Consider the following 69,628-nt stretch of genomic DNA (forward strand, 5'->3'; position numbering starts at 1 on the left):
GCCAGGGTGGCCATCTGGTGTTCCCAGCCCAACATCCATGCGCTCCTCTCGTGACCTCACCCACCTTGGGAGCAAGGTCTGGGTCACGGGGTGAAGGCGCACCTGAAGCCAGCATTGCTCTGCACGTGTCACTTACCTGAGTGACAAATTCCCTTCCCCGGGTCTCCCAGCACCTCTATTGAAAGGATCCATGGACGCGACTGTCTTTTCTTCCTCCCAGCCACCTCTGGCTCTCCTGCAGCCTGACCCCATGTCAGGTGGCCAGTGAATGATTTCTGTAGAATATGCAGAGCAATGTGTTGGTGCAGAGAGAATTCAGGAAGGACTCAGAGACGGGAGAGAACAGCTGTCCTCCAGAGTCCTCGTGCCCGAGGGGTGGGTTCAGTCAGGGGCACTTACTGAGCCCTCTGCATGCCAGGAGCTCAAGCTGGTGCTGCGGCCACGGCACTCCAAGAGAATGAGGCCATGGTGGCCCTGAAGCCTGCGTCCCAGGGAAGGGCGTGGGGGAGGGGAGAGCAACAGCAGGCGAGCGAATGCAGTGACCTGAGCGCCTGCAGAGAATCATGATGAGCTGGTGCCCTTCACCTGTGACCAAGTGGAGAAGGCCGTCCCCTCTGCCTGCCACCAAGTGCGCGGAAGGGCCCTGGACAGAGATCAGAATGGCACCAGGGACTTAAGAACCAGGCAGAGAGGAAGCGCAGCCCCGCCAGGCTGACTGCCTACTGGAACGACATTCCAGGTAGGATCCACACTCAGATCCCGCGGCGCAGCATCCATACCGTCCAGGATACAACCCAAACCACTTGCTCTCTGAGGACCCGAGAAAATCTCAGCATCTGTAAAGGAAAAGGGGAAAGGGAAATCAAGAGACAAGAGAGAACAACTCCAAGGCGACACGATGGTCGGAACTGACACTAAAGCAGCTCTTCTAACTGCGCTCTGAGAAGTGAGGGCAAACCCTTCCACAGCGAAGGGGGAGGCAGGTCATCTCAACAGAGAGACAAACAAACCACCAAGCTGAAATCGGGGAAAAAACACAAATGATAACCAAATGACAAAATTTAATAACAGGCTCAATGCACTGATGGACTCAGTACAGAATGGAGTTGACAGAGGAGTCAGGAATTAAACACAGGTCAATAGAAGTCGTCCAGTATTAACAACAGAAAGGAAATAGATTAATAGGTTGAAAAAATAAATTCACAGGTCCTCAGGAACTTATACGAAACCAAGAGGTCTAACATTCACCAGAGTCTTAGAAGGAGGGAAGAAAGTATAATGCAGGGGAAAAAAACATTTTTTTTTTCTTCTTTGTGGTACTGAGACTTGAACCCAGAGGTGCTTCCCCCCTGAGTTACATCCCCAGCCCTTTCCTTTTCTTCTGAGGCAGGGTCCCACTGAATCGCCCAGGCTGGCCTCGAGCTTGGTCTTCTGTCAGCCCCCCAAGTCTCAGAACACCATGCCCCGCTCAAAAAAAAAAAAAAAAAAAATAATGACTAAAAACATCCCAAATTTGGTAAAAGCCATCAAGTTAAAGACTTTAAAAGGTCTGAACACAAAACAAGATAAAGCTGGGCACTAAAATCAAACTCCTGAAACTAAAAACCAAGTGAAGACATTGGAAGTAGCCAGAGAAAACCAATGCCTAAGACATGCGGAGCAACAGCTTGAACAACCGCAGATTTCTTATGGGAGACCATGGAGCTGGATGGCATTTAAAGTGGCCAAAGAAAAAATATATAAGCCTGTCACCCCAGAATTCTCTATCCCATAAAAATGTCCTTCAGGGATGGAGGTGACCCAAAGACATTCTCAGATGAAGAAAGACTAAGGAACTCATCGCCGGCAAACTTACCCTAAAAGAAATACTAAGGGAAGTTCTTTAAGCAGAAGGAAATTGCACCAAAAGGAAGCAATATAAATGGTAAACATCTGGACAAATAAGATAGATTATTTTTCTCTTACACTCTTTAAAATATGTACAGTGGTCAAGAGTAAGAGTCATAGCTTTGCCTGATGAGGTTTGGGTTTCATGTACCTAATTTGACAATAGCTACACTGAACGACAAGGGTACAGAGACCAGCACAGTGATGGGGTCTCTCGAGTCCATCTGAGTGGCAAATGGCAATTCTGAATAAACGAAGGTTAACTGTGCGCATCGCCCCTCCCACAGCAGACTCTGAACACATGCTACAGACATAGTTTCGAACTCAGTAGGTGGATTAAAATGAGATAATTAAAATATTCAAAAAATCTACAAGAATTCAGGAAGGAGGAAACAGGAATGAAATACAGAGCAAACACACAGAGATAAACAAAGGTACATGTAAATCCAAAAATATCAGTGATTATATTAAATGTAAATGACCTAAAGACAGCAATTAAAGGCAGGAAATTTCAGAAATTATCAGACACACACACACAACCATCATAAATATAGTGATAGAGGTAAGTTAAAAGTAAAAGAATAAAAAACATATACCAGGCAAACACCAAGTGCAGACACCAATTATAAGGAACTGTAATTTGTATGTATTGTTAGTGGGAATAGAAATGGTCAGTCACTTTGGAAAAGAGTTTGACATTATCTGCTAAAAACATGTACTGCGTGACCTGTAATCCACCCTTACCATATTCCAACAGAAACGCATACACAGATGCATCTAAAGACATATTCTAGGGCTGGGGATGTAGCTCAGTTGGTAGAGTGCTTGCCTCGCAAGCACAAGGCCCTGGGTTCAATCCCCAGCACCGCAAAAAAATAAATAATAATAATAATAAAGACATATTCTAAAATGTTCATAGCAGTGTTATTAATAACCCAAAATCAAAAGAACCCAAGGTCCATAAACAATAGAATAAAGTGTAGTCTGTTCATAGAATGAAATAGTATACAGCACTGAATTAACCACGGTGACAAGCAATGGCATGGATGGGTCCCACACGTAATGTTAAGTGGAAGCAGTCAATCACAAACAAATCCTTTCAAAAACAGGCAAAACCGATCTGTGAGGTTAGAGGTCAGGAGAGCAGTTATTTTGGGAAGCAGAAGGGAGAACTGATGGAGCCGGCACCTGGGCGGCGGTCGGGCTCAGCCTGGGTCCCCAGTAAACGGTCTTCGTTGGGGCAGGAGGGCCTCGGTCTCCCCCCTGGGCTCAGGATGGGGCGGGGAGTGGCTGTCGCCCGCACCCGGGGCTGCTGGCGGCGCGAGTGGAAGGACCTGCTCGGCGGGAGCGGTTTTGCTCTCTCCGGGCGGCCACGTCCGTCCGATGGGTGTGTCGGCAGGAGGTGATATTTGAAGGCTGCGGCTGGAGCAGCGCCGCGCAGCAGGGGCGCCAGCAGCGCGGACAGCATGGCCGCGAGGGACCCGCCGCCCGCCACCAGCTACGCGCCGCCCGAGGTGCCCGCGGGGGCCGCGCTGTTCCTCACCATCCCCTTCGCCTTCTTCCTGCCCGAGCTGGTGAGTGCGCCCCGGCCACCCGCGGGACGCGAGGAGGCCGCCGCCGCCCTGGGGACCGGGGCCGCCCGGGGACGCGCCGCGGTCGCCCGCAGCGCGGTGCCCCTCTGCGCTTCGGCGGTCTGGACGGGTGTCCTCCCGCCACCGGGAACCCGCACCGCAGGGACAGGCCGGGCCCCGGCCTAGGCGGGATCCCCAGGTCCCTGTGCGGTCGACTTCCAGGTGCGGCTGCTTTTCTCCAACCCCGGAGCCTTCCTGAAGCCGGTCTGCGCTGAGAGCTTCAGCTGACTTTGAACCCGATTTACGGCTCTCCGCAGGGGGTAGCTTAGTCCAAACCCCATAAAACCTTCCCCCAGATGCCCAGGCACACTCGGGATCGGACGGTGACAGCCCTGGCCCCTCTGGCAGCCGCACTGGTACCCAGATCTGCAGTGCTCAGGTCTGCAGCTTGGACAGAGCCTCATGCCCCGAGGTGGTCGCTGTCCCCACTAATCACTGAGGTGTGTGAGCTCCAGCTGGTGAACAGTCCAGGGTCAAGGGCCGTGTCCTTTTAACCATCTGCTGAACCCTCTGATTTGTGGGTGACATTAACATAGAGAAAAGATAGAAAGTGGATCCACCGACAGACACTGGACTTGGCCAGCCTTCTGCCCTCTGCAACTACCGGGAAGGTTGGGCGGACTGAGGGCACTTTAGGCAAACTGGTTAAAGGGCAGCCATCCAGTCCCGGAGGAAGGGAAGCCAGGCTGGGCAGGTCCAGCACAGTGGTGACTCCGCTGAAACCCCACCCAAGAAGCAGGTTTCTGCCAAGCCCGCCACCCCCGGGGCATGAGCTGGGAGTTCGGTGGCCAGGACCTGGGTGTGTCCCTCACCTTGGGACACGGGCTGCCAGGATTGGGGTGGCTTTACCACTTTTTATTGAGCGCCTGCCCTTTGGCAATCTATCACTGAGGCCACTGGCGGCAGGGCCGCTGCCTCCCCGCAGAGACTGGGGGCCTCTCCTCTCTGCAGCCAGACTGGGTCCACCCTCACCAGGTCAGGTGGGTCCAGGGCTGTCCCTGGGAATTGGACCTCAGAGGAGAGGCTGGATTTTCAGACTGGGAGGCGGCAGAGGGCTGGTCTAGAGACCAGGAGAGACCAAGGCGGCTGGAGGGATGGGGCTTCTGGAGTCAGGGAAGCACCCGGGGGCCAGCTGGTGCCCCCCACCGGCTCCTGAGGCACATGCCGTGGTGGGCTCTGGGCTCACGGCGCTCCATTTGCTTTTATTTAGAAATAGCTTTTGATGTGTTGTAAAGCTGCCATGGGCGCGCAGAGCCGCTGGCGCCGTTCACGGGGCTCCCTCGTCGAGCCGCCCCAGGAACGGCCCTCAGAATCAGAACGCGGGCCCCATCCTTTGGTGAGGGTGGCCATGCGTCCCGCACCTGCCTGGGCTCCTGTTGTACGTCGATGGCCTTGCTCTGCTCTTGCCTGCTCCGTCCACCAGGTTGTGGGCAGCCTCTGGTCCTTGGTGGTCCTTGAGGATGACCGGCTAGGATGGCCCAGACTGCAAGGGCTGGCCAGTCGCCACCGCTGTCCCCTGCAGCCTGCTCCTCCTGATCTTTGTCTAAGCGGCGTCGTTTTCAAGTCTTTGACATTAAAACTCACATTTTAAAAACTTCTTATACTGCAATATAAACTCCTAGGAAGTTGGCAAGATGGCGCGGGGAGGTCTCCTGTACCCTTCCCGCAGTCCCCCTGCGGTGACGTCTTTCCTCATTAGAATACCCTGTCAAAACCAGGAAGCTGGCGCTGCTAGGGCGGACCTACCTCTGTGTTATTTTCTCACATGCATAGATTCACATAATCCAGACGACAGTCAAGCCAAGGACAGCCCCTCCAGCCCGCCCTGCCTCCCCGTGCCCTGGATGAACCCTTGGAAACTACCACTCTATCAGTATTATTTTGTTATTTTTAAAAAGTTGTAGAAATAAATGGGACCTCACAGGGCGGGACCTTTAAGGCTGGCTTCTTCACTCTGCAGTCCCTGATGTCCACCCAGGCCTAGTGTGTCCCCTTCTGCTCTCCTTCCTATCCCGTGTTGGGGACTTGCCAAGTCTGTTTAAGCAGCCACCTACTGAGAAACAGCAAAGCTCTTGAAAACGCTCATGCCCAGGCTTCTGCATGGATATAATTTCCGTCTGTCTGGGGGGATGCGCAGATGTGCCTGCTGTGCGGAGTGGTAAGTGCCTGACAGGTCTTTAGTCCTGTTGGTGTGGTACTCGGGGTGCTTTACCACTGAACTTCAGTCCCATCTTTTAAATTTTTTTTTTTTTTTTTTCAATTTTGAGATAGGATCTTGTTAAGTTGTTAAGGCTGACCTCAAACTTGTGATCCTCCTGCTTCAGCCTCCTAAGCCTCTGGGATTACAGCATGCACTACTGTGACCAGCTCTGCTGGGCTTTTATTAAGAAACTGACAACTATTTTCCAGGGTGGCTGTGTTTTACATTCCCACCAGCCAGGCATAAGAATATTTCCCATTAACATTGGGTTTTATCCAATGCTATTGAATTTGGATTTCTTATTTGAAATTATTAATTTGAAAACATAATCTCTGAGGTCAAGGAAGCTTTGGCTGGATGAACTTTAAGATGAGAGTGGACATCCATGTTTCCCTCGCTCCCCCGGGGAGGGTGGGGGCCCTGGGGCTGCTGGCATGTGCTGACCATGCTGCGTGACACCCAGCTGGCCTTGCTCCTCAGAGCCAGCTGTCTGCAGTGGCCGGGCCACCAGGCAGTGACTTGCGTGCTATGAACTGACTCCCGAGCTCTTCAAAGGCTGAGAGCACCCACAGGTGGCCGTCACTCACCAGCGATGCTTTATGAGTAAGAGTCCAATGAAATCTTACCACTTTTAACCCCGACACTAGTCGACGTAATGAGATTTGTGGCTAATTAAAAAGAATCAGCTAAGAAGGTGTCCAGAGACTCGGCTAGTTCAGAGGAGAGACGCTCGAACACTGTTTGATGTTGGATCTTCCCCTTCCAGCTTCGCCACTCACCCACACGTCAGTCAGAGAAGTTCTTCCCAGGCTCCTCCAGCTTGGGAAGTTCATCCTTATGTCTTACCCAAATCCCTCAAATTCCCAGCATGGAAAGTTCATGCTTTTCTTACCTACATCCCCAGTTTCTCCTTGATTCCAACCTCCTGCTATCTCTACTCTGTACGTAAGAGCTGTTTGACAATTACTGAAGCCTGGCTCCGGGCCCTCCTGGGTGCACCCCTCAGGCCAGCTCTGCAAGGACTGAGGGAGACGAGGGCCCACCTCAGGCAGGTCCCGTCCCCTGCCTTAGAAGTTGGATTTTCTGAAAGGAGGGTCCTGTCCCGCGGCCCTTGGCACCGTCAGGCCTCCGAGTCCTCGGAGTGCTGAGGTCGGCCCCTGACCCTTGGCCTTTGCTGCCTCTGCTCCCCTGCGGTCCCCACCCCACCACTCGCCTCTTCCCGGACTGTCCCGCTCCGCAAGATGCGGGAGCCAGTGACCTGTGCCAGGGTACCCGAGTCCCGTCAGAACAGTGCCCAAGGATGCCCCTGGAAGCAGGTGACCAACAGGGCGGAGGGAAGGGACAGATGGAGCCCAGACAAGCATGGGGCTGGGACGGAGCAGGGCCCCTGGAGGAGGTGGGGTGGGGCGTGTAAGCCCCCCAGAGCTCCCTGGGCCACCCTGGCTCCCTGCACCAGGCCCAGCCTCTACTCTGAGAGAGCCCAGTGCACTCGGGGTCAGTGAAATGGGGTCTCAGGCCGGGCTCTGCTTCTCCACGCTGCGGGACGCCCGGCAGGTCTCAACGCTCCGGAGCCTCAGTTTCAACAATGGCAGGAGTGACATTAAAGAGAAACAGTGATCTCCTAAGACAGCGGGCGGTTTGCAGGAAGTGTCAGCACCCCCAGCGAGCGCCCCAGAAATGGAGGTCCCTGCCACCAAACTGGTGGTCTATTTGTGGTCACTATGACCTCGTAGGAAAAGTGGGTGTCCTGTGAGCAAACAGCACGTGTAAGTCAGCAAGCGTCCACTGAGATGCAGCTGCCACTCAGGTGCCAGCCCCGCCCCAAGGGGGACCCAAGGGCAAGAAGCCAGGAGCAGGGCAAGGGGGGCGTGGGCTCCATCTTTAAGGACTGGAGCAGCTGAGGGGCTGAGAGCCCCCGAGACAGGGCAGGGCTGGAGGAGGGGTGCAGCCATGCAGCCCAGAGGCTCCGGGGCCAGGGTGCTGGTCAGGACACCCCTGAAAAGGGAGGGCTTGACGTTCTCCACAGGGCTGGGCGCTCGCTTGTCCAGACTGGGACCAGAGTGAAGGAGGACGCCTGGGGCACGGGGAGGAGGCGGCACCTGCTCTCTCCAGCCCTGGGCTCCTGAGCAGCAGGACGTGGCCCTGCCTGGTGGAGTTTAGTGCCCGCGGGGAGAGCTGGTGGGGAGCCAAGCAGACCCAAGGCTGGCGCTGTGATGGGGGCAGCCGGGACCGAAACCCAGAAAGGCGCCTCACGCAGACGGGATTCAACGCAGGGAGTGGCTGAGAGCCCCCAAAGGCTCAACCACCACGAGGGGGCCACTGTCCACCCCGGAATCAGGGGGACAAAAGGGACACAGTGGCTGGTGCTTAAGCCACTGAAGGAAACCGAGGAGGGGCATCCTGAGGCAGTGGGCGCCCAGGGAAGGCATGCAGGGCCTCCCAGGTGGGGCTGCTTCTGCTGCTGCCAGGGACAGTGACATAGCTGGAAAAGGCGGGGGAGGCGCCCCGCAGCCAGGCTCCCTCCCATCTCGTCGCCAGGACCTGGCAAGGCCCCAGCTGCAGGGAGCTGCCCACAGAGGAGGGGGCAGCGGGGCCATGCGTCCCGCACCCACCTCCATCCCCTCCTGCCCAGCTCTGAACTTCCAGGACTGTGCCTCCCTGACTGTCACCAAACCCAAGCAAGTGACCCCAAACCAGCAGCCTCTTGGCCCAGCGAGACTGCAGGAAGGTCCGCCCAGCAGGACCATGGCTCGTAAATAGCATGCTTGCAGGAAATAACGGGGTGACCTCGTAGAGGGGCTGCATTCTGACCTGCTGGGCCCCAGGGGCTCCCGGATGAGGAGTCTCAACCATAAGCAGTGCTCACCGGGCATGTGCTGCTTCCTTCCGACAATCCCGGGGGCTTTTCCCCTGGAGAATTTCCCCCAGGGAGGGGCAGACCTGGGAGCCAGGAGAGACCAAGGGTCTGGGCTCTAGTGCCTCTGACCCACCTCGGGCCTCGCCTTGGCTGGTTCTCTGAGCCTTGCTTTTCGGCCTCCTCCTCATTCACCCTCTTCATCTGGGTGCTCTCTGCCCGTGGTGCTGCAGCTTCGAGGGGTGCACCTATTTGCGCGTGGCCCTCCCACAGTACATTTTTGTGGCAAGGTGGTATCCCAGGATGATGAGGGGCCCGGGGGTGGGTAGGAAAATCCTCCGCGGGGAACCCCACGTGCTCGCCGAGGGAAGGTGCCTCTCCTGGGAGGTGTGGAGCAGGAAGTGGGTGGGGATGTCCCCACTGGCCACGCTCCCAGCTGAAGCGTCAGACCATGGCTGGGCCACAGTGGTGTCAGAGGTATCATGGTGCCACCTACACGGGAGTTGACTTGGGAAGGCGAAGCTGTGCCCAGCTGGCGAGGGGTCCGCACCTGCCCTCCACCTCCTTTCTCGAGCTGTTCATGGAGTTGGTCCTGCCCTCTGCCGGGCTCTCGGCTGGATGCTGGGGTCCTGAGGACCTCAGGGCGCAGGAACTCAGGACCCTGCCTCTGGGAACCCAGGGTCCAGGCAGGAGGCAGCAAAAGGCCACGAAAGTGGAGGGAGACCCTAAGGACCGTCACGAGGGGTCTGCTGGGCTGCTGATCAGAGTGGCTTCTGGACAAGGTGACACTGGTCTGTCCTCCAGGCTGGTGGTAGGTGGGTGGAGCTTGGGCTGGGGAAGCCAAGCAGGTCATTAGCTGGGACTTGGGGAGCTGGTCCCTAAGGAAGAGCAGAACATGGTCAGGGTCACAATGTCTGTGAGCTCCTGGGGGACGAAGGAAGGAGTCCAGGGCTCATCTGGGACTTCGGGGGACATGTGAAGGGACGTGCAGTTGATCGATGTGAAGGAGGCCTGGGGAGGTGGGCAGGCCCGTCCATGAGGCCCCGGGATGGTCCATCAGCCCTGCCTCTTTGTCTCCCGCTACTTTCTAACTTTTCTAAAGTCTACAAGTGAGGAAAACAGTTTTTAAAAAATTCCCCAAAATGCTTTCTTTTTTTCAAGAGTCAGTAATGAAAAGCCCTTCAGACTTTGGTTAGCGAAGAATGTTTTTATTATTCCGTTTTATGTTACACCATAAATCTGGGCTGTTTGGTTAATGAAACTCGGGGTCAGCGGTGTCTGAATGGAGGGTGCGGCCTGGGCAGGAAGCCGTCTGGAGGAGGGCGGAAGCCCGGCTGGCTCAGGGAAGGCCCCGGAGCCCCTGGCACGGCACTCTGCCAGCGGCCGGGAGCACTCGAGGCGCTCATGTGACCTGTCCTCAGAAGAGCAATTGCCGACAGAGATCTGGCCAGCGGCGCTATTGTTCCTGGAGTGGCCGGGATAAGACATGGCCCCCACGGGAGCAGCCTGAGCTGGCCACTTCCTGCTAACCTTAAAGCAAAGACACTTCTTCCCCATGAGTCAGGACAGAGTGACTCAGTGTTTGAAAGTGTCCTAGCTCAAATTATGGAGCGTGGAACTTCCATGAAAGGCTGGCTGTTCTGGGGTCCTCTTGGGGTCCTGGCCTGGGGCCTCTGGGGCTGTCCAATGACAGCGTCCTCCCCTGTGCAGAGGAGGGACGGGACCCGCATCACGGCACTGGGTCTCTGTGTGCCCACAGGGGACTGCAGGGTGGGGCCTGCCCAGGAGCACTGGCGCCCTTGGGTGGGGCTGCAGTGCCTGGCCAGGCGCCTGGCCTCTAGCTTGCCCCTGGGAGCAGGAGCACTGAGTTCCAGTCCCCAGTGGGGGCTTCCGCTACGGCAGCCACGGTGGTGGCCTGCGCTGGGCAGGCCCTTGCCCATGGGGTCATCACCCTGAAGGAGAGGAGCTGTCCAGGCCAGGCAGGGCAGGGTAAGGGGCATGGAAGGCCTGGCTAGGACAGGCGAGCTGGAACCAGGGCCCCACACGCCAACTGTGATCCACGGAGAGAAATCCACTTTCACGGCAACCTGGGAAGGTGTGCGCGTGCGCGTGAAGACAGGAAGCGGCACTTCCCTTCCCATGCTCAACACTCCTGCGATTTCCGTTCTCGTCTGTTTCATTTCTGTTTTTTCTTTAATATTTTTTTTCAGCTGTAGATGGACACAACACCCTTATTTTATTTATTTTTATGCGGTGCTGAGGCTCGAACCCAGTGCCTCACATGTGCTAGGCCAGCGCTCCGCCACTGAGCCACAACCCCAGCCCCTATTTCATTTCTTGGAGACGCCCCACTAAATAGATAGTGACCCCCAGATGAGACTTGCTCACTGTTTGGCAGCCCCAGTGTGGGGGCCACAGGCAGAGGTTGGGAGCCGGGAGCTGCCCCCAGCTCCTACTGGGCAGGCCACTGGACCAGGGCGGGGAGGTGGGCTGTGGCCCAAGGCTGGCCTGGGAGTCTGGGCCACCAGTGAAGTGACCTCAGATGGGCCCAGGCCTCGCATCCCAGGGGTCTTCGGCAGTGCTTTGACTGGGCCAGGTCTGGCGTTAACAGAAGGGGAACAGACTAACTGGGGTCCGGGAGGCTGGAGCTCCCTGGGCGATCCTTCGTCAGCCGGGGAAACCCAGTCTTCCCCTCTCTCCTCCCCATTCCACGGCCCCAGGCTTCACCCCCACACAGCAGTGGCCAGAGCAAGAAAGGGGACACGCACCCTGTGTCCCCTCAGGCACCAGGTAACCTTACCTGGGAGTCCCTGTGCGGGCTTCCCTTTGCATCTTGCTGGCAGGTCTAAGTCACATAAGGTCCCAGTCGGAGGCTGTGCTAAGCCTTGTTGGAAAGTCCCCTCCAGGTCCCCTCCCTGCCCACGTTTGCCACCAGTAAGCCCAGCTGGGGAGCTTAGTAGTGGCTCGCTGCAGCCTCACCTGTCATAGGGGAAAGCTGGCCACCAACTCAGCCTGCACTGGACCCCACGCCGAGAAGGCTTGATCTCTGGACGGTCACCTGGACGTGGACAATACAGGGATCCTCGTCACTCCTGCCGCCTGCATTTTCAAATCCACACACTTGCTGAATGTATGTGTAACCCCCACAGTAAGACTGGGCCTTTCACAGCCACTCATGGATGGCACAGAGCCGTGGGGACCCTGGGTTGCCCGGCAGGCACTCTGAGCAGGCCGCTGGCCCCTGGCCGGGACCTGGCTGGGCTGTGCAGTCTTGCCTCGTCCTCGTGCTCGGATCACCGAGCCCAGTCCTGTCCTCCTTCCTCGGGGTGCTCTGTTGTTCCCACCTTTGTGCCTGTGAGGGTTTTTGCTGTTGAAGACGCACGCAGCGTAGTGCCAAAGCACCGTCGCGTGTCCCTAAGAGCAAGAAGGCCGAGATGTCAGAAAGACGGACTGGGTCCAGGCGGGAGACAAGTGCCCTTGGCCACGTGCTCGGTGCTAGCGACCAGCAGCGTGTGTTAGGGAAGGTGACTTTAACCAGAAGCACAAGAGCGTAGATGATCAGGTGGCAAGACAGTTGTGACCAGAGGCCCCCAGGAGCCTGCCCGTGCCTCCCAGCTGAGTCTCTGCACACCCAGCGACCACGGGGACTTCAAAGAGCAGAACTACCACCAAGAAGCACCAACTGTATGTTAAACTGTCCAGTAAAACGGGAAGGTGTAAAGAGCAGACGACACACGTGCTCCATGACTTACAGCTTTGTTAAAAATGTGTTCGCCTAAGGACGCGCCTGGGAGGAACATGGCCGTGCAAACCCTCTTCACTGCTCACCTTACTTTTACAGCCGACCTCGGGTCTAGTTAAAGGATGATTCCTGCCCTGTGGTTTCAGCGGGAGCCACTGAAGTGCCTGGAGTCGGGCGCGTTGACAGCGCGAAGCCCCCACCCCCGGGAACCCCCTCCGCCGGCAACGCGGTCGTGCGTCTGTGTAAGGAGCTGCCATACTCTAGATGCTGCCTGGGAACAGGCGATGCTGGCTGAAGCAGCACCGTTCACACCAGCCAAGAGTGCACAGAGGAGCGGAGGAGCGCAGGCGCTTCATGTGCCTCTGGGCTCACCACAGGCCTCGCCCTGACTAGCCCACTGTGCCTCCAAACAATCGATTCAATAGCATACTGGAGCTAGGTGTGGCGTGGTGGTGCTCGCCTGTAATCCCAGTGACAGGAGGCTGAGACAGGAGGATGGCAACTTAGCGAGGCCCTAAGCAACTCAGCAAGACCCCGTCTCAGAAGAAAAAACAAAAAGGGCTGGGGATGTGGCTCAGTGGTTAAACACCCCTGGGTTCAATCCCTGGTACAGGAAGGAAGGAAGAAAAGAAGGAGGGAAGGAAGGAAGGAAGGGAAGGAGGGAGGGAGGGAGGGAGGGAACATAGAACTTACACCTAACTGCCTCTCATCCCAACTCGGCCACCCAACACACTGCAGTGTCAGTTTTCTTCCCTGTGATCTGGGACTGAGTGGGAGCTCGGACCACTGCCCAGCATCAAGAGAGAATATCATACCACATAGCACTCACTCAGGAAAAGATCAAAATGCAAACTTGGAAGTGCAAATTCTACAGAATGCACCCTTATAGAGACGAGAATCCATAAGTTGCACCATTGTGAGTTGGGCAACATCTGTGATACATACACACATCCACACACACAAAGGAATATTATTCAGCCTTAAAAAAGAAGGAAATTCTGACCCATGCTCCAACATGGATGAATCTTGACGCCATCATGCTAGGTGAAATCAGGTAGTCACAGGATAGATCCTGCATGATTCCATTTCTATGAGGTGCCTGGAGTAGCCAAAGTCACAGAGGCAGAGAGTAGAGTGAGTGTCCTGGGAGCCTGCAGAGGGGGAGGGAGTGAGTCCCTGGGGGAGGGGGCAGGAGTCCTATTCAGGGGAACAGAGCTTCTATTTTGCAAGATGGAAGAGCTCAGGCCTGGACCGTGGGCTGGATGCTTCTAACTGCACGTGGACAGAATGGTTAAAGTGGGGCATTTCATTATGCGTCTTTTATCATGATTTTTCAAAGGAGGGCAAGTATACAATAGCTGCGGACCCTGGGCCCAGCCGGCATCACGAATGCCTGGCCACGAGGGGCAGTGGTTCTCTGTCTTGACACACCACGAGGCCACAGGGAACCTTCAGGAAGGTTTGCAAAGCCGAGTGACTCCGCTCACAGGTACTGCTGACTTCACGGGCCTCACCTGTCTTGATTTGGCCTTTTCCTCCCAAAGCGGAGTTCCCGAGGCTGTGTGGGTCAGCCTGCGGTCAGCCGCATGCCAGCGAGGGGAGGAGAGGGTGATCTGCGTGAAGATCAGGACGAGCAGCAAGAAGGGACGTAGGCGTGGAGTGGACGAGACTGCCTCGCTGACACCTCCTCCCACTGTGCAGAAAAACCTGCTGGGGTCCCCACCTGTTCTCCAGCCTCCCTGCCCCACCCGGAGGCCGCGCCTCCAGCCATAGCTGGGAGTCCCTGCCGTGCAGATCTGAGCCTGTGTGTCCTACATCCACCTCGCCCTCCCATGGGGACCACACTCTGCTAGTGTCGGTCTCAGACCCTCTCAGTGTGTTACTCCACCGCAACCGCCTGGCCATCGCAGGGACCCCACACCGACCCACGGCCGGGCGGCTACTCGGCCAGGCAGGCAGATCCCTCCGCCCTCACGGTGCTTCTGAGCTTGTCTCTTCCCACTCAGAATCCTTTGGTGTGCTTCCATCATCCAGCCCAGTTTCCTCCTTCTGGGGCTCTTTCCAGAAATGTTCTGTGCGTCCGCCAACCAAAGCGCGGAGACAAATGCGCACCTGCACCTTGCACACGTGACTCCCAGTGCACCGTGCTGGGCTCTGCCCCCGGAGGGCAGCCGGGTGTCCGCCGTGTAGACACGACTGAGCTAACCGCCAACCGTGGGGTCTCCTTGCTTCCCTGCAGCCTCCAAGGCGGCGAGAAACCACAGCGTGCTTCTGCGGGTTGGTTCACATGCGTCCCTGGCAGGACAGATTCCATCCAGTGACTAGTCTCCCATCCTCCCTCCCAGAAGTGAACTTCCCACCCCTTAGGACCACCAGCCTTGGACATTCCCTTCTCTGGATCTTTCTCTTGGGACCTCCCTCCTGTCCTCTGTGCCATTTCAAATGATTCCCGCTGCCACAGCCAACAGTCCTTACCTGACACTCACCATGTGCTAGAGAGAGACTGGTCACATCCTCCCAAGGGCCAGATGAGAGAGGGGCCCTCTGATCCCTTCTGCCTTCTGATGGACACAGAGGCACAGATCTGCCAAGTAACCTGTCCTGCAGGCACAGCTAGGATTCAAAGAAAGAAGGAAGGATGTGTGTGGAAGCAGGTCAGAGTGGGTGGAGGTGGACGCAGAGGGAAGGACTTGGGGCCTTCGGACTGGCTGCACCTTCTGGGGAGCACACGGAGACGTGGCCTCCTTACCAGTTCCATCAGTCTCCAGGGCAGAACCCAGACCCTGGGCTTTCTTGAAGTCCCCAGAGAATTCCAGGAAGCAGCAGTGCTGCCCTGAAGGTAGTGCTCAGGTGTCCTCGGGACTCTGTTGTGCTGGGGAGGGAACCCAGGGTCTCACCCATGCTGGGCAAGTGCTCCACGCTGAGCCCCACCCCTAGAAAGGCCTTACCTCTGTGCCACGCTTTCATCTGATTTCTTTAGGAAGCAGCTTTCAAAACAATAAGTGTCCTCCAAAAGTGACCAAAGAAAGTGCGTTAAGTATTATGTGAAAGCTGCAGATTTCAGCTTAGGCAATACACTCCAATCCGCTGTAGCTCAATTTGAAGCTCAAATTGTCCCCTCCTTGGCCAGCAGGAGCCGGCTGCGTACTTCTGATCTGCCCCCAGGAGCCTGTGGGGTTTTACTGTGTGATACATGGCCAGACTCAGCCCACCCAAGTCCTGCAACCAGCCACCTCTCCCCAGGCTGGGTGTCGTTACCCCAAATCTTATATTCTTTAGCCAGATTTCTAAACACAAGGGAAACGTTCTCCCTGAGTAAGGGATCAAATTTTTGAGTGCACTCCCTCCACCTCGAAGGTCCTCTCAGACCCCAGCTTAGCCTTCAGCAAGTGAACACACAAGTGATCTTTATAAGAAAAACACCCAGTCACTGTTGAACTTGAAACACACCTGAAACAAATGTCTAACTGTAATGAAAGTTCTCCACTTCGAGGGCCAGCCCCAACCATCCAAAAATACCTCCTGCTCTAGGGAAATACAAAATGAGGATTGAAATGGGAGGGCCCTTGAGGACACCGGGAAGATTTGGAAAGTTAAATGTGAGTTTTTTTTTTTTTTTTTTTAATATAAACAAATATTCAAAGTTCTCAACCTATAAAGAATCCAACCTACAGAACTTGAAGCAGAAATGAGCTAACAAACCCCACTGGGTTTAATTCACCTGGAGTCGGTCCCTGGCCCTGGTCCACGCCACAGTTTAGAAGGTAGAGGGGTGTGGAAATAAAAAGTAAAGAACATTCCCTTGCATTCCACTGATTATGCAACAGTAAAGCCATTTCGAAAGAGTCCCACACAAGTTGAGTGGATTCCCAAATGCTTGGAGGGCTTTGGCTTATATAAGAGTAAAAGGTGGGAACTGGGTTCCCCAAAACAGCTGGGACCCAGAGCAGGAAGGCAGGGCCCAGGGTGGGCTCTCTGGTGCTGCAGGCATGAGATTCCACCCAGGACCTCGATTCTCGATCAATCTGGGGCACATCCTGGGAATGTCTACCTGGCCCTGTCCTCGGGGTGTGGAGTCTGCATTGGAGACAGGCCCACAAGCATCCTTCCCATTTCCAGGTTCTACACACACCCCGTCATCCCCCACAGACCGGTGAGATTAAACTCAGGCAGAACCTGGCCAGGGTAGCCTCTGATGGCAGGAGAGGGACAGGGACAGAGGGACTGAGACGTCCTGGCTGTCCCAAGCCTGCACAGGTGAGTTGGTGGGCGGCAGCAGCAGGGGTCCGGTGGCAGTTCTGTGGTCTCCCTGAGGGAAGTAGAGCTGACAAGGGCCTGAGTGGCACAGGCGGTGAATGCCTTTGATAAATGTGAGGTGCCTGCGGAGGGAGGTGGTCTTGTTGTCACCCAGACTCATTCAAGGGATGCACCTCAGCAGCCCCCACTCCACGACTCTTCTCCAGACCCCACACTGGGCACCAAGTGGGCAGCCCTGAATGGCACTGATGTTCTCTGCTGGGCTCATGTGAGCTTACAGTTCTACAAATCCTGGTGTGGCCACTGGTTTTACAAGTCCTGAGTGGCATTCCCACTGATCACCCTCAGGGTTTGGGCGTTGGCCATAGGAGGAGCCAGCGTTCTTGCCTAACACTTGGCAGATGTCTTCAAGCTGAGCCTAGCACCTCCCTGCAGAACCAGCATCAGCAGCTCCTCTCACAGGGACCAACATTCAAGAGCCCAGTTCAGGGGAGCTGAAGAGCAGAGCTCCCACCCCTCAACACCCTCGGCCCCACCCAGCCACACAGTCCCAGGCCCAGCCTCCAGCTTCCAAAATCTATTTGGAGATTGATTGTTAAGGCCTGGGAGAATTTACCCACAGAACTGGCATTTTAAGAGGTGGCCAGGAATCTGGAGCTGTTCCCAGCCCTATTAGATCTCTTTGTGCTCTCCTTGCCTAGGGCTCTCTGCCTGCGGTCAGCTTCTTATTCTATTCAGACTTCTTACCTCCTCTTCCAGTTCTCTCCTTAAGAGCCTGTGAAGTCTCTGTAATTGCAAAAGTGCCTTTCCTCCTCAGACAACAGCATGGGACGGATAGGGTGACATATCTGAATCTCTACATTGGTTAGTTGTAAGCTAAGAACTGCTAGTTCAGAAAGCCAGGAATTTGTTTTGAAAAGCAGAGCCCAAAAGTTGTGTGTCTTTCAGGTGAGCTAGACAAAATAAGTGGAATTGTTTGGTCCAGAATTTCTCTAATAGTATCCTTCAGAACTGAGTTAACACCACAGACATGAACTCTCAATCAGAATTCACTCAACCTAGGGAGAGACAAGTGAAGAGGGATGAAAAGTAATGGAAGCCACAAACTGCAGAATCAAGCTACCAAAGTCAAGGTAATGGAATGTTTGTATATTGAATATAAAATGAATATCAAGCAGGAGTAGTAAAACAATAGCCACATCTCAACACACTGTATCACTGTTGCATGAACTGTACACCATCAGACAGAGAGAAGACCCTAAAAGTGGCCAGATACCAAGGACAGATACCTATAAACAGCAACAGTCTACCTGACAGCTGACCTGTTGACCACAATAATGGAAGCCAGAAAACAATAGAATAATATGGAAAAATGTAGAGCATGGTGGGAATAAGAGAGGAAATCATTTTTAGGGGGAAATTAAGGCTATTTTCCAACTAATCAAACTGATGACTAACAATTTACCTCCACTAAAGAGACCGCTAAAGGGTACTTCAGGCAGAAAGAAAGTGATCCTAGAAGAAAAGTTTGAGCTGCAAGAATATCTTCATGACCCAAAGTAGGGAGGAATTTCTTAAACTTGATGCAGAGTATGATCTGTAAAGGAAAAGACTGACATATTCAATTGCATTGAAATTAAGGACTTAGTTCATCAAAAGTCATCAGAAAATATATGAGATACATGCTAGCAAACTATATCTGAAACATGTATAATAATAAACAATACATACACTACTGGAAAGAGTTCCTGTGAGTAAAAAAAAAATTATGACCAATAGAAACAATTAAAAATTTTCAGAGGAAATGTAAATGTCCACCAAATACATAAAAATACACTCTATCTCATTGGTAATCATTAACATTAAAATCTAATGAGACACATTAAAGATCCAAGAAATCTGACAAACTGCAACAACAAAAACCCTCTTGGAACTAATAAGTAAGCTTAGCAAGTTGCAGGATGCAATGTCAATGCTAAAAATCAATTGTATTGCTATCTACTAGAATAATTTTAATAGCCCCCCCAAGTAAAATAATTAGGCATAAATACAACAAAATGTGTAGCAACTATATGCTGAAATCTACAGAAGTTTCATAAAAGAAGTCAAAGAACATCTTCATAATTGGAGAGACATACCATGTCCATGGACTGGAAGACTAGACACAGTAAAGATGTCAGTTCTCTGCAAACTGATCTATGAATTTAACATTAAAAATATCATCAGAGAGACATTACAGATACTAAAAAGATGATTCTAAAATTTATGTGAACTAGGAAAGAGAACCAGGGAAGGGGATGAGCTGTCCAGGAATGAGCTATCTCCTGGGAAATGTGAATCACATGTACTCACAACCCTTTGGATTATTGCAGCTTTACAGAAAGTTTTAAAATCTAGTAATGTGATTCCTCCAAAACACATAGTTAAGAGTCATCTTTGAGTCCCCTCCCTGCCTCTCTGCCATCATGACAAATTTCCAGTGACCTCACAGTCAACAGGTGCTTATTCTTTTTCAAAAAAAAATGTTATGCTTTATCAAAGATAAGTGCTTGTGCGCCCACTGTGAAGTGTAACAAACAGAACATTACCGCGTTCTTCAGAAGCCTCTGTACTTTCATGGTAAGTCCTACTATTCTCTCTCCCAGATGAGTCATGCTAAGCAGGGGTGGAGGAGGGTGGGTTCTGACGGAATCTGGGAGTGGCAATGAGTTCAGACTTTGTACCTGTTAGATTTGATGAGTTTGAGGGGCAGGTCCAGGCTTGGGGTAGGGCAAGCAAGGTACAGGGTGCAAACTTTAATGGACATTTCCAAGAGCATGCAAGTGCAGAGTCAGCCCCGCAGAGGGACTTCCTCATGGAGACATCTGATGGGCAGGTGCATGCATGGGGGCTGAAGGCCACAGACAGAAGTGGGCAGAGGTGAGATCATGAAATCGCCAGCCAATGGGGTGTTTAAAAGCACAGATTTCACAGGAGCGAAGATCAGCAGATCCTCCTCAGCAGAAGGGGAGGAGCTGAGGAAACAGGAGACAGACGGGCAGCAAAGCCTGGTGTCTGGTGTGGACCTTCCTCCACGCCTCCAGCACACTGAGCTCCTGTCCTGGCTCCCAACACAGGGGCCAGCACAGCCTGAAAGCAAACAAAGCTGAGCCCAGGGAGGACAGGGAGGGTAAAGGAACAGCAAGTCACAGGATAGAGTGGAGGGGCGAGGGCCTGGAACTCTCTCCCAACTGGGAGCTGACCCCAGGGCATCGCTGCCATGACCTAGAGCTTCCAGCCACGTGCCCCCAGGGCCAGGCAGGCATGCAGTGAGGGGCAGGCGCTGCAGAGGGAGAGGGCTATGCCACCATGTAGGTGAGCAAAGGGTACGTGCCCTAGGACTGCATGGGGTTTGTGAGAAGGCGGAAGTGGTCCACTAAGGGCTTCGGGTCCTTTTTAAAGAGATAATCACAACACATTCCAATCTGGGAAATGGGTATGCTGTGGCCAGAACCAGGGATTTCTCAAGAACTATCCAAAAAAATCTGGATTTTTTTTTCATGTGATAAATCTTGTTTTAAATTTTGTCCAGTTATTCAGATAGTTTAGAAACTGTACATACCAACGCTGCTTGAGATACAACCAAACTTGGCTGGGAGTCCCTCCTCTTGCAACTTTGTGGTCAACCCCTTGAATTTTCTAACAGGATCCAACTTGACCAGGACCTGGTAGGACCCCCTTTCTTCCCTGTTCCCTCTTAGGTCCTTCCGGCTTCAACGGAGCTTTGAACCAGGGACAGGAGAAGAGACCCCCTGCGAAGGTACACGTGACCCACGCAAGTGAACAGAGTCCCTCAGCTTGTGCTTTTCTCTTGTAGGCATTTGGGTGCTGGGTCTGGATCCTGGTAGCGGCCACCCAGGTAGCCAATCCACTGCTGCAGGGATGGGTGATGTACGTCTCGCTGACCTCCTTTCTCATCTCCCTCATGTTCCTGTTGTCCTACTTGTTTGGATTTTACAAGAGATTTGAGTCCTGGAGAGTGCTGGTAAGAGGCAGGGGGCTGGCTGCTCAGGGGTGGTGTCCTGGGTGCTGTGGGGACAGCGGGCCCTTCTGGGCGGGGAGGGAGAACCAGAGGGCTGGAGTCAGAGGCCCTGCCTGGGCTGGACCCCTTTGGAGGTAAAGCTTTTGATTTGAGTATATTATTTATGAAGCCAAAAATGAAAACAGTTCTCTGCAAGAGTAGATCTTTCCTTGTCTCCCCGCCACCGCCTTCCCTGTTAGCATTAGATGCACCTCCCTGGAATTAAGAGTATTCCGAGCCAGGTGTGGGGGCACCTGTCTGTAATCCCAGAGGCTCTGGAGGCTGAGACAGGAGGATCACAAGTTCAAAGCCAGCCTCAGCAACAGTGAGGCGCTAGCAACTCGGTGAGACCCTGTCTCTAAATAAAATACAAAATAGGCTGGGGATATGGCTCAGTGGTCGAGTGCCCCTGGTCCCCCACACTGCCAAAAAAAAAAAAAAAAAAAGAAAAAAGAATATTCGGAAGCCAGGTGCAGCGTGCATGCCTACAGTCCAGCTCCTCAGGAGGAGGGCTTGAGCCCAGGGGTTCAGGGCCAGCCTGGGTGCGTAGTGAGACTCTGTCTCTTAATAAACAAATCAACAAAACAAAAACAGTGTTCTGATGTGCTTTTCCTAAATTTGACTCATGGTAAAATAAATCATTGTAGCAGCATTGAAGAACATGCTACTAGGGGAAAAAAATAGCTTGTCACCATCACTGATAAGCTCATTCTTTTCGTGCCACGTGAATTTTACGCAAGATATGTATTCATTCGAATCACACTGAACAAGCAACATCAGAAGCAGATGCTTGCATTTAATATAACGTCATGATGCTTTATGTTGTCACACTGTCTTGTTAAGCATTTGAAAGTGCTGTGTGTCGAACAATTTAAAAGCTCGACAAAAGGCAGAGGATTCTATTCTGCACCCTCATATAATCACAGCCCAGATTCCAGAATTATCAAGATTTCACACACTGGCTTTGTTCAGTATTTTTTTTTTCCCCTGCAGAATTTTTTCAAAGTATATTTTAGATGTTGATAGACCTTTATTTTATTCATTTATTTATATGCGGTGCTGAGAATCGAACCAGGGCCCCACGCATGCTAGGCAAGCGCTCCACCACGGAGCCACGACCCCAGCCCTTTCCTGCAGAATTTTAAAGCAAATTTCAGACTGACTGTCATTCCACTCCACACATCAGGAGGCCTCCCAAAAACTACACAAACTTTCTCACCAACTTTCCTGCCCCCAGTGAACAACTCCGTGTGTCCAGGCCCCGGGTCACCTTCAGATCTCCCCCGCGGTTCCTGGAATGTCTTTTTGCAGTTGACTTGTTTGAGTTGGATCCTCCCAAGGGGCCGAGAGCCTTGGTTGATAGGTTTCTTGGGTCATTTCCATCTAGCCTGACTCAGTCTGGTCCCCGCCAGTGACCCGGTGGGGAAGGAGGCCACTGTCCTCCACGGGACCCTGCTTTGGGTTCCCGTTGGAAGTTGGCGCTGACGTCCCTGGCAGCGAGCCTCACGTCAGCAGTCGCGCTGCACCTGTCTGCAGGTCCCTCTGCCAGGGAACGCCAGCCTGACCCTCTGTTCTTGCTCTAATACTTTCTCAGCTCCTCGTCCACTTTCCCAAATTGAGTATTTCACGATGCAGTCCATCAATGTGACTTTCCTCCAGAACCGATTACCCTTCCTAATGGCCCTGTGACGTTTTTGTGGAAGTTTAGCACAAAGGGTCAAAAATTGAAGCCTGGAGTCCGGTGGCCCAGACCTGTTTTTGTGATCTGCGCGCCGGGGCTGAGAAAGCAGCTCTTGGAAGTTAGCTCGAGAGCTGAGGGACAACCCGTGTGCGGTCAGGACAGTGCCCAGCGGAGTCGGTCCTCACCATGCCGGGGTTAAAAGCTTGGAGTTAACCAGGCCTCGGTTCAGTCCTGGCTTACAATCAGTCACTGGCCTTAACCTTGAGCTGCCACCTCCTCAAAATGGGACCAGAGCCAAGCGCAGGAGAGCCTGCGGGTGGGTGGTGGACGGTGCTGAGGGGAAGTCCTCGCGTGTTATAGGCACTGGCGGGTCTGTCTTGCTGTGACGGCTCCGCTCTCATCGGCTGCGTAAATGTCGCATTGGAGACTCTGCGGAGAAGAAGCAGGAGATGGGGGGGGCTCGACCCCTTTCCTCTCTCCTCCCCGCTGTGCGTGAGAAAGGAAAGCGCTCGCCGGTGACGTGCGGTGGCCTCTGCTCTGCGTTTGCAGGACAGCCTGTACCACGGGACCACGGGCATCCTGTACATGAGCGCTGCTGTCCTGCAGGCACACGCCACCATCGTCTCTGAGCAAGGCGACCTGAAAAACTACTCTATCAACACTGCAGCCTCGGTGAGTGGGCTGCCGGCTGGCTGGGCAGGGCCGGGTGGACACAGCAGGGGGCTTTTATCTTTTGGATGCGGGGATTGAATTAGGGTGCTTAACCACTGAGTCACATTCCCAGCACTTTTTAACTTTAATTTTGAGGCAGGATCTTGCTGAGTTGCTTAGGGCCTCACTAAGTTGCTGAGGCTGGCTTTGAACTTGCGATCCTCCTGCCTCAGCCTCCTGAGCTGCTGGGATGACAGACGTGTGCCACTGCGCCCAGCTGGAGGGCATTTTTGCATGACATTTCAATCTTCCTGGTGTGTTTCAGACAACCCCAAGTCCTCCCAGTTGCAGGAGGGGGCGGGGTGTGTGTGTGTGTGTGTGCCTGTGCATGTGCATGTGCGTGTGTGCATGTGCATGTGTGTGCGTGTGTGTGTGCGTGCATGCGTGTGTGCATGTGTGCCTATGCATGTGTGCGTGTGCGTGTGTGCATGTGCATGTGTGTGCGTGCATGCGTGTGTGCATGTGTGCCTATGCATGTGTGCGTGTGCGTGTGTGCATGTGCATGTGTGTGCGTGCATGCATGCGTGTGCGCATGCATGTGAGCACGTGTCCCCGAGCTCCAGGCCTTCTCTGGCTTCTGTTCATCTTACTCAGTCTTGCTCCCTCTCCCATCTGCCACTGTATGCGGAATTTATTTTCCCAAAGCACAAATCGAACAGTCTGTCTCCCACTAAACACCCCTCCATGTCCCCCATTGCCTAAAATGGAGCCAGAGTCCTCAGCATGGCTAAGTTGTCCCCATGTCCTTTTGTTTCGGTGACCAAAGTCTGTGGGGTGGCATTGCTGGCTGACCGAAGCCCAGGCAAATGGGTCCGATCAACCTTGGGCAAAGCAGAGCCCTGGGCATCCAGACCCTGGGCCTCCCAGGCTCCGGGCACCTGGACTCCCTGGGTGGAATGGTGCCCTCAGGTGGCCAGAGTGCACAGCGGTGACCTGACCTTCCTTGTCCCTGATGGAACTTCCAAGGAAGGACTCTGGATACCTAGGCAGAGTCTGTGCCGCCTGACGCTGTCAAAGGGCAAAAGGCCAAGCCCTGGGTCAACCCGGAGGCTCCCCTTGGCTCACAGGGCCATGCCAGGAGGAAGACCACCTCTGGGTCTGTCCCCAGAGTAAGGACAGGGTACCAAGCAAGCACTGTGACCTTGAGGTGGCCCCAGACATGGCAACCACCTCCCAAGCCACTTTGACGTCCTTGAACTGCAAACCCAGAGTGGCCCCAGGCCCTCCACGGCTCCCCGACTGCTGGCCCTTGGTCACCTGTCCCAGCCACACTGGCTCTTTGCCACCCAGAGCACAGACTCACTCTCACAGGGACCTTGGCCGGGAGCCCTGCGCCCCACGGCAGCTGCCCCCAACTTGCTGGCCCTTTCTCAGATGTCACCTTCCAGGCGAGGCCTGGGACTGCCCCGCCTGCCTCCCAGGGCCCTGCACAGCCCCTGGGCCTCACCCGTCCCACGCTGTCCCCAGTGCCCGTGTGCCCTGCCTGTTTTCTGCTTCTTGCTCCGGGAAGCAGGAGCCCTTGGATGTCTGGTTCACTGAGATGGTCCTGGTCACTCCTGAGATAGAGCAGGTACTTAGGGGACAGTTGGATGAATGAGCTGAGGGGACAGTGAGTGGATGAAGTCAGGGCTGGGCAGACCCAGTGATGGCCTCTGCCTTGAGAGGAAAGGGGAGCAGAGCAGCAGGAAGTCCAATCGAGGCCGTGAGCAGTCCTCCTGAGGGATGATGGAGGCTGAGACAGGGGACGTGCCAGGAGCCAGCCAGGAGGGAAGTCCAAGGACTGGCCGGGCCTTGGCCATGGCGCTGGGGGGAGGCTGCAGGGGCTCGATTCTGGTGCAGGTTGCCGCGCGGAGGGAGCGCCCCGCGGCTGAGTTGTGGGGCTTATGAGGACACGCCAGCAGTGCAGACTGGGCCCTCAGGAGCCGGAGCCCCAGACATTCAGAGCAGAGCGCGGCCCGCAAAGAGCCCAGAGGGGCCCGGCCGGAGGTGGGCGGGGGAGACAGCGCCCAGGGCGACAGTTCAGCCCGAGGAGAGGCGGCTCCGAGGCCAGGCAGAGGACCCACTGCGCGGGGAGACGGCGGCCGCGTGGTCAGAGCAGACGCCAGAGAACGTGGCCCTGGGGAGGCGCAGCGTGGAGCCCTCCCAGGAAGACCAGCTAGCTGGCCGGTGGCTGCTCCCAGGCCAGCCGGGCCCTGCGGCAGGTCAGGACCTGGGTGGGCCCTGCTGGCCGCGGCTGGCAGGGGTGGAGGTGGGTGCCAGCACCCAGGTCTACGCCTCCCGCCCCTGCAGTTCTTCGCCTTCATCACCACCCTGCTCTACATCCTCCACGCCTTCAGCATCTACTACCACTAGGCAAGCCGAGCCACCGCGCCAGGCCTCCTCCAGAGCCACGTCGTCGGCCCCGAAGTGGGTCTCGGCTTCCGCCATCCGGATGGGGAAAAAGTCCACGGAAGTGAAGGTGGGGTGGCCACACTGTCTCCCCCAGGCTGGCCGGAGACCACCTTCAGCAAATGTCTGCACATCTTCACTCCCTGGGGAACCTGAGGAAGCTGTCTCCTTTTTCCTGGGAAAGTAACTGACCATGAAGCCAGCCCTCTAGACAACACACGTGGACGCCCTTGCCCTGGGTCCCCACCTGGCTGGGGCCGGCGCCCTGCAGCCAGAGCCTCCACCAGGAAAGGCTCTGGCATTTCTGGGCCGGGTTCCAAGCAAAAGCTGGCGTCATGCACGCGGGAAGGTCGAACCGAGGTGCTTGGCTTCACAGCAAATGCTTTTCTAAAGAAAGCAGTGCCCTGTGACAGTCCTCCCCCCCAGGGCTGCCTCCCCTCCTGATCCAGGCAGGGCAGCTGTGGCCCTTGGAAATGAACAAATTATTCTGTGAACGGGTCTCGTCCTGACAGAGGCCAGGGCTGGACGTTCTGTATTGCTTTTCCACTCCTGGGGTGGGCGATGTCTCCAGCAGCCAGAGGCACAAACCCCACCTACGCTTCCTGGCCACCTTCTCATTGCCCTGGTGTCTTGAAAAGCCATCATGTATCCCTCATATTGCCTGGCAGCTGTCCGGGGTGGTCAGTGTTCAATATTTACTGAGTGGCCACCTGCAAATAAAAGTCTTTCGTTCAGTTAAAAAGGATGGAGTTGGTTGTGTTCATCCTGCTGGCAGCTGGGTCCACCGGGCTATCTCACCCAAACTGCCCCTTATAGGGTTTTACGTCTTGAGGTCCAAGTTCCCCAGGGGCAGAGGCAGCTCTGCCCACCCCTCCTTGCTTCGAGGGCTGAGTCTGTCCGCAGGGCTCTGGGTTTGTAGTGTCATTTCCACTTTAGAAACGACCTATGGGATGTGCAAGTTCTAGAAAGTTCATGCAGCAGCACCCTGTGCAGAGATTGACCATGAACTTTTTTACTGACCGAGTGGACCAGGGTCACGTTGTGTGGGGCTCATCTCTGTGCACAGGTCTGGGATGGGGCTGTGGACCCTCCCTCTTCCACGGGGGCGTGTTATCAGAGTCCATGGCAAAGTACCTGGGGTAGGTCAGGGCCCCGCCTAGATGCCATTCAATCGAACTCACCCGCCGGGGCATCCAGGAAGCACCCTGGGTTCTGCACCCACAGCTAGGGTCTACTTTCCCTGGAGGACCACTGGGCACTGTCCTGGTCCCCCATCCAGCTCCTGGTTCTGCCTGCCTTTCCGAGTCCCACTGACCCACGGTGCTCTGGAGCCTGGGGCTGCATCTCCCTGGGGTTCCAGCAGTGGGCATCTCTGGCCCTTCACCCGCCCTCTGCCGTGCCTCTGCTGTGTAGCCCCCAGGAGTACCGTCCCTACTCCCTCATCCTCCCTGCCCAGCTCCCCCATCCATCCCCGCCTGGCACACTGCCACAGCCCCCTTACTGTCACCAACGCTACTGAGATACCTCCCAGACACCTGCATTGCAGGCACGAGAATCCTTTCATGCTTCACGTCTAAGGAGCAGCAAATCGAGACGTGGCTCAAGCCCTCTTCAACGCCGGACCTAGGGTTCCTCCACCTTTTCTTCCTCAGCTCACCCCCTAGTCCAAAGGAGGAAAATATACAGCCTGGCACATCCCAGCAGGGTTCCGGGAGCGCTGCCCCACCCGTCACGCCGTCTTCCCGCTGCCCTGAGCTCTGGGTTGTCAGTTAATCATGTGGTTTTAGGTCCCACGTTCAACTCCCCAGCACCACAAAACTGATAAACAAGATGTGTGGCTTTGAAGTCTCTACGTCTGTGACCATCAGTGCCCCTGACAGACGTGTCCCTCTTTGGGTGTTGGCCTCTGCGGCTGCCTTACCCAAGGTCACAACCCTCCAGGATAGCCTTCTTCCAACTACTGACCAGAATGGAGATACAAAAACCAGCTCCCAGCTGGGCGCAGTGGCGCATGCCTGTCATCCCAGTGCCTGGGGAGGCTGGGGCAGGAGGATAGCTAGTTCAAAGCCAGCCTCAGCAACTTAGCAAGGCCCTAAGCAACTCAGTGAGACCCTGTCTCTAAATAAAAGAGATGTGACTCAGTGGTGAAGCATCCCAGGGTTTAATCTGTAGTATTGGAAAAAGAAAAACAAAAACCCAGCTCCCCTTGTCTCAGAGGACCAATCCAGCCCCAGAGCTCCTGAGTCCACTCGGGAACTGCCCCGCCCCTCCCTGCCGAGCTCTCCCACAGCCGTTGCTCCTGAGCAGGTGCGGTGACCTTCCTGCCTGGTAATCCAGTCTGTTCCCGGGACTTGCATCCCAGATACTCCACAGCAGACCTGCTGTCTTCTCCCCATGACGCTCCTGCTCAGACCCTCACCCCAGAGCACCGCTGGGTCCCCCAAGCCAGGCACCCTCTCCAGGAGGCCCAGCCAGCCCCCAGCCACCCAGCAGAGCCTGTTCTCCCCAGGACCAAGCTCTCCACTGCAAACCCTTTGGGAAGTGACCTCCAGGGTCTGTCTACCTGTAGGTCTGACCCCACCCCCATGCCCCAGCCCATTCTCACCCTCCCTGGTGGCCAAGCCTGACCTGCTATTGTGTCCCTGCACACAGTAGGTCCTGTACCCCCTTCCTAGAAACACGTAGGCCCTGGCTCACAGGTCTACATGAAAAACCAAGAGGTCATCGGCCAGGCTGCCTGTGCCCCGGGGCGAGTGCTGCCCTCTCGGGCAGTGTTGGCCTCCCACGACCTCAGAGTTCAAGGGCAGGCCCCTGCCCAGCACCTGGCCCTCACCCCTGGCTCTGCCAACCTCAGCTCTCAGTTCAGCCCTCGCACTGTGGATAGGAGACCCTGCAAAGGCCGTGGCCAGGCCACAGGGGCTGACCTTGGAGCTGGCCCGAGTCCCCAGCCCCGCCTCCAGCCCACCATCGCCCGAGACAATGTGGCCTTCTCCACTCTTCCTTTCCTTCCTGGGTTTCCAAGCAGCAGATCAGCTCCCTCCAACCCTGAGACCCATCTGTCACCACCAGAGCACAGCCCAGCTTCAGTGGACTCGGGGGGCTGTGCTTCGTGGAGGGTGAGGCTACCCTAGCTGGCCCTGCTGACCCCAGCTCTGAGGAAGGCAGGCCTGCTGAGGCGGGGGGCAACTCCGTTCCATGTACCCTACAACATGCTGGTTCTGAGCCCAGCGCACAGTAGGACTAACACTGAGGTGGGGGCAACTCGGTTCCATGCACCCTACAACATGCTGGTTCTGAGCCCAGTGCACAGTAGGACTAACACTGAGGTGAGGCAACTTCGTTCCATGCACCCTACAACATGCTGGTTCTGAGCCCAGCACACAGTAGGACTGATAGAAAAGCATTTAATGCCCCACAGAGCGCCAGGGCCCTGGATCAGGGGTGTCTTAAGGAAACTGCTAAGCAGTGGCTTCCAAATGTCAGAGCCAAGCTCAGGCGGGTTGGGGGCAGGGGGTGCGCCGTCAGGAGTGGCAGTTGTGGCCCTGAGTGTGACTGAGTGGGGTCTTCATTCTCCAGTGGAGGATGCTGACAGCTGCCTGAAGCAGCTCTTCCTGGGGCTTTAGGGAGCCTCCTCGGGGGAGGGGGTGGCTTTGTTTCTTGCATGGAGACTGTGGTAGTGTGGTGTAATAAGAAGAAAAAGCCAGGCGGGTGGCGCATGCCTGTAATCCCAGGGGCTCAGGAGGCTGAGGCAGGAGGACTCAAGTTCGAGGCCAGCCTCAGCAACTTAGCAAAGCCCTAAGAAACTTAGTGAGACCCTGTCTCTAAATAAATAAATACATAAGAAATAGAGTTCCTAAAATCCTTGGACTCTCTAAAGAGTCACAGGTTTTCCATATGTTGAAGGTTACTGGGCCCTGGGGCTGGTGGACAACCCCATGATGGAGGCTGGTGGCCCTCTAATCACCGACTGTGTGATTCGAGGCTGGCACTTTTGTTTCCTAGGGAAAGAAGGGTTTGGGGTGGAGCTGATCACCAGGGCCAGTGACTGAATCCATCGTGCCCATATCACAAAACTGCCATACCACTGCTAAGGACCAGCCTGGAGAGCGTGGGGGTGACCACGTGGTGGCTCCACGGAGGGAGTCACCACGAGGGGGATGGGGTCTCCTCATCCTGCCTGCCCCCACACCCTGCCCTGTGAGTCTTCCCGAGAAGAGGAGAAGCAGAAGGAGCCTGTTGTCCCCGTCCCCAATCGGGGTGGCTCCACAGAGCGGGCCTTGAGAGTCGCTCCCTGAACCGATGGCCTGGACTCATGGTGGCTCCTTTACAGTGACTGATGAGGAGTGACGGCTGTTCCCGAGTCAGCTGAGACACCGGGCAGAGTCCTGAACGTGAGAGGGGTCATGGGAACCTCCATCTGTGGTCAGTTGGTCAGAAGCACAGGTGACACCGTGACTGGCCATCCGCACCTGAAACGCGGGCAGGACGGAGCCCTCAGGCTGTGGGAGCCGAGGCCAGAGCCGGGCGGCTGGTGCAGGGTGGAGTTAATGGTAGCACACCGAGAGCTGGAGAAGCGGCTGCAGGGGGGCAGCATGGGGCAGGGGACCCCAACATGCACCTCACATAGAAGGGAAGCCCGGAGAGCAACGGAGAGGGGAGGCAGGGTTGAGAGTTCAGACACGGCCACTCAGAAGAAGGGAAGCCACATGCCCTTCATCTCATGATGGGCTGTGCCCCAAAAAGCCGAAAATGTCCCAGGCACCCCGACCTTCCAGCCGCCCTGGCTGACACGTGCTCAAATACTGACAGCGCTTGTGTGTGGGGGGGGGCAGATTCATGGAACACGGAGCCTCTTCTACCTCAGCGTGGATGGCCCGGGGCTCGCGCAGAGGACTGCGCGGTGGGGTGTCCTCTGCCTGAGCTCCAGATCGCAGGGCTGCCTGGGCCGCGGTTCGCTGCTGCCGCCCAGCGTGACTGGACAGCATGGCCCAGGCATTGCTACCCGGGAAAAGACCAAGACCCAAACTTCAAAGTGTGGATTCTGTGGTTTGACGTTGCCTCCCGCCATCACAGAGGCCGAGCCCCCTGCGTCCAGGACCATCGGTCCAGGGAGCAACTCCCTCAAGTCCAACTCGTCAAGCCACCCCAACGGGGGCTGGGGACAGTGGGCTCCTTCTGCTTCCTCTGGCTTGCCAACACAACCCACATCGCCGCTGCAAGACTCGGAGTTTGCCCACAAATCGGGATACACAGGGATCCCGACGCCGCCATCCCAGTGAGAGAGGATGGGGCACAGAAGTGGTAACGGCAAGGGGTGGGGCGCCAGGCTACGCAGGGCTGGATGCCCAGGTGCTCCGTGACTCCAGGTGGAGCTGCGTTGGGGCGGGTGCTACGGGCTGAGTGTGTCCCCACCCCCGGACTCATAGGTTGAAGCCTGACGCCAACTGAGACAGTATTTGGAAACAGGCTGGGGACTAAGCCAACTGAGTGGTGTCCTTATAAGAAAAGGAGCCTCGGAGAGCCCTGTGTCACCACCAGTGAGGACGCCTGCGAGGCCGCCGCCAGAGCTGAGAGAGGGCAGTGTCCGTTGCTGAAGGCCGGGTCTGAGGTCGGCCTGGCTTGGACAGCGGCCGCGGTGCGGCTGTGGGAATGAGTAAAGGCGCGTGCGCTGCAGGCTTGAGCGCCTGTCAGCTGTCCTTACCGGCCTGCATCATCGGACCTGGCGGGAGCCCACAGGGGGCCTTTCCTTCAACGCCAAAGCCAACAGTCCCACTGTCCTTAAGGCAGGGACTTCTCACCCAGACTTAGGGCTCTTTTGACAGGAACAGGATTCAGGAGCCAGATGAAGCCGCGGGAACGGTTGTGAGCCGAGGGCTCCACTAGGGGGCGCCTGGGCGCCACTCGGAAGCAGAAGGGTCGACCCGCCAGGTGCTGTCCGCAGGCAACGCTGGAAAGGGGGACCAGAGTTTGGGGAAATACCAGAGAAGGCTACCCTCCTGCCAAGGGTGACACGGAGATGCCCCCCGCTCTCGGAGCTTTGCCTTGGCACAGGCCGCAGTTTGGGACAGGACTGAAAGAAAGCAGGTGGAATCACACAGAGACCCCTCTGCCCCTCTCCGGTCACTGGGGGTCGGGGGTGATGACTGGGCCCAAGCCTCAAGGTAACAGCTTTGCGAGGAAGCAGGGAGGAGGGACATCTGTCTGAGCCTGGTTCCTGGCTGCTCCTGTCCCTGTTCCTTTGTGCTCAGTCACCCAGAGCCTCCATCTCCTGGTCCCAGGCAAGCAGGGCGCAAGGAACTGGAGCCTCCACTCCCAGGGCAGCAGGGGAGGCGCGGGGAGGCGCAGGCGCAGGTTAAGGAGAGCCAAAATGCCCACACGTCGTCCAGAGCGCCTGTTCCTGCACCACGCGGGCTCCCCACGCCCTCTCCAGGTCCTGCGTGGATATCTGACTCCAGGCGTCTGGGCCTGTCATCTGGCCCGACCCTCTGCCCTGGATCTGAGGAGCGGCTGCTCACGTGCTCACCACGCACAGCCACGCACACGCCCCTCTCTCTGTGCCTCAGTTTGCCGCTCTGTGAACTGCAGAGCTTGGCAAGATGCCCGCCGACGTCCTCCCGGGCCACTGCTTCCTCCCAGAGAGGAGAACAGGGACGGTGGAGCAGGAAGTCAAGCAGGGAGGCCCCAGCCACTTTCGCGAGTGAGAGGACAGGTCATAAGGCCCAGGTCGACTCTGAGGGCCCTTCAGAGCCACTCGCTGGGCGTGGGTTCAGGAGACGCAGGCTAGGTCTTCAGAAGGGCACAGCCCTGCTGGGTTTCTGGACGCGGCCCTGGATTCGCCGTCCACAAGGTTCGGTTCTGGGCACATCTGCTAAGCATCTGCGGCGTGCCTGCCCCTGGGCCAGGCCCTCCTGCCCTCCAGAAGCTGGAAGACTCTTAGGGAAGGACCACTGCCCCACCTGGAGGTGGAAGGGAGGGGTCTGCAAGGGCCACTTAGAGAGCAGGAGCCCCAGAGGCTACTAGAACCATCAGTGGTCAACCAACTGACCACCGTGGGCCAGAGTCCCCGGCTTGAGTTCTGAGGAATGAGTGCTGCTGGGTGGGAGGACAGTCTACTGGGGATAGTGCAAGGTCCTGGAGGCCCAGAAGCAGCAGGACAGCAGCCAGGAGGTGGTGACAGCAACCATGTGTGTCTGGGCCAGACAGACACTAGTGGTCACTGTGACTCCCCTGCAGAGGCAATGCTGCCTGATCCCGGGAGTGAGGACACCGCAGAGAGGTGACCAGAGCCTGTGGGGCCTGGGTTCGCCTCAAGAATCTGTGTGCTTTGAATTCTCTAAGAACTCAAAATTGCCATTTTGGATTCAGCACGGTGAGACACATGGGGTCAATCACACTTATTAGGTGATAAGTGATCGATAATGACTAAGTAGGTAAGAGGTAATCAGCAATGTTTTTTTTTTTTTCATTTTCTTTTTTTTTCTATTTTCGGTGCTGGGGATGGAATCCCAGGTGCAGCACGTGCTCTGCCGCTGAGTTACACCCTGGCTCAGTAATGACCGCAGCAGCTAGTGTTCTAGTGGGGCCCAGAAGGACCTACGTCCTCATGTGGACATTTCCTCCCTTGACCATCAGGACAGCACCTGAGAGTTGATGAGGCAGGTACCAGGCGACACCCTCACAGGTGTCTCCCAGGGATCAAGTGGAATGTGCTGGCTTTGGGGTAGGGGTTTCAAGGCAGGTGTGGAATGGGGGGTCACCATCCCAGAACCCTGCAGGCCCAGCAGTCCTATTTCCAAGGACCCCTGGGATCATCCCTGTGACCCAGGGGCTCTGAGCAGGCTGCAGCTCAGTGGCCTTGGGGGAAGGTTCCAGACACCTGCCTCTCCCATCCCCGCATGGGGCCCACACCTCTGCAGAGGCGGGGAGACCTCTTGTTGGGGTCACTCGGAATGTGCAGGAGCCTGGGACTCCAAGGAGGGGCACAGGCACAGAGTCTGCCTCCAGGTCCGACTCCTGTCCACCTTTGACAGGCACATGCTGGGCACCTGCTCTGAGCCAGGCCAGGCCCTGGGCTCTGGATGCCAGGCCTCACAGAAACCAGGAAGGACAAACAGGGGGAGCTGGAAAGAGCCTGAGCAGGGCACTTGGAGGGCAAGCCCCCAACACCAGCAGCGCGGCCTCCTGCGTCGGTCACGGGCCTAACCTGTCTTCAGCTCAGACCTGCAGCGCGCGGAATCAGAGTTTTTAAGAAGCGTCCAGCTTCATGCCACACGCACCCTTGAGGAAGTGATCTGCTGAAACTCTAGCAATGTGATTTCCTTTTGATGCTTCCGTAAAATCCCTTCATGTAAAATATTAACCGATCAGGAACAATCAAACTTATCTTTGGAAGTGACAGTCGGCAGGCAAAGTTGGCACGCGCACACACACACACACACACACACACACACACACACGGGTGGAAAAACGCGCAGGCCAAGCACACAGTGGCTGCCACAGAGGGATCAGCCTCAACTCACCCGGGTGGAACTGCTAGCCTGTCCTCGTGGCCCAGACTTCACGCAGGCGCTGGAAGAGCAGCTGTCCCAAGTGGGAAACAGGGTCACCTGCAGGGCAGGCTGGAGCAGCCCTCCTGTCTCTGGCTACTTCTGTAAAGGTGGGTCCCACTGTTATGGGGCACAACTTAAGAACAGACCAATCACCACTGAGAAGTCCAAATTCGAGAGTTTTTATTGAACTGGCCAGCTGGCTGTCTCACACAATGCCCCAAAAAATGGCTATTGGGAGAACAGCCCCGACCACAGGGTTGTAGGGGTTCTGATACCAAAAATCACATCAATCATGAGTGTCTGTTGCTATGATTTGAAATTACAAACTGACATCATGAGATCATCAACAGAGGGGGACGTGGGTCAAAACGACCCTTACCTAGGTACAAACTAAAGTACTAACATCCACACAATCACCATTCACAGGTACGTTGTTTAGGAGCAATAGGAATCAAAGGAGAGCAATTTTCATCACATAAGAATCGTCATTTTGTATTGCTAACCATGTCAGCTAAGTAACTGAGGATGGCACAGAGGCGTGGCGTTCCCATGGGAGAAGCTTATTTCCTGCATAACATGGAGTCTGTCCAGTCATTTCCCTTATAGTCTGGCCTATGACATTCTCATGGAGCCAGAGCTGTCAGCCCATCACACCACGAGGGGCAGCTGGGAAGATGGAAGTGTGCTGGGCGGGACGGCACTGCCCCAAGGCCAGCTGCTGTCTTAACCCTCAGGCTGTGGGGGCCAGGAAGGGGTGGTGCTGGGGGCTGAACTCACCATGGGCTTTCTTGAAGGTGCTGTGCTCACTGGGGGCCCATTTCCCTTGATGGAGTTTGGGGCCCTAGGTCAGTTGGACTGAGGGTGGTGGAGGGTGAGAGAAGGGACCCAGGGTGATCTTCTGGACACTGCAGCACTGACCAGGACATCTCCTCCTCGGGCAGCCTCCCTCCTGCCCCCCACAGCCCTGGGCAGGTTTCCTCAGCTCCTTTGACTCAGGGAGGTGAGGCAGCTGGCCTCCAGCTCCCAAAGCAGATGACCAATGGAGCCACCTTCAGGCCTGGGTCTGCCTGGTACCACCCCACAGGGCCTGTACTCCTGGGGGCGCCTGTGAGAAATGACGCTAATAATGCCCCCAAGCACTTCAGAGGGGAGAGAGAGAGACAGAGAGAGAGAGGACAGCCCCCCCCCCCCACCACCAAATGGACCAGCTCTAGAGAGAATCTGTCGCTACAGGCTTCCCAGGGAGCCCCTCTCCCCTGCCCAAGTGCAGTGGCAGCACCAAGGTAAGCAGATTCCTGGGCTCCAGGCTTATGCCTTCTAGGGATGAACTAGGCCAGAGGTTCAGCAGCCCCAAGCAGAAGCCACTGTACACTGGCCTATGGCCGCTTCGTGGGCACCTCTTACTGGTGCAGCTCAAAGGAAACACTTGCCTTTCATTTCACAAGTTGAAATAATTCTCCCAGAATAACTGCACACTGAAGCATAAATGGTGGATACAGGTCACTCCTTGACCAATGTTTCTTGAGAACTAACCGGATGGGGGTCAGAGGCTCTATCCTGGGCAATTTTTTCCCTTCCATTGTGAAGACTGAGTCAGGAAATGGGGATCCAGAGTCTGACACATAGAGAACTTCCTCTCGTCTCCCTTCTCCATCTGTTCTACATCGTGGAATGATACAATGTTTTGCACCTTGGAACAGTTGGGGTAACAATGTGGAGCATAGTTAAAAAAAAATCATTACATTGCCTTTCTATACACTTAATTACGATAACAGTAAATTTAAAGTATTAGGGGAGGAGTTAAAGGTGGAATTGATATGAAAACACCAAATAAAGTCTTTTCTAAAAACTTAAGGAGCCAGGACTTGCATTTGCGTCCACACATCCTTCTGTCAGTTTGTGTGCTGGGACCAGCTGGTTGCTGATGGGGACTTAGATCATTCCTCAGGTGAGCGTGGAGAATTGCCCAGAAGATCTGCAGGCCACTGGCCCAGTGGCCACCCTCCCAGCGGGCACACATGTCAGTCTCAGAGATCATTCATGGTCAGAGGTGCTTAGGTGTTCGTGTCAAGGTGTCGAGGAGGAACTGGGGATTTTATACAGGTAATAGAGATTTGGGACTCTAGCACTCTGAGACGTAATCGCCCAGTTGCTTAGACTTGGGATTTTAGATTGAAATCTAATTTTACCAATAGTGTTGGAACATTTAAGAAAACGTGAAGTTCGTTGAAAGGCAGTCAATTTATTAGAGTCTCGTGGGTGGGAAGCATTTCTGCCTCCTTTGCTGTGCCCCTGGGCCCCGGGCTCCCACATTACACCAGGCCTCCAGTGAGTCACTCACTCCCTGGAGCTGGGATGTGAGAAGAGTCCGTGTCCCTCAAACTGTGGGGGTCCCAGGTTAACCTCTTCACATGGGTTTCTTACAGCCCTTGACTTGAGATAGAGTAGATCAACCATCCCCTCTGTCCTCTTGGGGATCAGCCTCTTGCTCCCAAAAAGGTCTTTGCAACTGAAGGACCCGAGTGAGCTATATGGCATCTTGTGACCAATCGCCAGCATCATTTCCGGGGGATGCCCGGGAGGAAACAAATGGCAGAGGTCTCTCCAGGCTGAGGCTTGACTGCGGAGAAAGGACATGTTGATGGTGGAGAAGGCGGGAGCACGGCAGAACTGGGGGTTCCCATGAAAGACGCCCTAGAATCCCAGAAAGAGTTCTTATGAGCGTGCCTTAAACCAGGCTGCTTTGGGGAGGCCTCCAAAGACACTTTCTGGGTTCCTTCAACTAGCAACCCGCAGGCACTAACACCTCTATGCATGGTGTGACCACCACTCTCGTGCAAAGAGTAGGCGGCTCTGCGCAGGTGCCCGGGGCAGTTGAGAACATCTTCAAGCTGACAGCTGTGCACCTGCGCAGTCAGATCCTCCGTGCGCAGAGGAGCCAGCTTCTCCACATGCAGTCGGATGTACTTGGCCATCCTCCCTGGCACCATCCGGGGCTCGCTCCTCCTTAAGCACAGGGTCTGCAGCCTCAGGCTGCCTCGATGGAACTTTCCAGGTAAACTCCGCAGAATGCAAGTAAAGCCAAATGGCCGGATTGAACCCAGGGGTGCTTAACCACTGAGCCACATCCCCAGCCCTTTTTATATTTTATTAGAGACAGGGTCTCACTGAGTTGCTTAGACCCTCGCTAAATTGCTGAGGTTGGCTTTGAACTCGCCATCCTCCTGTCTCAGCCTCTCCAGCCACTGGGATTATCCTTTTTTTAATGCTTATATTGTATATTTGAACATCTTTCCGTGTTTCTGCATACACGTACAGTCCTGCATCGATTAATCCAGGGATATGTGCTGACAAACGCAGCACTGGGGAATTTTGTCATTGAGCCAACACCACAGGGTGTGCCTGTCACTAAGACAGCTACACTGTCACCAGGCGTATCATCAGACAGGACCACTGTCAGTGTATGCAGTCCTCCCGTTGGCTGAAGTGTTGCTGTCTCCTGGCTGTAGATGTCCCCTATCCTGGATCCCAACGTCCCTGCAAGCCCAGTGTGGTGGAGCCCTCCCCCCGCCTGCCTCAGACCATCTATTTTGGTTATAGTCAAAACAGCTGTAGCACCTCAAGAGGGAAGCAGCCCAGCCAGTGGCAGGGAGAAGCTGGCTGCCTGCTCTCTTGTTCTGACAGCAGCGCCTGACCACAGAATGCCAGCCCAGCAGGCCCTGGTCACCCAAAGCTGTGGTCTCCAAGTCACCATAGCCCAGGGAGGTTTAGAATGAAGCGTAGAATTACCTGAGAATTCACCAAACCCATGCTAATAATCTTGCATGTAACGCTGTACATAGTTCCCAAATTCTAGGGTATCATCAGGTTTAAAAGAATGTGACCCATGCCTGGTGCAGTGGCAAGCACCTGTAATTCCAGTGGCTTAGGAGGCTGAGGCAGGAGGATGGCGAGTTCAAAACCAGCTTCAGCAAAAGCAAGGCCCTAAGCAACTCAGTGAGACCCTGTCTCTAAATAAAATACAAAATAGGGCTGGGGATGTGGCTCAGTGGTCAAGTGGCCTTGAGTTCAATCCCTGGTACCCTTCTCCTGCAAAAAAAAGAATGTGACCCAGGTGCATACCTGTAATCCCAGTGACTCAGGAGGTTTAGGCAGTGGGATCACAAGTTGGAGGCCAGCCTCAGCAATTTAGTGAGACCCTGTCTCAAAATAAAATTAAAAGGTGCTGGGAATGCAGGTCAGTGGTAAAGTACCTCTGAGTTCAAGCCCCAGTGCTGTCCCCCCGAAAAATTCAACCCAGAAGAACAGAAGTTTGTCCTTTAATTCTAATTTAAAGCATGTCACTGGATACAGTGGCACGCCTGTAATCCCAGCGACTTGGAAGGCTGAGACAGGAGAATTTCAAGTTCAAGGCCAGCCTGGGCAACTTAATAAGACCCTGTCTCAACTTAAAAAATAAAAATGACTAGGAATGTGGCTCAGTGTTAGAGTACAACTGGGTGCAGTCTCCAGTTCTGGAAAAAATACATTGTTGGCTGAAATTAAATGCTGAAGAGAAATGAGGTGTTTGAATTTGTGAGTGTAATGAATGAGCTATTAAAATTATAAAGCACAGCAATCGCTGGTTAATCTCCCTTATACCAAAACCCTACTTCAAGGACAACCAGAGATGCCGGAGGGCGGGACCTTTGTGAGCGGGGCCTCTGGGCGGGGCCTCTGGGCGGGGCCTCCAGGACAGGGCAGAGGGACCCCAGAGCGCAAGCTGTGGGTGGAGCAGCAGAATCAGTGTGAGAGTAAGAGGTGATTCAAACAGTCAGAGACTGGTGAAGACAAGATCCGCCGACCCCACCAGTCGCGATTCTTAAATATTACTCTAAATTTGCTTTATCTAGCAATAATTTAAAATTCGTCGTGTAATCTATTACTTAATAAATCTTTCAATTATTGTCAGGTTTGATGGTCTCGACTGGGCTCAGGGGAGGGTCGGCGTGACGCCTCGGCTTCCAGGCCTTCCACAGCCCTGAAGGGGGCCTCACCTGTCCTTCCTCCCTCACCCGCCCCCCGTCCGTGCTGCCCTGGGCTCCCTGCTCTGGGCCAGGCCGCTGCTGTGGACAGAGATGCCTGGCGCAGAGCCCCGGCCGCCCAGGGCAGGCTGGCGGCCTCCTGCCTGCTCCGGTGCAGCCCAGCGGCCGCTCAGGTTCCTGCTCTCACCAGACCGCAGCTCCTGGCACCGCCCCTCTACCTCCACCCAGCACGGCACCCTGGGGACCAGAAGCCTGTGTGCTTTGGGCTCTGCTGTGACCAAAACAAAACCACAGGTCATCTGTGACTTTCTCAAAGACCTCGCTCCCTCCTGACCCCAGATGCCAGTATCTCAGCCCCGTCTCCTCTTTTTCCTCCAGTTCACGGAGGCAAATTGTGAAAGAGACCATTTGACCAGGAGGTGGGTCACGTGGAAGGACTGGTGTCAGTGGCCAAGGGCTGCCCTGTGCCAGGCACAGACACCTCCCTCTCACCTTTATGATCCCATTTTACAGATAAGAGGACTGAGGTTCAGGAACAGGTGCAACCAGCCTGAACTTGTTACCAACGGCTGCCAAGACACTGGATACCTAGGGTAGTGGCCATGGGAAGAGCAGGCTCTGCATTCTGGGACAAGTCTGGGTTCAAACCACCATTTCTTTGCTGTTTGGACTGAGGGAAGTCACTTGGCCTCTCTGGGCATCACTTTCTTTGTTTATAAGGATGGTTGTAAGGATTAGAGATCATGGATAAAAAGCCCTTCACACTTAATATGTGCTCAATAAAATGCCCCTTCTATCCTCTAGTCCTCAGAAGACCAGAGGGGCGTAGAGGGCAGGAGTGACCCTCAGGTAGCTCCAGCCACCAACTGGGAACCTGGCAAAGACGTCCTTGCACCAGTCACCTCGCTTGGGAGTCACGGGTTGCAAGGCAGAGCCCCGAGCCCCAGCCAGCCCACAGGTGGTTCTCTGGCTGTTTTCCAAGTGCAGTGACCCCTGATGGCCCCTGTCATTGGTACCAACACCTTGGTCATCACTCAGACCACTCCCCAGGCCTTTGAGTCTTTAGTGACGCAGATGACAGCACAGGGCTGTCCCCTTCTTCCTAAGCATCCACTTGCTTGGTACCAAAGGCAGGTCGATGGCCCTGACCAGCCCACTGCCAGAGTGGCCGTGAGTTGCCTCAGCCCTGCCGACCTCACCCATCAGAGGGGTCTCTGTCCCTCAAGCGCTGTCCTCCTTCTGCCTTGAGCAAACCTGGCCTGTGTTTAAATTCTTCCTGGGTGCATTGCTTGCTTCTGAGACTGGATCCAAGAACCCGAGGTTGGTTAACAATTAAGCCTTGCTGTGTTTTGTGTATAAAATGCACATCAGACATGCACAGAGACAGAGGGAACCGTGACCTTGGGGCTGCGGTGCCAGGGACCCCCAAGCTGCTTCCGAGCAGGAGGAACAACACCCCAGAGTGGCCTCAACAATGAGGAACCTGGTGCAGGATCTCCTCAACCACGGCCAGGGTCCCATCTGCCTCTGTTGTCGCCACGTCTTCATCCTCACTGACCCATCCCAGAAACACCCCTGAGGCATACGACCTAACGTAAATATTAGCAGTACTCTGTGCTGCCTGGACACCTGGGACACCGGGAGGGCCTTCGGCAGCCTGACCACAGTTCCCTCCCCACACCTCTCAGGCCCCCTAGCCAAACGCCCTCCTTGTCAGGGCCCAGCGCCTGTCCTCTTATTCCCAAGTAGTGGATTTCGGTGGCCTGCCAGTGGGCGGAATTATTCCATGAGCCGATCACACCCTCGGGGGGGGTTAAGAGGCACCCCCCCTTCATACTACAAAGCCTGCCGTCCCCCCATCCCTCAGCCCTCTTGCCCCAAGCTGTGAGTGCACTTGATTATAAACTGTCTGTCCTCTCGGTGCTGTCCGCCGATGCGCAGGTTGGTTCTTCCCCATAACCATGGCAGGCAGACCTCTTCCACGGGGGCAGAAGCTCCAGGAGGAAGGGCCTGGCATCTGTTCAGTGAGAACTTCCCTAGACTTGCAATAGTACCGGAGAGTCTGCTCTGTGTGGGCGGAATGAGTGTAGGATTGAAGAACGACTGAGCGGGTGAGTGAATGAGCGAGTGAATGAATGGGTGAATGGATGAACGAGAGAACAGATGAATGAGTGAATAAGTCCTCCCTTGACCTCGCTGGATCACCTACTTAGGCCTAGTAAGTGGCAGCAGGGCTGGGGTTACACTATTGGTCTAGACCAGAGCTTCTCACTTGGAGTGGGAGTGACGGGGACTGGTCATTTCCACAGGCCGGAAGAGGCTCCAGTCACCTGCACAGTAGTAAAATAGTTGATTTTTTTGTTTGTTTGTTTGTTTGTTTGTTTTTTTGTTAATGAAGCCCACACGTTGCGGGGTGTGGTGGCGCATGCCTGTAATCCCATCAGTGTGGGCAGTTGAGGCAGGAGGATCTCAAGTTCAAAGCCAGCCTCAGCAACAGCAAGGCACTAAGCAACTCACGGAGACCCTGTCCCCAAATAGAATACAAAATAGGGCTGGGGGTGTGGCTCAGTGGTCGAGTGCCCCTGAGTTCAATCCCCAGGACATCCCCCCCCAAAAAAGAAGCCCACGCCCCAAACACTTCCCTCGTGGCGACCTCACACTCCAGGTCACCGCCCGCTCGCCCGCCCCAGTCACTAGTACGGACAAGCTGGGGCGGCCCCGACCCCCTGCGCATTGATTTGAACTAGACAGTCCCCTGGAGCCCTGCGGCCCGACCGCGCCCTCTCCACTGGCCAAAGTGGCCCAGGCAGCCCCGGCTTGCTGGAGGCCCGTCCCGTGCAAGGCCCATCCCGCATCCTGCGCCCTGGAGCTGGAAGTCACGGAGCCCCGCTGGCGCCTGCCTGCCAGTCTGTGCTGTGGCCGCCACAGTCAACAGAAGCTTCAGCCCTAAAACAACTGGCGCTCTGAGCGGCGGGGCGGGCGCAGAGCTGGCTCTTGCCGGCTTCAGGGTCCGCTCCTGGACAGAGGGTTCTGGAGCCTGGAGGAGGTGGTTCTGAACTTGGGATGGCCTTTCACCTCCCCGCCTGCTCCTGCGTCTGCCATGGTTGCCAAGTCCCTCCCCACCTGAATCGCCCAAGGAGAACCTGGCTAAGAGGCTAAACCCCGGGGACTAGGCACCAGCAGAGGTGAGGCCACCTAGGACGACTGGAGCAAGGGCCACTTGCGTGCCACTTTCTGGGACCTGGCTTTCTGGATGTTGCGTGTGGGCGCTTCTTTTTTACTCCTGGGGTTGGACCCTCATTCTGAGTCCTCAGGCGCCTTCATGGAGGAAGGTGTTTGGGCTGCAGACCTTGCTGCCGTCACCAGGCCTGAGGACCTCAGAGAATCCGCTTCAGGGGCTCCAGAGCCTCTGCTCCTGGGGTCTCTGGTCCACCTGTGTGGCTGCAGGCTGGCCACAGGTTTCTGGCGCAAGGAGCTGCCTCTTGGCTTCATGCTGTGTACCTGCTATGGTTGGATGTGGTGTCCCCGAGAAGCTCACGTGTGAGGCCATGCAAGAGCCATCGAGGTGGGGCAACTGGGCCCTGAGAGCCCTGGCTTCTCCGTGGATTAACCCTGACAGGGATTAACCAGCGGTAACTGGAGGCAGGCAGGATGTGGCTGGAGGAAGTGGGTCACCGGGCGTGACTTTGCGGTTTATGCGTTGTCGCTGGCTCCAGGCTCTGCCTCTGCCTGCTGGCTGCCAGGAGCTGACTGCTTTCCTCTGCCACGCCCGTCCATCCTGAGGTCCCGCCCGAGTTATGCAGTCCGCTGACCTCGGACCCAGAGCCGTGCAGCTGCTGACCGTGAACTAAGCCTCTGAAACTGTGAGTCAGAGGAAGCTTTTCCTCCTCGGTTGCCAGGCCCGTGGGTCCCGGCAACGCAAAGGCTGACGAAAGCACTGCCACTAGAGAAGAAATGGCCAGTCACCTACTGAAAATGAGGCTTTTGCAGACCCCGAGCCTGAGGGCGCACACGCCTGATTGCCTGTCACACTTCAGGCCATGGAAACAGAACTCCGCACCGGCCTCCCTGATGGGGGCAGACCGGCCTTCCCGCCGATTCCGTCGAGAGCAGAGGGCGGCCTCCGTCGGCCTCAGTCCCTTGCTAGGTGCCAGGGTGCTGGAGGAGGCCACTCCCCAGCCCAGTTCCTTGGTTACTAGGGGGTCCTTTGGGGTGGACTGCCGTGGGAGTCCGCAGGCCTGCTCGGGGGGAGCGTTACTAACCATCCCTCAGCCGGGGGTCCCTGGCTGCACGTTCTTACAGCTGTCAGGCTGTTGCCTAGGAGACGCCCCTCAGGGTAGAGCCTCAGAGACACCCCAAGCGGGAATCAATGTCATGCATGTTCACGTATGCAAAGGCACAGTTCAGGCCTCACCAGGACACCCCTCTCTCCCTCCTAAGCCTGGGACGCTCCAGGGAGAGCCAGGCCACTCATTCGCATCTCAGCACACGCAGCCTGGCTCCTAGAAAAGGTGACAGAGAACTGTCCTTGTCCAGCAGGCCTAGGGAAGCTGGTCAGTCAAGAGGCCCGTGGATGCCTAAGGGAAGTCCTCTTAGGTTGCAATAGGACAAACCCCAGATCTTAATCGCTCTTCATGCAAGGCTGCCGACCCTGTCTTGCCTCAGGCTGACACGGAACTTTCCCATGACCTCGCTGTATTTAGAGGAGTCTCGCTTCCTTGTCCACGTGGCTCATTACATGGGAGGCCCCCGGCTGCCTGAATTCCCATCCTGCCCTGCACCAGAGGAGCTGGAGGCTGGACAGGCGCCAAGCATGGACTGTCTCATGGGCCAGACACCTGCCCATCTAGAAAGGAACCTTTGAGCCTAAATTTCCACCACGCCAAAACCCTTCCCGGTCTGGACTGTCAGGGGTGGATAATCAATCCAGATTTCCTCTCTGAGCCTCTCCAGAGAATTATGAATCACAGGGCCATCGCCATAGGTAATGTGGACTATAGGAAAGAGATTTTTTTCTTTCTTTCTTTTTTGCAGTACTGGGGATGGAACCCAGGGCCTTGTGCACGCTCGGCAAGCACCTCCCACAGAGCTACATGCCCAGCCCAGGAAAGAGGGATTGTTCAAACTTCCCTTAGCAGATTAAAAAAAAGTCATATTCTAAAAGCTGGGGATGTGACTGAGTGGTAGAGTGCTCGCTTAGAATGCGTGACGGTCAGGGTTCCATCTCTAGCCCTGGGAAAAAGAATTCAAAAACTTCATTCCAAAATAATACCACATCCCAAAGTGACAAAACCAGGCGGCCTTGGCTGTGGCTCAAATACGGTTCCCTCCCAAACTCACACACAAGTGGAATCTCAAAACCGTGTGTTAATGGCATAAAAGGGTGGAAATGTCATCCCACTATGGGTTTTAGAGGTGGGAACTTGGGAAAGCGATTAGGGTTAGGCAAGGTCACTGGGTGGAGCCCCCCGACAGAACCCTGGCAGCTGTATAAGGAGAGGCAGAGAGAACAGACCCACAGACACGATCCCCCACACCCCCTCTTGCCATGTGCCACCTTAGCTTTCCACCAGCAAGAAGGCCAACCCCAGAACTGAGCTGGTGTCAGCACTGTGCCTTTGACCCTCCCAAACTGCGAACTAAACAAACCTCTTTTCTTTATAAATTACCATCTCAGGTTATTTATTACGGTGATGAAAATCTGACTGATACAAGCTCCTTGGTAACAAACGTCCCAGAGGAAAGCCAGCACCAGATGACAGGTGCCAGTGTACACTGTTTGTGTCGATGGTTTGTCTTGTGACAGTTGATCTGGATGTTATCAGTTTGCAACCCAGAGGTCCAAATCCTCCAAACAAGAAATGGATTGGGCCAAATATGGTGAGTGCCCTTCCACTGAACGGGACTGGCCAGTCTCTGGAGCCTGTGGCCTCTTCACCTTGCTTGGTTGAGGCAAAAGGCCCATAGCCTTCTGCTAACTTGGAGGGCCAGCCTGCAGGACACTCCTGGACTCCCACCTCGGCCCAGGACATCTTGCTTGGTAAAGAACTTGGCCCACTCTTAACAGAAGGCGTCCTAACCAGCCCACATGCCTTACCACCTGCCTGCCGCAGAAGTCTCATGGCTCACCGGCAAACTGTGCTCTGTTGGAAACTCGGGTTCAACCACCCTTCCAGGGGGCTGGAATTGTGCCAGTCAGATCCTGGAGTGCTGGCCACTGTCCCTTGCCAGCTGTGCACCCACAGCCCCTGGGTCTGAGGGAGTCACAGTCTGGCTGCGGCCCAGACTCTCCTTCCACTTCCGCCAGCTCCTCGGTCTTGTTACAGAAAACCACAGAGCCACACGAACATGGCCCTCGTCCCCTCGAGGGGCATCCACCTGTGGAGGACGTCCCAGGCCACAGCCCAGACCACACTGCCCAGCAACCTCGCCCCGGAAGGCCACTTCTCCCGACATGGGGACCACCGGCCCAGCCACACCCTCGGGCCGCCTCTCCTGAGGACCTGAGGGGCTGCCGGGGGCGTAGGTCACTTTCTTCCGTGGTTACAAGGTATGCGAGTGTGGTTCCTGCGTTTGCTCCTGAGCCTGTTGAACCTGTGACTCTGCCAAAATCGGTGCCCTGGGGATTCCAGGCCTGAGGGATAATCTTGGGGATGTCACCATTGTCTACACACGTGTGACCAGGACCTCCACTACCACCTGTCTTCCCTCGGTCACTAAGACGATCTGACACCTCCTGCAGCAGAGAACCTGCAGACCTGCACGGGCCCGAGGAGGACACCCAGACATTCCTCTCTTGAACACAGAACTCCGGCTGCCAAGCATCTCATGAGTCCACCAAGGTATCGTCAGACACCCCCAAACTCTCAGCTCTGTTTTATTTATTTATACTGGGGATTGAACCCAGGGCACTTAACCACTGAGCCACATCCCCAGGCCTTTTTAAATATTTTGTTTATGAGTTGCTTAGGGCCTCACTAAGTTGCTGAGGCTGGCTTTGAACTCATGATCCTCCTGCCTCAGCCTTTCAAACCACTGGGATTATAGTGGTTTGGGTGCACCATGCCTGGTTCCCTTTTTTATTTTTACTTTTTTTTTTTTTTTTTTTTTTAATGTAGAGACAGGGTCTCACTAAGTTAGTTAGGGCCTTGTTAATTTGCTGAGGCTGGCCTCCAATTTGCCATCCTCCTGCCTCAGCCTCCTGAGCCACTAGGACTACAGGTGTGCACCACCGCGCCTGGCTCAGCTGTTTTCTTGCCTAATGTCAGATAAGTGGGAAACCTGGTCATGGCCCGTGACAGTACTTACAATACTTCTACCTGCTGCTTCCTCTTTAACTCTCGTAATCAAATGAGGAGTGGAGGGGAGGCGGTAGTGGGACCCTGAACTGCCCAGGTCACCTGGGTGAGGCTGGGGTAAGCAAAGACAAGACCTGCAGCACTGGGTGGGGGAGCACCAGGGCAGCACTGTGGGCTGGCGGGTCCTGAGTCCCCCAGAACAGCAAGGGGGCCGCACTGAGGACCTGGCGGGAGGCACGGGCCTGGACAGGGGTGGTAGGGAAGGGGAGAGGTGCACTGGTGGGGCAACCCTTCTGCAGAAGCCATAGGCCTGGGCGCAGTGCTGACGGGAGGGGCCCCAGGTGCCTGGTGGGGTCCAGGGCCTGAGCTGGAGCGGGAAGGCGCCTTCCGGTTCGCTATCCTTCCCCACCGTTTTCTTTTCGGGTCCCGGGATGGAACCCACAGGTGCTTAACAGCTGAGCCACAGCCTTCTTTATTTTTTCATTTAGAGATAGGGTCTCACTAAGTCGCATAGGGCCATGCTAAGTTGCTGAGGCTGGCAAACCTTCACTCCTCCTGCCTCAGCCTCCTGAGTCACCTGGCTCCCACTGAATTTCTTACTCAGGGGTCTCCTGCACCCTTCTGCTCTGCCCACAGCCCTGGGGACCCTTGGGGACGCTGCTTCTGCTCATTCGAGTCAGGCCTCTCTTCTTGCTATGGGCTCTGTCACTCAGGCCAAGTTGATAAAAACGAGCTTGAGTCACCGTCTTTCACGGCCGGATCCCCTAGCAGACAGGACCCAGGAACAGGAACCCAGAGTCCTGTCTCTTCTCCCATGACTGAGGGACTCTTGGGGTTGCAAGGTTTTGGTGGCCAGTCACCACACTTGTCCCTGCTTTCCAACGCAGGAAGAACTTGGTGACCACAAAGACCATATCAAACAGAAGTGATGTGTCTACACAGCAGCCATGGAAGGAAAGCAAAGGGTGACTGCAAGTCTCAAGCCCCAGGGCCAGGGTGGGGGGCCTTGAAAACCCCGGGGGGGGGGCGGTTGGACCTGCTGCTTTTGGACCCGTGGCAGGGCAGAACGTGGTGGTGAGGACCACGTGGTGGATGAAACTGTCACCTCCTGGAGGCCGGGGAGCAGACAGATTCAGCGGGGTGGAGCCCCATCCCCACTTGGAGGTCAGCCCCCAACACCCGTCTCTCCACCCTCCCACCAGGCCCCGCCTCCTGGAGGTTCCTCCCCTTCCCAGGCTGGTGACCAAGCCCTTAGCAGGGGGCCTTTGGGGACAGTGAGGATCTGTGAATGCCTTCTCAGACCCGGGGCCACACTTCTGACGAGACAAGGTGATAAGATGTTGAGTGACAGAAGCCCTCAGGGCGAGGGAAGGTCAGCTCCTGCCACTTCACCAGGAGCAGCCTGGTGACTTCCCGAGGAGAGACGCACCTCCCGAGGCCCATCCTGCCCTCACCCCGGGCGGGGACTCAGAGGACAGGGGTGCACCAGACTACCCAGCACCTCTGAGCTGGAGGTGCCAGAGCGGGAGGCCGGCGGTTATCAGGCTGCCCTTGGGACACAGCACTCAGACCCCCACGGAGAACTTGGGTTGGCACAGAATCTTCCAGAACAGAGCCCTGTGGCTGGTTTCCTTGGTGTGTGTTTTCAGGGCTCCTTGACATAGCTGGTGTTTTCTATCTACCACGGGGACACTGCCACCTACTAAAGGCAGAGTCGTTGGGTGATGAGGTGATCTAGCGCGGGACCAAGAGTGACCCAGGGGACACTTGAACCAAGAGGACCCCGATCATCATGATATTAGAAGCAATCACACGACAGTTAGTGACCAGAAGGAAGGCTGCAGTCCTAGAGAGCTGGAGAGGGAAGGGGACGTGGTGACGGAGCCGGCTGGGGGCCGGAGGCCGTGGAGGCCGGGGACGGGGAAGCGCCACAGCTGGCGCTGTTGTCAGGGGGGCAGGGTCTCCCAGCCCCTCTGAGCTGACAGCGCCAGAGCAGGAAACCCAAGGTCATCACAGAGGGCACTGGAGCCTGCTGGGTTGAAGCCACCACTCCGGACCAGCTGCCAGCAGCAGACCTGCTGTGGCCTCACCGTGAGCTTGGTGGGCGCTGTCCACCCTTGGAGAGGACACTCAGGCGAACTCTCCAGAGCTGGCTGACCAGGTGACGTAGGCTTGGCGAGGCCCGTGTCACCTGCTCACACACCCCATGAGGTGGTCCAGACGAGGCTCCGGAGCAGGGCAGGAAGGAGTCCCGGGGCGGGGTTCCCACTGGGCGGACGGAATCCTGGGGCCTCTGGATTTGACTCTCTTGGTAGCAGCTCCGAGCCAGGCCGTCCAAGCTCCCTGGTCAGTGGGACACACTCCCCGTCGGGGCAGCTCCTGTGGTCCTCCCTCTGCTGCACTACAGAAAGCCACGGCGCGGTGACCAACAGGAGCGTCCACTTGTGGAGGGGGAAGGATAAACGTGAGCTCAGGCCGAGGGCCATCTGTGCCGCGTGTGCGGGTGAGAGCCGGTGTCTTCTCTGGCGGCCGCGTTCCCTCTGGGCGAGGAGGGTGCGGAAGGGCCCCACGCATGGGCCAGCCACGACCCCGGGTCATCCTGGGCCCCTGCTCGTGCCAGCGCCAGCTCCCACACCCGAGGCTCACCCCACGCCGGGCTCTGCACAGGCCATTCAACACGGCTGTCTTGGGGGGATTACTGCCACCATTGCGTAGACCAGAGAACGGAGGCACAGAGAGGGCAAGTAGCTTGTCTGAAGTCGCATACTGAGTACATAGCGGAAGGGACACAGCCAGTCCCAAGCTCACTCTGGAGTCCGAGGTCTCTCCGGTGTCTCTGAATGAATGCCGCCTGGAGGCGGGACCAGGTTGTAAGGACTGAGGCTCAGGCCCTGCCTGGCCCCGCAAGGGTCAGCCTCTTCTGTGAGCCTAAGCCAAGAGGGCGGCAGCCTGCTGTGGCCCCAGGCCACCCGAGCAAGCTAAGGGCCGGGTGCTCAGCAGTCGGAGGCCCCTGGGGACAGGGATGTGCAGGCCAGCTGTGCAGGCCTCAGTCGTGCAGCCACCGCGGCCCAGCCGAACCTCCGGGCCTGTCCTGAGAGGCGGGCTCGTGGGGTGGGGAGAAGAAAGCTGCTCTCAGAAACGGGGACCTCGGAGGTGCAGTCTCCCGCCCACAGCCGGCCCCAGGCAGCAGCTCCTGAGTGAGCACGGGTGACACCACGGGGCAGCGGCCGGGCAGAGGGACCTCACCTTCCCTGTTTCCATTTTTGTCCTATGTCCTATTATCCACTCCCTCGCGCCCGTCCTGTCCACACTGTGAAATGAAGGCTCTGGCCTTCCAAGAGCTTCTTTAGCCAGGAATTTTCATGTTTTAATTAAATTAATTAATTTGTTTATTTGGGATACTGGGGACTGAACCCAGGGGCACAGGACCTCTGAGCCACATCCCCAGTACTATTTTGAATTTTATTTAGAGACAGGGTCTCACCAAGTTGCTTAGCACCTCGCTAAGTTGCTGAGGCTGCTTTGAACTTGATCCTCCTGCCTCAGCCTCCCGAGCTGCTGGGATGACAGACGTGTGCCACGGCGCCCGGCTTATTTTTTAAAAAGCAAAAAAAAAAAAAAAAAAAAAAAAAAACAAGAGTTATATTTATACATTGGTCTGCAACTTCCTTTTTTCACCTGCAAGGGACACTCTCCTGCCACCTTCCTGCCAGTACACCCCTGGCACAGTGTCCCCAGTTCAGATGCAGAGCTCCTGAGTCTGGTGACCGTCCTGTGCTGAGTGAACTGGACCTGACCTTCCTGTGCAGGTGACCCTTTGGAGCAGGAGCAGGGGGCGAGGGGACACGCCTCGGGGGATCCGCTGGGGCCACAGTTCTGGACTCTCTGATTTTTTAAGAAGTTAGGGAGGCTGGGAGATCTGGGAGGAAGTGGGACCTGGGAGGCAGGGGATCTGGGAGGCAGGGGGATCTGGGAGGCAGGGGGATCTGGGAGGCAGGGGATCTGGGAGGCAGGGGATCTGGGAGGCAGGGGGATCTGGGAGGCAGGGGATCTGGGAGGCAGGGGGATCAGGGAGGCAGGGGACCTGGGAGGCAGGGGACCTGGGAGGCAGGGGATCTGGGAGGCAGGGGATCTGGGAGGCAGGGGGATCTGGGAGGCAGGGGATCAAGGAGGCAGGGGATCTGGGAGGCAGGGGATCTGGGAGGCAGGGGGATCTGGGAGGCAGGGGATCTGGGAGGCAGGGGATCTGGGAGGCAGGGGGATCTGGGAGGCAGGGGATCTGGGAGGCAGGGGGATCTGGGAGGCAGGGGGATCTGGGAGGCAGGGGATCTGGGAGGCAGGGGGATCTGGGAGGCAGGGGGATCTGGGAGGCAGGGGATCTGGGAGGCAGGGGATCTGGGAGGCAGGGGATCTGGGAGGCAGGGGACCTGGGAGGCAGGGGATCAGGGAGGCAGGGGATCTGGGAGGCAGGGGGATCAGGGAGGCAGGGGATCTGGGAGGCAGGGGATCAGGGAGGCAGGGGATCTGGGAGGCAGGGGATCTGGGAGGCAGGGGGATCTGGGGCCTGCTGCCTTGGGAAGATGGCGGGGTCTGGGCGGGGCTGGGTCTGAGTCGCCTCCGTGGTGGCCAGCTCCCCGACCAGCTGGGCTGGTCAGCTGGGGGCCCAGGCCTCCCCGCCTCTGGCTTCTCCTCCAGCCCCACCCTCCTCACGGGGCTTCAGCTCCTGAGGTGGAGCCTGCAGCTCTCAGGGGCACCCTCTGGAGGCCTCCGGTGCCGCCCAGTGGGCGGTGGCGCCCTCCCTTCCTTTCCAGCCTCTGCCACTTTGAGTCACAGAACAAGCCCAGAGGCAGCGAGAGCTTTCCTTCCTCTTCCATTAGGCCCCAGAGCTGGGAGAACTGATCTATTTGTTGTGTCAGGAACCAATTCACCCAAGGGACACCCTTGGTGACAAGAGTGACAAGGTTAGGAAACCCCCAGGGGGCCTGGGCCTCCCTGGCCTGCTCTTCCTTCTGTCCTCCCTCCCCCGGCCCTGCCCCCTTCCCTGTCCTTCAGTGAGCACACACTGCCCATGGGGCCAGGCCCTGCGCTGTCCAGAGACCAGTGAGCAAGCCCCCGCTCTGGCCCAGAACATTCCATTCTTCTGCAGCAAGTTGGCGTTCTGCTTTGGTGCAGATTCGTGGTTTTATTGTGTTTTCTGATCTCATGCTGTTCCAGATCGCCAGGGCTCATGGGCCAATTCAGGGACCTCTGGGCTGGTACCATCTCCCCGCTTCTTTGAACTGTTCCAAGTGCTTCAGGGCTGAGGAAACACGGGTACCTCCCCAGAGGGAGCTCCCCAGGCCTCCGCCAAGGCCTCCACGGCCTCCACCCCGGAAGCTCGAAGTATGCTGGCCGTGCCGCCTCCACCCGGCTCCCACGGCACCTCCCTGCCCAGCCTGGTGCCCTGTGCTTGGGCAGCTTGAGCAGCACTGGAGACTCCACCTGGAGGAGGAAGGAATGGACGTGTCACTTCATGGAGATGCAAGCCCAGAGAATGAGTGAATTTGCTTCCACGTGAATTCTAAAAAAATAACCTACAGAGGTAAAAATAGGTGTCCTGATTCGGAAGCTGGAGCGGGGCACTGGTCCAATGCTCTTTGGCTGTTTTCCAAGTGTGGGTGCTTTTGTTTTCTTTTTTCCAACAGAAAACAGGAACATTAAATAAGAATCTACAGTTCAAGAGTGTCCATGGCCACCTCCAATGGCAGGAGGGTGAGGTCAGAGGTTTCCCCCACTGACTGAAGGGCCAGATGGCCTCTCTAGAAGGTGGACTCTTGGTCCCTTGTGGGGGAGTCAGTTCCAGAGTCGGGGGGTGCTCTGGAGGAAGTCCCAGGTAGAAGTATGAGTTCCAGGAAGAAAAGCCCAGGGTCAGGCTGGTTCCAGGGTGCGACTGCTGACTTCTGGTATTTTCTCAGCAGCCAGCTGGGCGTCTAAGGAAGCCTGCTGTGTGGTAAAGGCTATCTGAGGGGTGTTGCTAGTGAAACCTCGAGAAAAGGGGCCTCCGCCAGCCCCAAACCTGCCAAGACTGCATTCCCAGGGCCCACTGACCCAGCCTGCCCTGCGCAGCTCATGTTCCCAGAGGTTTCAGTCAACTCGGGCCACATTCCTGGTACAACTTGCTGGACAGGTGGTGAACCGTCATGCAGTGGTGCTGGGTCCCCTCCCTGGGCAGTGAGGATGGGTGCTGAGCAGGCAGGAGCTGAGATTGTGCCCTGGAGGTCAGACAAAGGGAAACCACCAAGCTCTGTCTATGCTTCCTGCCCCTGGACTTCTGCCTCTTTTCCCTGAGCCCAGGGCTGCCCTTGTTCTTCCCAGGCCTGCTTAAGAGCCACCCTGCTCCTGACACAGGGCACAGGCTTCCCTGCCCTGGGCGTCTGCTCCCTTGCCTGGGCCTGGCATCCCTTCTCTCTCTCCTCTGCCCACCCCCGTCTCTCTGGCCAGCACCAGCCCCAGGCCCTGTTCCTCCTCTGCCTGTTCCCTCCTGCCCTGGACTCCCACGTCTGTTCCCGTTTTGCCTTCTCCCCTGTACCATCGCCCACCCTGACTCCACGTTCTGGTGGTCTCTGTTCCTGTATCAGGAAGCCTATCTCCCCTGCACCTGGTTAGCCACTGCCCAGCAACAGTAGGGCACCTCCCCCTCAAGCTTCCCAGCCCTAAGCCAGCATGGGCTGAGCTGGTGGGTGCTCCTGGGCTCCCCCGCCCTGCATGCAGCACAAAGCCATCATGTATTTATTATATCTGGACCCCAGAAGACACTCCATAAAGGCCAAGGTCATGTCCACCCTCCTCTGTGGGCTCCCCTTTGCCCAGCACAAACTGAACTTGGACTCGTGAGGGGGTGACAGGTGGGGACCTCTACTCAGTTTGCACCTGCAGGGCAGGAACAGAGCTGCCATCCTAGAAGGGCTCAGAAATGGCCACCCTGCTGCAAACTGCTCCCACCTCAACCTGTTGCGGGGGGACTAGTTTCTGTGCCGCCTACGCTGGTCTGAATGCTGTGTCCCCCCAAATTCGTGTGTTGAAACTTAAGCCCTAAGGTGGTGCTGTCAGTAGGCGGGGACTCTGGGACGTGATCAGGTCACAAGGACAGAGCCCCTTCCCGCGAGTAGGATGAGCGCCCTTATAAGAGGCTAGGATCCCAGAGCGCTAGACCACGGAACCCAGAAGAGGCTGGGAAGGAAGAGGGAGCAACGCCGGGGCTTATGGTCCCTGAGGTGGCAGGGCACTCGGCATCCCCCTGGGGCCGACAGAAGACGCCCTCGGGTGAACCAGCACCACTTCTAGTTTTCAGGTTTGTTGATTGTCACAGAGGAATGGGGACTGCCTGCCTGCTAGTTCCAAGAGGACCACTTTGCTTGACCACCATGTGATATGGACATGTTACCACTGAGCCGGATGGTGGGGTGACACCCACCAGAGAGACTCTGGGATTAAACAAGGTCATGTGGGCCAAGTAGCTGTGACAGAACTGGGTACTTAGAGCGAGCGCTGGTAAAGCTGGCTCCCTTCCACATCTGGGACAAGGCAGCTGTGGCTGCACTACCCGGTCCTTCCAGCAGGGGTCCTCAGTGCCTCACGCCATCCAAGGAAATGCGCTACTCTGGGTAGCTCTCTGCAGCGCGCTTGTCCGCAGCTCCCTCACCTGCAACAGGAATGACGACTCACCTTCCTTGTGTCCCCAGTCAGGGGAGGGAGGGTCCCAAGGCCTGTCAGCAGCGCAGAGATGCTCCAGGGAACAAGAGCCAGGGCCACACCTGAGGTGATCTGGGAGGCTGCCGACGGTCTGCGTGGAGCTTGGCATTTGAAGAGCATCTGCCCACCTGGAGCATGGTCTCAATCAAGCGTTTGCAGCTTTGGAGGTCGGTCGCCTCAGGTTCAAGGCTGAGCTCCTCTGAGAAGCTGCCTAACCTTTCTGAGGTTGTTAACTCATCAGTAAAGAGGGAGTCCTCTTATTGACCTCAAAACCAAATTGCCCCTGCTGTTAGTCATTGGCAGTTCCTACCCCATGAATCCTCCTGAACACGTTCCACCCTCCCAATCTCTTTCCTCCCCACCCACACATGAGCCAGAGGTGACCTTTTCCTGACTCGGGCTGCAATCATAACCTCCAGTTTCCACTTGGTAGAAACCTGCCCTAGGCCATCAGATAATTTGACAGAAGCCCAGATCCACCTCGGACCCATATGTATGTACACCCCTTATGCTGCTAGGAAGACTGAGGCCACCGCAGTGAATTACTGGCTGAAGTTTTGTTGTTGTTGTTGTTGTTTTCATATCCTGCTGGAAACCAAAGTATGATTCTGGACTTTTTACAAATATGAACTTCCTAAATCATCAGGAAGTGGCCCAGAACTTCCTGGGGAGGCTCTGCAGCCAAGTGAAGAAATCCATCTTTTTTTTTTTTTTTTTTTTTGGCGGTGCTGGGGATTGAACCCAGGGCCTTGTGCTTGCCAGGCAAGCACTCTACCCACTGAGCTATCTCCCCAGCCCAGAAACCCATCTTGATTTACCAGTGCTCTTTATGTTCAAACCGGGCTGTTCCACTTCTCCAGAAGTCCAGCCCAGACAAGACTGGAGCCTCCTGATGTTGGGATAATGTTTACTGAGTACCGACCACAGGGCTGGGTCCAGTTGAATGTCAAGGATATGCTGCATCGGGGATGGAAATGGCAGTGGGGATGGGGCTGGGGGACATTTTGCAGAGGGTAGAGTCTGGTCAAGAAGGTGAACATCAGGCAAAGGACTCCAGGTGAAATGAAGGCTCACCAAGATCGGGACAAGACTCCTGTCCTGGACCCAGTCTCAGACTTTCCCCCTTATACCTTACCTGAGGAGGGCTGGCTCTATAGAGCCTCTGTGGGGTGCACCAGGGACCATGTGTTTCCCCAAAGTCACAGGCCCAAGCATGAAGGACTTCAGCAACAAAGGTCTGAAAGAGGTAGTGAGATAACAAACCAAACCAAAACACAGCTAAAACCTCAAGGCTGGCAGAGAGGGCATCGAGTCCCTAGGAGCCTTGTGTGTGTTTCTAATTAGTATAAACCAATAGAGAAATTGCTCAGCAACTCTGGCTGGATTTGCTAGAGGATTATTATCTTCCTGTGCCCTGGGTGGCTTTCTGTGGCTACTTTGCTTTCAGGATTGTCTACCGTCTCCTCAGGAGGAAGATGTTCTCTCAGGAGCCACAAGCTGGACGATGCCCGGGGTAAGTGAGGAAGAGACAGGAGGGCCCCAGAAAATCCTCCAGCCCCTCATAGGCAGAGAGGTCCTGCCCTGGGTTGGGGCACCCAATTCCAAGCCACCAGAGCTGGAGGCCCTGAAGGGGCTCACAGAGGCAGACTGGAACTTCTCACTCCAAATGCCTGGTCCCTTTGCATAAGTCAAGGGAGAGGGTTTTGCTTTGGAAAACAAACCCAGGAATTTTCTTCTCTCTCCAGCAGCTGGGAAGGAAAAAACTGCTAGAGGCAAAAGCAAGGGCATCTCTGACCAGGAGGGAGCCCCGGAGAGCACAGCGGTTGCCCTGGGGTACAGGTAGGGCGTGAGGCCACTGCCTCTTGGCATGCCTTAGGCTGTAGTGTTTGTAAAGAAAACTCGGCAATGATGCTGGGAATAGTAAATGACAGGAGCAACTAGGGGAGTGTAATACTTGTTTAAAAATAAAAGTCAAAATTTTCAAAATTGTTACGTGAGGAAAAAAACAAAGCAAAGGATGAAAGCATAAAACAACCCGAGCGTCCACGGAGTTACATGTCTTGGCATGAGGTGCGGTTCGTCCTATCTGCAGAAGAGCCTGGAATAGCTGTCAAAGCTCCTTCCTGCGGCGGGATCCCCTGTGACCCTGCCCAGCACCCCTACAGGCGAGAGCAGCCCCCTGCCTTCTCCCAGACACGCAGCCGCTGCACCAAGAGGATCCAGGCCGGGCGGGTGCACGGTTCCCAGCGCCGGGTTCCCACCAGGCAGGAAGGGATCCATCGGTGGCAGACATCTCAGGATGGCCAGGTGAACCCAGCAGGTTGCAGCCGCGGTCAGGACTGGAACCCCCACCCACGGTGAACCCGCACGCGGAGGTCGGGGACATTAAAGCACCCAGCAGAAAGATGGAGACCCAATTAAAGAGTTAAAGCCAGGGGGGTCCCCTGGCGCGGAGGCTCAAGAGACCAGGCTGTTGGTGGCCATCATTAAGATACTGTGATCACTGCGAGGCGTGCAAAACTGCGAAGCGCCTCACCCAGTGCCTTGATCCTGCTCTCGGAAGAGAGGTGGTACCCAGGGGTGGAACGCAGGCGCCAGGTCCCCATGGGCAGAGTGCGCTCCGAGTGTTTCCGGGCGGCGCCCGCAGCGGCCTGGCCAGGTCCCTCAGGGGGGGCAGGGGCGGAGCGGGGCGGGGGCTCCGCCCTCCTGTGCCCTGGACTCCTCCGCTTTTAACCCGCGCGTGGGGGCGCCCAGGCCACTGGGCTTTGCGGAGCAAGCGAGTGTCGCCAAGCAGCCGGAGCCGCAGCCGCGCGCGTCCCGTCCCGAAGCCGACGCCAGCTCGCCAGCATGGCCCCCGCAGCGGCTTCGGGTGGCAGCTCTCTGCCCAGTGGCTTCTCGGTCTTCACCACCTTCCCGGACTTACTCTTCATCCTTGAGTTTGTGAGTGGCGCGCGCGCCCTGCTCCAGGGCGGGGAAGGGACAGGGTGGCCTGAGCTGCGCGCTCTCTCGCTGCACCGCGCGGCTACCAGGGCCCGATCTGCAAGCCGCACGGGTCTGGGGAGCCTCGGGGTAGCGGGCACAGGGGGAGGGGGCCACGGTCCGCTCCGAAAGTCCTCCCTACCTCCCAATGGCATGTCGCACCCTGGGTCCGATGCCGATGCCGGGAGCAAGCCTGGCGGGGTCTGGCCTTTGCGCGCCCAGGTTGCTTTTCCTGGGCTGTGCGGAGAAAACACCCCGCGCTTTGCCCCGCTGTAGGACAAAGTTCTTGTAAAGGTACCCGGCTTTTTCAGAGGAGAGGGTTTCGTTAAAAAAAGAAAAAAGAAAAGAGAAATCAGCGACGGGCCGAAGTTTAGCTGTTAGGAGAAACTGAATCCGGATTATTCTCTTCTGACCTCTTAAAGTTTCCAACGAGTGAACATACATGCGATAGATTTGATCGGGAATTAGGAAAATAGGGGCCATCCTTGGCTCCTTGGTCACTCTCCCCTGGAGGGCGGGGAGCGAGCTGGAACGGAACGTGAGAGCAGTCCCAGCACCTTGGCTGACCTTGAGCGCTGGAGAAGGCTGGGCACCTGCGACTGGTCCCCGCCGCATAGCAGCCCCTGTGGCGTTGAGGAAGATCTTTCCACTGTGGGCTGCTTGTCAAGTGCTCACTGTGTCTCCAGGCTTTAGATCTCCCCCAGCATCAACTCCCTGGGGGCCACTTGTGCTTTATTTGGAGGCGTGTACTTTATTTATTCTGTGGGTGTGGTTCCTGGCAGCCCTGGGGGATGCCTTTTCCTGCGTGTGCCCACCCAGTGCAGAAGCCCGAGTGGTGGTTGAGAAAGAAAATGGGAAGAGGACAGTTGGAAAGCAGGACCCCAGCTTCCTGTCTGATGGTGGGAGGGTGTGGCATTGTCCTTGAAGGGCTTGCAACAGGGGCTGTTGCTTGGTGGCAGAGGTATGGTTCAACACAAACCTGGTGTATCCAGATGGACTTCACATCCTGGACATAGCCAGAACCATGGAAGTGATATTTAGAAGAAATCTTGGGTGTCACTGAGCCCAGCTCTGCCATTTATAGACAGGAACACCAGGCTCAAGGTGGGGAGGGGCTTGCCCAAGGTCTGGCTCTTTAGCTGGCTCCCCAGCCTCCCGGAGTACCTTACAGTTCAAGGTTGTCTGGCAAAACCCCTGACAGCACCAGGCAGGAGTCCCCATGGGACTGGCCCATACCTGAGAATTGCCTATTGGATCTTTCTTCCCTGATAGGATTCCTTAGGGTTAGGGTTAGGTTTATCATCTCTTGCCTGTGTTTGGGCAAGGTTGGATTTCTGAAAATGAGCAGATAGTGTCCAGAACCTGGGAATAAGTAGCGAGTGGTTCCTTCGTGGCTTCACAAAGAGGTAGTTACAAAGGCAGAGTTTTGTCACCCAAAGAAATCACGTCTCATGGTGGGATGTGACGGGCAGAGAGGCTTGTCAGCAATAAGATGTTAGTGTCTTCGAACTCTGTGGAACTCGGTGAAGACAGATGGTGTGGCCTGACTTCCCAGAAGGGACGACCTCCCAAGGCCCTGCTGCCTCCTCTGAGTGACTCGGCATGGGGGAAGGAGTGCCCCTGAGGGTAGGAACAGCCCAGCCAGGCAGCAAGATCTAATCTGTAGGGGAGTTGGAGGGGGGTGGAAATCCCACCCAAACCACCTCCGTCTTTGGTCAAAGTTGGGCGTGTTGAAACTCTGAGATCCTTCTGTTAGTGTAAGCTTACTCCTCTAGCTCAGTTTTGTGACCTACTGGTAGTAGAAGTTTCTAGAAGAAATGAATTTTGCTGGTTCATAACATTTCCCACTCACTTGCTTCTCGTCCACTTCAGCCCTGCCCTTCTGTATTGTCGCTTCCCCAGTTGTCTTTCTCTACTCTGAGTCTCTTTCTTCCTCTCTAGGCTAGGGGTGAGATCACAGGGAGCAGGGGGAGAGGAGTCGCACACCAGCCTTCAGGATTTCCTCTGCATGGATCATGCACACGGAGCTGTGCGTCTTGAGGCAGGAGTGGAGAATTGAAGGACCTAGAGAGGCACCAGCTGCCCCGGGAGGGTTTCCTTAAATTGTGGTCTACTAAACATCAACAAAAAGACCAACAGCCCACCTGAAAGACGGGAAAATGGCCCCAACAGACACAAACGGGCGGTGAACACATGATGCTCTGCCTAGTTAGTCACCAGGGAAATGGAATGGAGGCCACTCTGGCATATGGCTTTGCTCCCCTGAGGCTGGCTGTTCTGTTTTAAGTGGGTCCTGCAGCAAAGCCTTCCATACAACTTTAAAATGGAAAATAACCAGGGTTGGTCGGGGGATGGAAAAATATTGGAACTCTTGTGTGTTGAGTTCAGACACCATGGAAAACAGTTTGGTGGTTCCTCAAAAATTACCCTAGAACCCAGCAATTCCACCCCCAGATATATAACCATAGAATTCAAACCAGGGACTCAAGTACACGTACACATATGTACCTATTCACAATAACCAACAGCCCAGACACCCAGCAACAGAGGAATTGGATAAACAACATGTGATGTCTCCCTTCCATGGAATATTATCCAGTAAGAGAAAAGAATGAAGTATTGATTCATCCTACAGAGGTGATCAACCTTGAAAACTGTATGCAGAAGCTGGCGTGGTGACCCACACCTATAATCCCAGCAGTTCAGGAGGCGGAGACAGAGGGATTGCAAACTCAAAGTCAGCCTCAGCCATTTAGGGAGGCCCTAAGGAACCCGGTGAGACCCTGTCTCTAAATAAAATATCAAAAAGAGTTGGGGATGCAGCTCAGTGGTTAAGTGTCCCGAGTTCAATCCCCAGTACAAAAATATATGTATATATGCAGACAGGAAGGGTCACCAATTGTATGATTCCATTTGTATAAAATGTCCAAGAGAGGTAAATCCAAAGAGACAGAATACGCCCTGGTGGGTTGCCAAAGCTGAAGGGAGGGGGATTTGGGAGCAACTGCTTCATGGTTGTGGAGTTTCCTTTCAGAGTGGTGAAAATCTTTTGAAATTAGATAGAGACGATGGTTGCACCACACCAGGAATGTGTGAACCCCACTGGACTGGTCAATTTAAGATGGCCAGGTTTGGCCAGGCATGGTGATACACGCCTGTCATCCCAGCAACTTGGGGGGCTGAGGTAGGAGGATCAGCAGTTCGAGGCCACCCTGGGCAACCTAGAAAGAACCTGTCTCATAACAAAAACAGGATGGAGCTCAGTGGTAATGCACCTGGATTCAATCCCCAGTGCAGTAATAATTGGCAAAGCTTGGTGGTTTGCCTCGTTTCTTAGTATTAAGGGAACAAAGCTTCTCCGATGGTGTCTGAGCTTACTAGATGGCCCCTCCTTCCCTTGCTCTCTCCTTCCTTCTTCCTCAGGGAGATCCCTAGGCTGAGGGCGAAGCTCTTCATACCCGCGGACAGGCTGCACTAGGACAATGAGCCTGGCATTGTCCTACGTGTCTCAACCCTTTAAGAAAATAGTGTCCCGCACATATCCCGCAACACGAGGCACGGCGCTTTGAGAGTCATGCATGTCCACGCTGTTCATCCATTCTTCTCTCGGTGGACATTTTGGCCATTTCCTGTTTGTTACTTTTAGCTGTTGCACACAACATGGGCGAGGCCACTCTTGTAACTGCCGGTGGGATTTCTCTGGGAACACGGGGAGGATTTAGCTCGCTGGGTCATGGGACACACATTTCTGTTCTCCCAGTTGTTATATCGCTGCGATCGCCAAGGTTATCCCAGCTTACACATCCCAGCAGCGGGCTCACCAGAAAGCTGATAAAGTCGAACTAAGCTCGGCGCCTCCACCTGTCCGGGTCTCTCCCAAGACTGCCCGACTTTGAATTAATTTATAAAGAACCCCCCGAACCATGTAGATAAGCTCCAGGCTAGACCTGGATCTTCTCTGACCCTCGCCAGCCGCCGATGAAGGTCCTCATTGTTGTTCCTCCTTCTCTGCCTTTGGTAGCGTCAGACTTTGTAATCTTCACTCACCCATCGCAAGTGAAACGCTTCATTATTTTTCAATTTTGCAGTGCATCGAGCCGATGATGAGTCACGCTTCAGTTTCCCAGGCCTGGCCTCCCAGTGGCCTGGGAGGTGCAGATGTCCAGGGCCAGCAGGCCAGAGCTGCCGTCCGCTCGCACGGCAGGGGGACAGCCCACGGGAGCAGGCCAGAGCTGTGGCCCTGGGTGGGGCCTGGCAACCTCACCCTGGCTCAGCACCCCAACCCCACAGTCCCTGACTCTGAAAGCTATAGGGTCCTCACAGGAAGTGGAGAGCGGGCCCAGCCCATCCGTGTGCCCCCGTCTTTCTGAGCACCCCACAGGCAATGGGGTCATGGAATCCCCCTGTGTCCCAGAGGGTGAGATGTCCAGGCCTTGCTTCTGGCCCGGTCTCCTTCTCTGCAAAAAGAAAAAAAAAAAGTCTCCACCCACGGAGGGACCTTTCATTTTGGAGTCACAAAGTCTGTTTGCTCCAGCCAGGGGCTTCATGACACGCAGACCACCACCACCAGGAAAGGAGATTCACAGGGAAGGCTTTCCTTCCAGCTGTGGCCAAGACCCAAGGCCACTTCTCTGAGAGAAGAGACCCCACCCTTTCACTGCCAAGACCATTGACCCAGCTCCCTCCCTCCCCTGATAGGCGGGCTGGCAAAGAAAGAATGGTGGAGAATTAAGACAGAAGCTTTCTTGGATAAGAGTGTGCGAGGAATTCCAGGGGTGTGTGTTTTCCCTCCCAGCATGCCTCAGGAGCATGCAGAACGGGCACAGTCAGTGGTGAAAGCCAGCCCATGTTTTGGTGTGGAGGTGGGAGGGGGGCACCATCTGGAATTGGTTGGTAGCTTTAATTCCTAAAGTAATTCCTAAAGCCAGACTTCTGTGACCCAAAACAAAGAGGGTCTTATTATTACTTGAGAGCCACCAGACAAGTCTTAGACGCTCACCTGTCCCGGGAAGAGCTACCCCGCAGAGCCAGGAGGGGTGGCGGATGACGGCACAGTTCCCTTGGGTGGCCCACGCTTTGGCTGCATTGAGCAGGCAGCCTGTCTCCTAGGGACAAGATGCGAAATCCTGGAAAGCTGAGGCTCACAGAAGGAGCAACCTGCCCAGGTCACCTGGTCCCCAGGGTCCCTGGGAGCACATCCGACAGTGATAGCAGGTCTGTCCCAGTCGGGGGCGTCTGCATTAGCCAGGCACCTAAGAGGAGCTTTTTTTCCTAGAAAGGATCCTAAGCAGGCAGCCCTGCCCACTTGCAGTCCTGGACAGGCTTGAGTCCCTTCTCTGCCTGTAGGGAATGAAAGGACAGCTGAGAGCCACTGGGAGGCTGACCACCACGCTTGTCAAATATACATCCCACAGGTTCTGAGTCACTAGGCCCAAGAATCTGCGAGTGATAAGCACTGTACCCAGCCACACACTGGTTCAGCGGGAGTGGCCATCTGCCACTGGTCCTGCCGGGTCAGCCCCTCAGGCCTCTTAAGAGGGGCTTTTAGAAGAGGGGTCTTGGGATTCTCGTGGGTCCAGGGCATGGGCTCTCTCTGTTCTAGGAGACATTTCCCTGTGGCCCCAGCCAGGAGCGGTGCCTGCAGTCCCCAGGGAGGGGGGACAGTGTGGGATAGTAACTGAGATGACCTTTCCTGCTGTGTCCTCTGGCTCCCAGCCCAGTGTCTGTGGTCTGTGTTGTGGGCCCCTCGTGGAGCCACTTAGAGAGGGGTACAGTCCCCTGCTGCCTGGACTTGCTCCTGTCCACATCTTTGCTAAAGGAAGAATTATAGACAGAGGTCTCTGGCGGTGGGGTGGGGTGAGGGGTGATCTTGGCTTTGAGAAGTGACTTTTCCAGTTTTTCAAGAAACCAAGGCCTGCTTTGATCAGGAATCAGTGACTCTGAGCTGTTCTCTGGAGACATAATGTGGCCTTCCGTGGGATTGCCACGCTGGCTCCATCACAGCCCAGCCACACTTTGAAGCCTGCCTTTCTGCTTTCCCTAGGTCGCTTGCCAGCTGTGGCGGTGGGGAACCCAGGCCCACTCTCTGCTGACTGCTGGCGGGAGAGGGTGGAAGGACCTGGGATACTGTTGCCAGGGACAGTGCCCAGGGCTCAGGCTGGCTGGGGACAGAGGGTGACTACTGGCATCTACACTCACCAACAGGAACTGGGAAAGCAGTGGGTGTGGCCAGTCCAGGCCAGTTCTGCAGGCCCTTGGGAATGGCTGGGCTTTGCTCTGGGCCCTGAGAGAAGGGCTGGGGGAGGGCCACCTGGGGCCAGCCCACCTCGAACTAGACAGGAGCTGGGACTGACTGCTAATGACAAGCAGGAAGGTCTGGGTGGTCTCCACCTGGACAGGAGCCGATCTGGGGCCCCCTCCTGCCCTCGGAAGCATTGGTCCCTGGGCATGGCACTGTGGTCCCATAGTCTCCAGGGGCAGGCGCTGGCGGGAGAGATACTCTTGCAAGTGTCCCCTGGTGTCAATGGGTGTGAGACGGTAGTAGCAGTGGCCCATGCCCTTGAAGTAGCAGACCCTGGGTCCCATGGCCAACCTGGGTTCTAGATTGTTCCAGGAGCATGGAGGATGGGGCAGGTCTCTGGTGGTGTCTGCATCATGGTGGCTCCAAACTGCCCCTACCTCCTGGTGGAAAGGCTTGCTTTCCAGAGCTCCTGCCGGGCCACCAGCCGCAGCAGCCTTTCCCAGGACAGAAACACACCAATGGGATCTGCACACGCTGGGCCTCAGGGTCTCCGCCGCTGCCTCATGGACGTCCCATGTTCTGTCCTGGTGGGCGACACAACCCCAGCTTGGAGTCGTTTCAATGCAGCGAGGTCCTGGGGCCTGGGAAGAAAATGCAGCAAATTAAAGGAAAGCTTCCTCACCAACCATGACAGATCCCCACACATGGACGGGGGAGGAAGGCAGGGTGATGCAGCTGGTCTCAGTTGACCTGAAATTCCAGGCCACAGCCTCAGATTCCTGTGAGGGTGTCCAGGACACACTGGGAGGGAACCTGATGTCCCGGGAAGCGGCTGGATGACCCTCTGGGGAGGTCCCGAGCGGGGCCATGGTAAGGGTGGGCATGTGAGGGGTGGGCACCTCAAGAAAGGGCAGAAGATGACATTCCTGGGCTGCTGGTGGGATGAGATGGGCCCAGACCGCGGACCAGGGACAGGAGCTGCAGGCCTGCGACTGCCGATAAGGGAGGCCTGTCCTTCTGTGTTTGATCTTTTGCTCATTCGGGGTCGCTCTCCTTTCCTTCCAAGGCACAGAGTTTATTGAGGCTCGCTGTCGGGGCGGGGAGAAGCCCTCTTCCTGGGGCCACCTCCTGGTCCTGCCTGTCCCTTCCCGTACAGACCCCCTGGCAGCTGCCAGCTGGCGAAGACGAAGGAGCTGGTCTCTCTCCTTGGTGCTAATATTCCAGGCGAGCTCTTGGTAAACGGCCAGTAGGACCCTGGGGACTGACACACCATCTGAGACACTGCCCCCAGCCGGGCCCTGAGGCCCCCCGGATCTGCACCCAGCAGTGTGAGGACGCGAGCGGGCAGCGGAGCCTCAGTTTCCACACTGTGAAATGGGCTATCACAGCACCCACCTTGAGGGTTGTGGTGGGCGTTCACAGAACAGTTGTGCATTCAAGAAAAGCTTCCGTGGGGAGTCTATCATGGTGTGACCGCCACCGAGTGGGCATACGTAAACCAGGACTGCCAGCAGGACGTGTCCTGCAGCTGCGTGGCGACGGGAGGCAGGAGGGGGACCGGCCAGCCACAGAGCGCTCTGGGCTCCGCTGTGGTGGACACTGCTCTCCGTCGCTGGTCACCCTGTGCCCCAGAGCATGACGGCTGGAGGGGCTGCCCACTCCTCCCTGCCATTCTCAGGGTCAGGTGCCTAAGGCAGGGTGGGGTGAGATTCGGGGTTGGCGGGGCTGCCGAGGACACCTGATTGTTCTTCCGGTCCTGTGTCCTGCTCAGATGCCACCTTCTGTGGGAACTGCCCAGGGGTCCTGCTCACACTGAGAAGGAACTGCTGAGCTGGGAGCCGTCCTGGCCAGCCCGATGGGGCGGCCGAGGAGAAGGCATGGCGGCTGCCCCATCCTGCCTTCTCTGCCTCGGGCACTTGCTGGGCTGCTCTGCGTGCCACTCAGCCAGACTGGTGCAGGGTGGGTGGGGCAGCTTTGTGGTTCTCAGTGTCAGACTGAGGCCTGCATCTGCCCGCAGGCGTAGAAACCCAACACCAAAGGGCCGATTAGCCTCTCCCAAGTGATTTGTCACGGGCGGTGTAGCGACGGTCTGGAAGGCAGCCACTCGGGGAGGGCAGCCCCTGGCACAGAAGTGTGCCCTCGCCTTCCCCTCTTGTCGTTCCTGCAGCTGCTGGGTGACAGGTCAGGCACAGTTAGACACGGGCCCGGCAGGACGGGAACCGCCCAGTGTGGGTCTCAGGACTCCTGCTAAGTCCAGCTCCAGAGCTCAGGCGCCCAGTGTGGCAGGGCGAGGGGAGACTCCTGCAGGCCCAGGCCTACCGGTCCCCCCGCCTGCCTCCCACCTGGCTAATCTTTACAGATCTTCAGCGGAGTCCTTGGCCTCACAGGCAGACAGAGGGTACGCCAACATGGGCCACCAAACCCCAAGACAGAGCCCCTGGGACCCTCAGGGGGAAGGCTGGGGCAGAGCGCCGGCCCAGTGGGCAGTGTCCCCAGGCAGTGGCATGCCCGTCTCGTTTGCGTGCTCACCAGCGTCTGGCCTGCTGGGTGACTCCTGTGCAGACCTTCCGTTTCTCTCGGTTGAAGCCACTCCCTTCTGGTCTAGCATGGCACTGATTTTGGCTTTTCCAGGTGGCTTACCCGGTGTTTTTCACGGAAACTCCTGGTTTCTGTTTATCTTGTTGGGTAAAGCCAGCAGGAATGGGTGTGGTAAGCAAAATTTTCCATCCAAAGGAGGACCTGGTTCTGAGCAACGTTTTCATTCACTTAGGGAGCCAGCAACTCTCCGTAGCTAGGAAGGAGGTGGCCATGAAGTCAGCCGTCGCCTGTTCTGTGGGTGGCCGGTGCCCTGGGACAGGCTTCCCTGGGGCTGGAGGCTGAGTGGGGTTGCCGGCCTGGACAGGGGCTCTGCCCAGGCCACGGCCACCTGTTAATATCAACTACAGCCCCAATCTTAGCCCCCATTTCTTGGAATTCCAAGTCTCTACCCACCTCCCTATAAACAGACCCAAGGTCCCCTAAGTCCTGCTTTTCCCTTCAGGTTAGATAAAGGGACACTGTCTAAGCCGACCTGGGAGGGAGATGGCATGAGGGGACCCCTGACAGGAAGGAGCCTGCTGCCAAGGGATCGGGAGGAGGGCGCCTGGCACAGGTGAACTGAGTTGGGTGGCCTCCTGAGCAGGGGCCCATCCCCGGAGCAGCCCAGAGCTCCGACTCCCAGTGAACTGCCTTTTTAGCCACCTGACCTCTTCCCCAGGCCCCTCCCCATGGGATCAGCATCAGGGACAGGGCACCAGTGCAAACCCTGGACTCTGTCCTGCCTGAAGCATCTTGCTGGTTCCCTCTGGGGCCCTGAGACTTTCACCAAAGCCTGAAGAATCTGCCCGTGGGGGCCCAGAGCTGCCCCTGTAGAGGAGAGGAAGGGGACACAGAGCCGCCCTCAGTGTGTGTCATTGAATAAGCTTATCTCCCTGGGCTGACCGTGGTCACTCTGGAGTCTGTTCAGTACCTGACCGAGTGGCCCGGTGCAGAAGGCCTGCCCAACCAATTAGGAGCCCAGTCCCTCCACACTCGGAGCTGGGGCTTCCCGAGGACAGAGAAACCCAGAGTCTGCTTCCTGCCCTCTCAGTGTCCCCTCTGCCAACCGGAAGAGAGGCCCCTGGCCCCCTGCAGACCCCTCATTGGTGGGCAGTGCCAGGGGCCTTGGGAAGGCCCCCATGTTTAGGGTCTTGTTTTTCCCCAGTCCCCTTTCTGTGTTTGTTCTCCTGACTTGGCTCTCAACCTAGGGGCACTCAACCACTGGGCCCCCTCCCAGCCGGTTTTATATTGGATTTAGAGACAGGGTCTGGCGAGGCTACTTAGGGCCTTGCTAAATTGCTGAGGCTGGCTTTCACCTTGTGATCCTCCTGCCTCAGCCTCCCGAGCCGCTGGGATGACAGGCGTGCACCGCCATACCCAGCCCTGAGACTATCTTTCTTTTTCCTCCTGAGGAGATGATTTTTGCCTCTTGACCAAAATGGCAGGATGGCCAAGCATTCAGTGCTCCGCCTGAGTTCCGTGGTTCGTTCCCCTTACTTCTTGAGAATTTGAGATGCTCACTCTGGTCACATTTGCCTGCAGGGGGGCTCTGGGGAATTCTGATGCTGGGCTCCAGTGGGTGGAGTTGGCTTTGGCTCACGTCTTGGCATGTTCCACTGGCAGATTTTCTGCTGTGGAGACCCTGACAGGCTATAGTGAACCCCCCTGGGAAGCATCCAGAGGACTCGAGCAAGCCCTTGGCATTGATCTCAGCCACCAGAGGCCTGCAGGGGAAGCGCTGGCGATGGAGGATGAAGAGCTCTTTCAGCCACCCAGGCAATGGGCGCTGCAGATGAATCTCGAGAATGTGCTGGAGAATTCCTTTTTCCCCATGTAGAACTGAGGCTCATTGTTAGAAGAAAGGCCTCCTCCTGTCTTCATGCCCATCCCGTTTCCTTCTGCAGAGGCAGATGCATTTTTCTCAGTTTTCAGTTTCTGGGAAATTGTGTGTTCTGCTCTTGTGGATGCTTTTGAGGCGATTTTTAAATTCCGGCTCTCAGCAAGTTTGGGAGTGGATAGTTGTACAGACTGAGGTCATAGACCTCAGGCTTTTCACCTGGCCATGGGTGAGACTTTGCTTTGCCTATGACAACGGTTATAAGCTCACTGGTTAGAATGCTCACTGTACCAGGTTCTCAACTTTCATAATTATTATTATCATTATTTTTTAGATAAGAGAACTAAGAGGTCAAGGAACTTGCCCAGGGTCAACACAGTTGGGATTCAAACTCGTTTGCTTGGTCTCTAGAGTCTGCACCCTTACCCACTCTAGTCTACCTCCCATCCGTTAATTTGGAAAGACAAAGTATCTTCTGGAGTTTTGCACAGAGAGCTCCCCAAATACTTATCTCCTTAGGGGATTTTTTAAAAAGTCTTTGGAAACTTTAAGTTGTGTACACGATCCCTGGTTCTTTCAGAACTTCAGCTCTGCCCTGCATGCAACCCCAGACTGAATTAAAGATGGTGATTTCCAGCCCCAAATACCAGGGCGAGGAGGGACCTCCATGAACCCCGCGGCCCCTTTCACAGACAGTGACGCTGTGTCCTGCACTTACAGGACACTCGGGGACTGGTTGGTCTCATGTTCGAGGCAAGACAGGGACCCAAGGAGAGGAGAGGAAATTGAGGGTGATGTTTTGCACACAGAGATCACAGAGCTGCAGAGGAGTGCCCCTGGGGTCCCCGGAAAGCAGGGTATCAGGAAGCACCTGTCTACACTTCTGCTTGCAGGGATTTTCCAGAACATCGCCAGGGGCCTCATGCTATGGAAATGTGTTTCCAGGCCCTGGGTAAAGAGCCTGGGTCCTCTGTGCCTGGCCCTGAATCCCTGCTTCTCTCTGGGGGCGTCTGCCCTGGCATGGTCCTGGGCACTGTCCATCACGGCTGGCAGCTGCACTGTTCCTGTTAGGATAGTTGGTGGAGGGGTGCAGGCTGGGGTGACAGGACATGTCTGGACTTTGACACAAATAAGCAGACTCGGGGCTGTGCTTCCACTGGGGCGAATGATGTTTTCAAACTCACTGCCTCCAGGAGTTTGCCCCTGGCGGCCGCGTCACCTGAGCTCCCTCCCTTTACAAGGCGAAGTGCTTGAACCCTCACCTGCCCCAGCTCTTGACAAATATTTGGCTTGGGGTCCTGAGGAGGCAGGAGCGGATTGCTCACTGCCCAGGAGTGCCTTATCTCCCGGGTGTGGGTGCTGCCCGCTCTCTGTTTGCTTTCTGCACACTTAGTAGGATGGAGTGGGGTGGGAGGTGGTGCCCATGATTCACAGCCGCGCCTCAGCTTTCCTCAGCCCACCCCTTGCCCCCACCTCCTGCTGGGCTCCGCGGTCATCCGAAGGTCTCTGGTCTGCTTCAGCATCCTCTGGGCTTGGCAGAGACTCCTCTTCCTCCTGGAGAGCCGCTCCCCCACCCCTCTGGCCAGCTAATCAACTAAGTCCTCTTCTCCTTTCAAGAGTCGATAGAGCTGGGCACCGGTGCACGCCTGTGATCCCAGCAGTTTGGGAGGCTGAGGCAGGAGGATCACAAGTTCAAAGCCAGCCTCAGCAACTTAGTGAGGCGCTAAGCAACTTAGTGAGACCCCGTCTCTAAGTAAAATGTAAAAAAAAAGGGCTGGTAATGTGGCTCAGTGGTAAGTACCCCTGGGTTCAATCCCTGGTACCAAAAAATGGAGAGTTGATGCAGACCATGCCCTAGTTTCAGTCTGCTTTTGCCAATCCAGGGCCACTAGTTGTCAGCCTTCATTATGCATCTGTCCCTCTGCATTGTCAGGGGATTGGTTCCAGGACCTCCCACCCCACCCAGGGACCAAAATGGAAG

At 56.0% G+C, this 69,628-nt stretch overlaps 2 protein-coding genes across 3 annotated transcripts in view; both read left to right on the forward strand.

Moving 5' to 3' along the window:
- The first annotated feature begins 3,207 nt into the window (after window positions 1-3,207).
- MALL (mal, T cell differentiation protein like) lies at window positions 3,208-26,156 on the forward strand. 2 transcript variants are annotated; one of them, XM_079110692.1, is made up of 4 exons: window positions 3,208-3,461; window positions 20,428-20,595; window positions 22,862-22,984; window positions 25,313-26,156. In XM_079110692.1, exons 1-4 carry the CDS (start codon window positions 3,354-3,356, stop codon window positions 25,373-25,375), a joined length of 462 nt encoding a protein of 153 aa, XP_078966818.1. In that variant the 5' UTR covers window positions 3,208-3,353; the 3' UTR covers window positions 25,376-26,156. The 2 variants fall into 2 exon arrangements, with proteins under 2 accessions (XP_078966818.1, XP_078966819.1); XM_079110693.1 differs by lacking the exon at window positions 3,208-3,461 and adding an exon at window positions 19,354-19,490.
- A 30,580-nt stretch (window positions 26,157-56,736) lies between these two features.
- MAL (mal, T cell differentiation protein (MAL blood group)) overlaps window positions 56,737-69,628 on the forward strand; it is a 22,614-nt gene continuing 9,722 nt past the window's right edge. The window contains exon 1 of the mRNA XM_079110694.1: window positions 56,737-56,953. Coding sequence (XP_078966820.1) covers window positions 56,861-56,953 — 93 coding nt within the window. The 5' untranslated portion in view covers window positions 56,737-56,860. The remainder of the gene's footprint in view (window positions 56,954-69,628) is intronic.

Source organism: Sciurus vulgaris (assembly GCF_902686455.1).
Source record: "Sciurus vulgaris genome assembly, chromosome: 14".
Classification (NCBI taxonomy): Eukaryota; Metazoa; Chordata; class Mammalia; order Rodentia; family Sciuridae; genus Sciurus; species Sciurus vulgaris.

Coding starts and splice junctions, on each gene's coding strand:
- MALL (XM_079110692.1), top strand. CDS start 3,354: ATGGCCGCGAGGGACCCGCCGCCCGCCACCAGCTACGCGCCGCCCGAG. Junction 3,462..20,427: donor CCTTCTTCCTGCCCGAGCTG/GTGAGTGCGCCC, acceptor TTTCTCTTGTAG/GCATTTGGGTGCTGGGTCTG. Junction 20,596..22,861: donor TTGAGTCCTGGAGAGTGCTG/GTAAGAGGCAGG, acceptor CTGCGTTTGCAG/GACAGCCTGTACCACGGGAC.